The following is a 72,089-nucleotide window of genomic DNA, read 5'->3' on the forward strand; positions in this document are numbered from 1 at the left end:
TGCTTTAGCTTACACTGTTTCCATCAAGCAAATGACCTTTATTCATCAGTATCATTATGGTATGAAGGATTAGGTTTAGTTTTAGAACCTGATTCACTCAACTACGTTTTGACCATTATTGTTACTTTCAAAGCTTTAGCACAAGGAGAAAGAGCTAAAACGGAATCTAATGAATAATGCTTTAGCTTACACTGTTTCCATCAAGCAAATGACCTTTATTCACCAGTATCATTATGGTATGAAGGATTAGGTGTAGTTTTAGAACCTGATTCACTCAACTACGTTTTGACCATTATTGTTACTTTCAAAGCTTTAGCAGAAGGAGAAAGAGCTAAAACGGAATTTAATGAATAATGCTTTAGCTTACAGTGTTTCCATCAAGCAAATGACCTTTTTTCATCATTGTCATTATGGTATGAAGGATTAGGTTTAGTTTTAGAACCTGATTCACTCAACTACGTTTTGACCATTATTGTTACTTTCAAAGCTTTAGCAGAAGGAGAAAGAGCTAAAACGGAATCTAATGAATAATGCTTTAGCTTACACTGTTTCCATCAAGCAAATGACCTTTATTCATCAGTATCATTATGGTATGAAGGATTAGGTTTAGTTTTAGAACCTGATTCACTCAACTACGTTTTGACCATTATTGTTACTTTCAAAGCTTTTGCAGAAGGAGAAAACAGCTAAAACGGACTGTATGAAGAATGCTTTAGCTTACACTGTTTCTATCAAGCAAATGACCTTTTTTCATCATTGTCATTATGGTATGAAGGATTAGGTTTAGTTTTAGAACCTGATTCACTCAACTACGTTTTGACCATTATTGTTACTTTCAAAGCTTTTGCAGAAGGAGAAAACAGCTAAAACGGAATCTAATGAATAATGCTTTAGCTTACACTGTTTCCATCAAGCAAATGACCTTTATTCATCAGTATCATTATGGTATGAAGGATTAGGTTTAGTTTTAGAACCTGATTCACTCAACTACGTTTTGACCATTATTGTTACTTTCAAAGCTTTTGCAGAAGGAGAAAACAGCTAAAACGGACTGTATGAAGAATGCTTTAGCTTACACTGTTTCTATCAAGCAAATGACCATTTTTCATCATTGTCATTATGGTATGAAGGATTAGGTTTAGTTTTAGAACCTGATTCACTCAACTACGTTTTGACCATTATTGTTACTTTCAAAGCTTTAGCACAAGGAGAAAGAGCTAAAACGGAATCTAATGAATAATGCTTTAGCTTACACTGTTTCCATCAAGCAAATGACCTTTATTCACCAGTATCATTATGGTATGAAGGATTAGGTGTAGTTTTAGAACCTGATTCACTCAACTACGTTTTGACCATTATTGTTACTTTCAAAGCTTTAGCAGAAGGAGAAAGAGCTAAAACGGAATTTAATGAATAATGCTTTAGCTTACAGTGTTTCCATCAAGCAAATGACCTTTTTTCATCATTGTCATTATGGTATGAAGGATTAGGTTTAGTTTTAGAACCTGATTCACTCAACTACGTTTTGACCATTATTGTTACTTTCAAAGCTTTTGCAGAAGGAGAAAACAGCTAAAACGGAATCTAATGAATAATGCTTTAGCTTACACTGTTTCCATCAAGCAAATGACCTTTATTCATCAGTATCATTATGGTATGAAGGATTAGGTTTAGTTTTAGAACCTGATTCACTCAACTACGTTTTGACCATTATTGTTACTTTCAAAGCTTTTGCAGAAGGAGAAAACAGCTAAAACGGACTGTATGAAGAATGCTTTAGCTTACACTGTTTCTATCAAGCAAATGACCTTTATTCATCAGTATCATTATGGTATGAAGGATTAGGTTTAGTTTTAGAACCTGATTCACTCAACTACGTTTTGACCATTATTGTTACTTTCAAAGCTTTAGCAGAAGGAGAAAGAGCTAAAACGGAATCTAATGAATAATGCTTTAGCTTACACTGTTTACATCAAGCAAATGACCTTTATTCACCAGTATCATTATGGTATGAAGGATTAGGTGTAGTTTTAGAACCTGATTCACTCAACTACGTTTTGACCATTATTGTTACTTTCAAAGCTTTTGCAGAAGGAGAAAACAGCTAAAACGGACTGTATGAAGAATGCTTTAGCTTACACTGTTTCTATCAAGCAAATGACCTTTTTTCATCATTTTCATTATGGTATGAAGGATTAGGTTTAGTTTTAGAACCTGATTCACTCAACTACGTTTTGACCATTATTGTTACTTTCAAAGCTTTTGCAGAAGGAGAAAACAGCTAAAACGGAATCTAATGAATAATGCTTTAGCTTACACTGTTTCCATCAAGCAAATGACCTTTATTCATCAGTATCATTATGGTATGAAGGATTAGGTTTAGTTTTAGAACCTGATTCACTCAACTACGTTTTGACCATTATTGTTACTTTCAAAGCTTTTGCAGAAGGAGAAAACAGCTAAAACGGACTGTATGAAGAATGCTTTAGCTTACACTGTTTCTATCAAGCAAATGACCATTTTTCATCATTGTCATTATGGTATGAAGGATTAGGTTTAGTTTTAGAACCTGATTCACTCAACTACGTTTTGACCATTATTGTTACTTTCAAAGCTTTAGCACAAGGAGAAAGAGCTAAAACGGAATCTAATGAATAATGCTTTAGCTTACACTGTTTCCATCAAGCAAATGACCTTTATTCACCAGTATCATTATGGTATGAAGGATTAGGTGTAGTTTTAGAACCTGATTCACTCAACTACGTTTTGACCATTATTGTTACTTTCAAAGCTTTAGCAGAAGGAGAAAGAGCTAAAACGGAATTTAATGAATAATGCTTTAGCTTACAGTGTTTCCATCAAGCAAATGACCTTTATTCACCAGTATCATTATGGTATGAAGGATTAGGTGTAGTTTTAGAACATGATTCACTCAACTACGTTTTGACCATTATTGTTACTTTCAAAGCTTTTGCAGAAGGAGAAAACAGCTAAAACGGACTGTATGAAGAATGCTTTAGCTTACACTGTTTCCATCAAGCAAATGACCTTTATTTATCAGTATCATTATGGTATGAAGGATTAGGTTTAGTTTTAGAACCTGATTCACTCAACTACGTTTTGACCATTATTGTTACTTTCAAAGCTTTTGCAGAAGGAGAAAACAGCTAAAACGGACTGTATGAAGAATGCTTTAGCTTACACTGTTTCTATCAAGCAAATGACCTTTTTTCATCATTGTCATTATGGTATGAAGGATTAGGTTTAGTTTTAGAACCTGATTCACTCAACTACGTTTTGACCATTATTGTTACTTTCAAAGCTTTTGCAGAAGGAGAAAACAGCTAAAACGGACTGTATGAAGAATGCTTTAGCTTACACTGTTTCCATCAAGCAAATGACCTTTATTCATCAGTATCATTATGGTATGAAGGATTAGGTTTAGTTTTAGAACCTGATTCACTCAACTACGTTTTGACCAATATTGTTACTTTCAAAGCTTTAGCAGAAGGAGAAAGAGCTAAAACGGAATCTAATGAATAATGCTTTAGCTTACACTGTTTACATCAAGCAAATGACCTTTATTCACCAGTATCATTATGGTATGAAGGATTAGGTGTAGTTTTAGAACCTGATTCACTCAACTACGTTTTGACCATTATTGTTACTTTCAAAGCTTTTGCAGAAGGAGAAAACAGCTAAAACGGACTGTATGAAGAATGCTTTAGCTTACACTGTTTCCATCAAGCAAATGACCTTTATTCACCAGTATCATTATGGTATGAAGGATTAGGTGTAGTTTTAGAACCTGATTCACTCAACTACGTTTTGACCATTATTGTTACTTTCAAAGCTTTAGCAGAAGGAGAAAGAGCTAAAACGGAATTTAATGAATAATGCTTTAGCTTACAGTGTTTCCATCAAGCAAATGACCTTTATTCACCAGTATCATTATGGTATGAAGGATTAGATGTAGTTTTAGAACATGATTCACTCAACTACGTTTTGACCATTATTGTTACTTTCAAAGCTTTTGCAGAAGGAGAAAACAGCTAAAACGGACTGTATGAAGAATGCTTTAGCTTACACTGTTTCCATCAAGCAAATGACCTTTATTCATCAGTATCATTATGGTATGAAGGATTAGGTTTAGTTTTAGAACCTGATTCACTCAACTACGTTTTGACCATTATTGTTACTTTCAAAGCTTTAGCACAAGGAGAAAGAGCTAAAACGGAATCTAATGAATAATGCTTTAGCTTACACTTTTTCCATCAAGCAAATGACCTTTATTCACCAGTATCATTATGGTATGAAGGATTAGGTGTAGTTTTAGAACCTGATTCACTCAACTACGTTTTGACCATTATTGTTACTTTCAAAGCTTTAGCAGAAGGAGAAAGAGCTAAAACGGAATTTAATGAATAATGCTTTAGCTTACAGTGTTTCCATCAAGCAAATGACCTTTATTCACCAGTATCATTATGGTATGAAGGATTAGGTGTAGTTTTAGAACATGATTCACTCAACTACGTTTTGACCATTATTGTTACTTTCAAAGCTTTTGCAGAAGGAGAAAACAGCTAAAACGGACTGTATGAAGAATGCTTTAGCTTACACTGTTTCCATCAAGCAAATGACCTTTATTCATCAGTATCATTATGGTATGAAGGATTAGGTTTAGTTTTAGAACCTGATTCACTCAACTACGTTTTGACCATTATTGTTACTTTCAAAGCTTTTGCAGAAGGAGAAAACAGCTAAAACGGACTGTATGAAGAATGCTTTAGCTTACACTGTTTCTATCAAGCAAATGACCTTTTTTCATCATTGTCATTATGGTATGAAGGATTAGGTTTAGTTTTAGAACCTGATTCACTCAACTACGTTTTGACCATTATTGTTACTTTCAAAGCTTTTGCAGAAGGAGAAAACAGCTAAAACGGACTGTATGAAGAATGCTTTAGCTTACACTGTTTCCATCAAGCAAATGACCTTTATTCATCAGTATCATTATGGTATGAAGGATTAGGTTTAGTTTTAGAACCTGATTCACTCAACTACGTTTTGACCAATATTGTTACTTTCAAAGCTTTAGCAGAAGGAGAAAGAGCTAAAACGGAATCTAATGAATAATGCTTTAGCTTACACTGTTTACATCAAGCAAATGACCTTTATTCACCAGTATCATTATGGTATGAAGGATTAGGTGTAGTTTTAGAACCTGATTCACTCAACTACGTTTTGACCATTATTGTTACTTTCAAAGCTTTTGCAGAAGGAGAAAACAGCTAAAACGGACTGTATGAAGAATGCTTTAGCTTACACTGTTTCTATCAAGCAAATGACCTTTTTTCATCATTTTCATTATGGTATGAAGGATTAGGTTTAGTTTTAGAACCTGATTCACTCAACTACGTTTTGACCATTATTGTTACTTTCAAAGCTTTTGCAGAAGGAGAAAACAGCTAAAACGGACTGTATGAAGAATGCTTTAGCTTACACTGTTTCTATCAAGCAAATGACCATTTTTCATCATTGTCATTATGGTATGAAGGATTAGGTTTAGTTTTAGAACCTGATTCACTCAACTACGTTTTGACCATTATTGTTACTTTCAAAGCTTTAGCACAAGGAGAAAGAGCTAAAACGGAATCTAATGAATAATGCTTTAGCTTACACTGTTTCCATCAAGCAAATGACCTTTATTCACCAGTATCATTATGGTATGAAGGATTAGGTGTAGTTTTAGAACCTGATTCACTCAACTACGTTTTGACCATTATTGTTACTTTCAAAGCTTTAGCAGAAGGAGAAAGAGCTAAAACGGAATTTAATGAATAATGCTTTAGCTTACAGTGTTTCCATCAAGCAAATGACCTTTATTCACCAGTATCATTATGGTATGAAGGATTAGGTGTAGTTTTAGAACATGATTCACTCAACTACGTTTTGACCATTATTGTTACTTTCAAAGCTTTTGCAGAAGGAGAAAACAGCTAAAACGGACTGTATGAAGAATGCTTTAGCTTACACTGTTTCTATCAAGCAAATGACCATTTTTCATCATTGTCATTATGGTATGAAGGATTAGGTTTAGTTTTAGAACCTGATTCACTCAACTACGTTTTGACCATTATTGTTACTTTCAAAGCTTTTGCAGAAGGAGAAAACAGCTAAAACGGACTGTATGAAGAATGCTTTAGCTTACACTGTTTCCATCAAGCAAATGACCTTTATTCATCAGTATCATTATGGTATGAAGGATTAGGTGTAGTTTTAGAACCTGATTCACTCAACTACGTTTTGACCATTATTGTTACTTTCAAAGCTTTAGCAGAAGGAGAAAGAGCTAAAACGGAATTTAATGAATAATGCTTTAGCTTACAGTGTTTCCATCAAGCAAATGACCTTTATTCACCAGTATCATTATGGTATGAAGGATTAGGTGTAGTTTTAGAACATGATTCACTCAACTACGTTTTGACCATTATTGTTACTTTCAAAGCTTTTGCAGAAGGAGAAAACAGCTAAAACGGACTGTATGAAGAATGCTTTAGCTTACACTGTTTCCATCAAGCAAATGACCTTTATTCATCAGTATCATTATGGTATGAAGGATTAGGTTTAGTTTTAGAACCTGATTCACTCAACTACGTTTTGACCATTATTGTTACTTTCAAAGCTTTTGCAGAAGGAGAAAACAGCTAAAACGGACTGTATGAAGAATGCTTTAGCTTACACTGTTTCTATCAAGCAAATGACCTTTTTTCATCATTGTCATTATGGTATGAAGGATTAGGTTTAGTTTTAGAACCTGATTCACTCAACTACGTTTTGACCATTATTGTTACTTTCAAAGCTTTTGCAGAAGGAGAAAACAGCTAAAACGGACTGTATGAAGAATGCTTTAGCTTACACTGTTTCCATCAAGCAAATGACCTTTATTCATCAGTATCATTATGGTATGAAGGATTAGGTTTAGTTTTAGAACCTGATTCACTCAACTACGTTTTGACCAATATTGTTACTTTCAAAGCTTTAGCAGAAGGAGAAAGAGCTAAAACGGAATCTAATGAATAATGCTTTAGCTTACACTGTTTACATCAAGCAAATGACCTTTATTCACCAGTATCATTATGGTATGAAGGATTAGGTGTAGTTTTAGAACCTGATTCACTCAACTACGTTTTGACCATTATTGTTACTTTCAAAGCTTTTGCAGAAGGAGAAAACAGCTAAAACGGACTGTATGAAGAATGCTTTAGCTTACACTGTTTCTATCAAGCAAATGACCTTTTTTCATCATTGTCATTATGGTATGAAGGATTAGGTTTAGTTTTAGAACCTGATTCACTCAACTACGTTTTGACCATTATTGTTACTTTCAAAGCTTTTGCAGAAGGAGAAAACAGCTAAAACGGACTGTATGAAGAATGCTTTAGCTTACACTGTTTCCATCAAGCAAATGACCTTTATTCATCAGTATCATTATGGTATGAAGGATTAGGTTTAGTTTTAGAACCTGATTCACTCAACTACGTTTTGACCAATATTGTTACTTTCAAAGCTTTAGCAGAAGGAGAAAGAGCTAAAACGGAATCTAATGAATAATGCTTTAGCTTACACTGTTTACATCAAGCAAATGACCTTTATTCACCAGTATCATTATGGTATGAAGGATTAGGTGTAGTTTTAGAACCTGATTCACTCAACTACGTTTTGACCATTATTGTTACTTTCAAAGCTTTTGCAGAAGGAGAAAACACCTAAAACGGACTGTATGAAGAATGCTTTAGCTTACACTGTTTCTATCAAGCAAATGACCTTTTTTCATCATTTTCATTATGGTATGAAGGATTAGGTTTAGTTTTAGAACCTGATTCACTCAACTACGTTTTGACCATTATTGTTACTTTCAAAGCTTTTGCAGAAGGAGAAAACAGCTAAAACGGAATCTAATGAATAATGCTTTAGCTTACACTGTTTCCATCAAGCAAATGACCTTTATTCACCAGTATCATTATGGTATGAAGGATTAGATGTAGTTTTAGAACATGATTCACTCAACTACGTTTTGACCATTATTGTTACTTTCAAAGCTTTTGCAGAAGGAGAAAACAGCTAAAACGGACTGTATGAAGAATGCTTTAGCTTACACTGTTTCCATCAAGCAAATGACCTTTATTCATCAGTATCATTATGGTATGAAGGATTAGGTTTAGTTTTAGAACCTGATTCACTCAACTACGTTTTGACCATTATTGTTACTTTCAAAGCTTTAGCACAAGGAGAAAGAGCTAAAACGGAATCTAATGAATAATGCTTTAGCTTACACTGTTTCCATCAAGCAAATGACCTTTATTCACCAGTATCATTATGGTATGAAGGATTAGGTGTAGTTTTAGAACCTGATTCACTCAACTACGTTTTGACCATTATTGTTACTTTCAAAGCTTTAGCAGAAGGAGAAAGAGCTAAAACGGAATTTAATGAATAATGCTTTAGCTTACAGTGTTTCCATCAAGCAAATGACCTTTATTCACCAGTATCATTATGGTATGAAGGATTAGGTGTAGTTTTAGAACATGATTCACTCAACTACGTTTTGACCATTATTGTTACTTTCAAAGCTTTTGCAGAAGGAGAAAACAGCTAAAACGGACTGTATGAAGAATGCTTTAGCTTACACTGTTTCCATCAAGCAAATGACCTTTATTCATCAGTATCATTATGGTATGAAGGATTAGGTTTAGTTTTAGAACCTGATTCACTCAACTACGTTTTGACCATTATTGTTACTTTCAAAGCTTTTGCAGAAGGAGAAAACAGCTAAAACGGACTGTATGAAGAATGCTTTAGCTTACACTGTTTCTATCAAGCAAATGACCTTTTTTCATCATTGTCATTATGGTATGAAGGATTAGGTTTAGTTTTAGAACCTGATTCACTCAACTACGTTTTGACCATTATTGTTACTTTACAAGCTTTTGCAGAAGGAGAAAACAGCTAAAACGGACTGTATGAAGAATGCTTTAGCTTACACTGTTTCCATCAAGCAAATGACCTTTATTCATCAGTATCATTATGGTATGAAGGATTAGGTTTAGTTTTAGAACCTGATTCACTCAACTACGTTTTGACCAATATTGTTACTTTCAAAGCTTTAGCAGAAGGAGAAAGAGCTAAAACGGAATCTAATGAATAATGCTTTAGCTTACACTGTTTACATCAAGCAAATGACCTTTATTCACCAGTATCATTATGGTATGAAGGATTAGGTGTAGTTTTAGAACCTGATTCACTCAACTACGTTTTGACCATTATTGTTACTTTCAAAGCTTTTGCAGAAGGAGAAAACAGCTAAAACGGACTGTATGAAGAATGCTTTAGCTTACACTGTTTCTATCAAGCAAATGACCTTTTTTCATCATTTTCATTATGGTATGAAGGATTAGGTTTAGTTTTAGAACCTGATTCACTCAACTACGTTTTGACCATTATTGTTACTTTCAAAGCTTTTGCAGAAGGAGAAAACAGCTAAAACGGACTGTATGAAGAATGCTTTAGCTTACACTGTTTCTATCAAGCAAATGACCATTTTTCATCATTGTCATTATGGTATGAAGGATTAGGTTTAGTTTTAGAACCTGATTCACTCAACTACGTTTTGACCATTATTGTTACTTTCAAAGCTTTAGCACAAGGAGAAAGAGCTAAAACGGAATCTAATGAATAATGCTTTAGCTTACACTGTTTCCATCAAGCAAATGACCTTTATTCACCAGTATCATTATGGTATGAAGGATTAGGTGTAGTTTTAGAACCTGATTCACTCAACTACGTTTTGACCATTATTGTTACTTTTAAAGCTTTAGCAGAAGGAGAAAGAGCTAAAACGGAATTTAATGAATAATGCTTTAGCTTACAGTGTTTCCATCAAGCAAATGACCTTTATTCACCAGTATCATTATGGTATGATGGATTAGGTGTAGTTTTAGAACATGATTCACTCAACTACGTTTTGACCATTATTGTTACTTTCAAAGCTTTTGCAGAAGGAGAAAACAGCTAAAACGGACTGTATGAAGAATGCTTTAGCTTACACTGTTTCCATCAAGCAAATGACCTTTATTCATCAGTATCATTATGGTATGAAGGATTAGGTTTAGTTTTAGAACCTGATTCACTCAACTACGTTTTGACCATTATTGTTACTTTCAAAGCTTTTGCAGAAGGAGAAAACAGCTAAAACGGACTGTATGAAGAATGCTTTAGCTTACACTGTTTCTATCAAGCAAATGACCTTTTTTCATCATTGTCATTATGGTATGAAGGATTAGGTTTAGTTTTAGAACCTGATTCACTCAACTACGTTTTGACCATTATTGTTACTTTCAAAGCTTTTGCAGAAGGAGAAAACAGCTAAAACGGACTGTATGAAGAATGCTTTAGCTTACACTGTTTCCATCAAGCAAATGACCTTTATTCATCAGTATCATTATGGTATGAAGGATTAGGTTTAGTTTTAGAACCTGATTCACTCAACTACGTTTTGACCAATATTGTTACTTTCAAAGCTTTAGCAGAAGGAGAAAGAGCTAAAACGGAATCTAATGAATAATGCTTTAGCTTACACTGTTTACATCAAGCAAATGACCTTTATTCACCAGTATCATTATGGTATGAAGGATTAGGTGTAGTTTTAGAACCTGATTCACTCAACTACGTTTTGACCATTATTGTTACTTTCAAAGCTTTTGCAGAAGGAGAAAACACCTAAAACGGACTGTATGAAGAATGCTTTAGCTTACACTGTTTCTATCAAGCAAATGACCTTTTTTCATCATTTTCATTATGGTATGAAGGATTAGGTTTAGTTTTAGAACCTGATTCACTCAACTACGTTTTGACCATTATTGTTACTTTCAAAGCTTTTGCAGAAGGAGAAAACAGCTAAAACGGAATCTAATGAATAATGCTTTAGCTTACACTGTTTCCATCAAGCAAATGACCTTTATTCATCAGTATCATTATGGTATGAAGGATTAGGTTTAGTTTTAGAACCTGATTCACTCAACTACGTTTTGACCATTATTGTTACTTTCAAAGCTTTTGCAGAAGGAGAAAACAGCTAAAACGGACTGTATGAAGAATGCTTTAGCTTACACTGTTTCTATCAAGCAAATGACCATTTTTCATCATTGTCATTATGGTATGAAGGATTAGGTTTAGTTTTAGAACCTGATTCACTCAACTACGTTTTGACCATTATTGTTACTTTCAAAGCTTTAGCACAAGGAGAAAGAGCTAAAACGGAATCTAATGAATAATGCTTTAGCTTACACTGTTTCCATCAAGCAAATGACCTTTATTCACCAGTATCATTATGGTATGAAGGATTAGGTGTAGTTTTAGAACCTGATTCACTCAACTACGTTTTGACCATTATTGTTACTTTCAAAGCTTTAGCAGAAGGAGAAAGAGCTAAAACGGAATTTAATGAATAATGCTTTAGCTTACAGTGTTTCCATCAAGCAAATGACCTTTATTCACCAGTATCATTATGGTATGAAGGATTAGGTGTAGTTTTAGAACATGATTCACTCAACTACGTTTTGACCATTATTGTTACTTTCAAAGCTTTTGCAGAAGGAGAAAACAGCTAAAACGGACTGTATGAAGAATGCTTTAGCTTACACTGTTTCTATCAAGCAAATGACCATTTTTCATCATTGTCATTATGGTATGAAGGATTAGGTTTAGTTTTAGAACCTGATTCACTCAACTACGTTTTGACCATTATTGTTACTTTCAAAGCTTTTGCAGAAGGAGAAAACAGCTAAAACGGACTGTATGAAGAATGCTTTAGCTTACACTGTTTCCATCAAGCAAATGACCTTTATTCATCAGTATCATTATGGTATGAAGGATTAGGTGTAGTTTTAGAACCTGATTCACTCAACTACGTTTTGACCATTATTGTTACTTTCAAAGCTTTAGCAGAAGGAGAAAGAGCTAAAACGGAATTTAATGAATAATGCTTTAGCTTACAGTGTTTCCATCAAGCAAATGACCTTTATTCACCAGTATCATTATGGTATGAAGGATTAGGTGTAGTTTTAGAACATGATTCACTCAACTACGTTTTGACCATTATTGTTACTTTCAAAGCTTTTGCAGAAGGAGAAAGAGCTAAAACGGAATTTAATGAATAATGCTTTAGCTTACAGTGTTTCCATCAAGCAAATGACCTTTATTCACCAGTATCATTATGGTATGAAGGATTAGGTGTAGTTTTAGAACATGATTCACTCAACTACGTTTTGACCATTATTGTTACTTTCAAAGCTTTTGCAGAAGGAGAAAACAGCTAAAACGGACTGTATGAAGAATGCTTTAGCTTACACTGTTTCCATCAAGCAAATGACCTTTATTCATCAGTATCATTATGGTATGAAGGATTAGGTTTAGTTTTAGAACCTGATTCACTCAACTACGTTTTGACCATTATTGTTACTTTCAAAGCTTTTGCAGAAGGAGAAAACAGCTAAAACGGACTGTATGAAGAATGCTTTAGCTTACACTGTTTCTATCAAGCAAATGACCTTTTTTCATCATTGTCATTATGGTATGAAGGATTAGGTTTAGTTTTAGAACCTGATTCACTCAACTACGTTTTGACCATTATTGTTACTTTCAAAGCTTTTGCAGAAGGAGAAAACAGCTAAAACGGACTGTATGAAGAATGCTTTAGCTTACACTGTTTCCATCAAGCAAATGACCTTTATTCATCAGTATCATTATGGTATGAAGGATTAGGTTTAGTTTTAGAACCTGATTCACTCAACTACGTTTTGACCAATATTGTTACTTTCAAAGCTTTAGCAGAAGGAGAAAGAGCTAAAACGGAATCTAATGAATAATGCTTTAGCTTACACTGTTTACATCAAGCAAATGACCTTTATTCACCAGTATCATTATGGTATGAAGGATTAGGTGTAGTTTTAGAACCTGATTCACTCAACTACGTTTTGACCATTATTGTTACTTTCAAAGCTTTTGCAGAAGGAGAAAACAGCTAAAACGGACTGTATGAAGAATGCTTTAGCTTACACTGTTTCTATCAAGCAAATGACCTTTTTTCATCATTTTCATTATGGTATGAAGGATTAGGTTTAGTTTTAGAACCTGATTCACTCAACTACGTTTTGACCATTATTGTTACTTTCAAAGCTTTTGCAGAAGGAGAAAACAGCTAAAACGGACTGTATGAAGAATGCTTTAGCTTACACTGTTTCTATCAAGCAAATGACCATTTTTCATCATTGTCATTATGGTATGAAGGATTAGGTTTAGTTTTAGAACCTGATTCACTCAACTACGTTTTGACCATTATTGTTACTTTCAAAGCTTTAGCACAAGGAGAAAGAGCTAAAACGGAATCTAATGAATAATGCTTTAGCTTACACTGTTTCCATCAAGCAAATGACCTTTATTCACCAGTATCATTATGGTATGAAGGATTAGGTGTAGTTTTAGAACCTGATTCACTCAACTACGTTTTGACCATTATTGTTACTTTCAAAGCTTTAGCAGAAGGAGAAAGAGCTAAAACGGAATTTAATGAATAATGCTTTAGCTTACAGTGTTTCCATCAAGCAAATGACCTTTATTCACCAGTATCATTATGGTATGAAGGATTAGGTGTAGTTTTAGAACATGATTCACTCAACTACGTTTTGACCATTATTGTTACTTTCAAAGCTTTTGCAGAAGGAGAAAACAGCTAAAACGGACTGTATGAAGAATGCTTTAGCTTACACTGTTTCCATCAAGCAAATGACCTTTATTCATCAGTATCATTATGGTATGAAGGATTAGGTTTAGTTTTAGAACCTGATTCACTCAACTACGTTTTGACCATTATTGTTACTTTCAAAGCTTTTGCAGAAGGAGAAAACAGCTAAAACGGACTGTATGAAGAATGCTTTAGCTTACACTGTTTCTATCAAGCAAATGACCTTTTTTCATCATTGTCATTATGGTATGAAGGATTAGGTTTAGTTTTAGAACCTGATTCACTCAACTACGTTTTGACCATTATTGTTACTTTCAAAGCTTTTGCAGAAGGAGAAAACAGCTAAAACGGACTGTATGAAGAATGCTTTAGCTTACACTGTTTCCATCAAGCAAATGACCTTTATTCATCAGTATCATTATGGTATGAAGGATTAGGTTTAGTTTTAGAACCTGATTCACTCAACTACGTTTTGACCAATATTGTTACTTTCAAAGCTTTAGCAGAAGGAGAAAGAGCTAAAACGGAATCTAATGAATAATGCTTTAGCTTACACTGTTTACATCAAGCAAATGACCTTTATTCACCAGTATCATTATGGTATGAAGGATTAGGTGTAGTTTTAGAACCTGATTCACTCAACTACGTTTTGACCATTATTGTTACTTTCAAAGCTTTTGCAGAAGGAGAAAACAGCTAAAACGGACTGTATGAAGAATGCTTTAGCTTACACTGTTTCTATCAAGCAAATGACCTTTTTTCATCATTTTCATTATGGTATGAAGGATTAGGTTTAGTTTTAGAACCTGATTCACTCAACTACGTTTTGACCATTATTGTTACTTTCAAAGCTTTTGCAGAAGGAGAAAACAGCTAAAACGGACTGTATGAAGAATGCTTTAGCTTACACTGTTTCTATCAAGCAAATGACCATTTTTCATCATTGTCATTATGGTATGAAGGATTAGGTTTAGTTTTAGAACCTGATTCACTCAACTACGTTTTGACCATTATTGTTACTTTCAAAGCTTTAGCACAAGGAGAAAGAGCTAAAACGGAATCTAATGAATAATGCTTTAGCTTACACTGTTTCCATCAAGCAAATGACCTTTATTCACCAGTATCATTATGGTATGAAGGATTAGGTGTAGTTTTAGAACCTGATTCACTCAACTACGTTTTGACCATTATTGTTACTTTCAAAGCTTTAGCAGAAGGAGAAAGAGCTAAAACGGAATTTAATGAATAATGCTTTAGCTTACAGTGTTTCCATCAAGCAAATGACCTTTATTCACCAGTATCATTATGGTATGAAGGATTAGGTGTAGTTTTAGAACATGATTCACTCAACTACGTTTTGACCATTATTGTTACTTTCAAAGCTTTTGCAGAAGGAGAAAACAGCTAAAACGGACTGTATGAAGAATGCTTTAGCTTACACTGTTTCCATCAAGCAAATGACCTTTATTCATCAGTATCATTATGGTATGAAGGATTAGGTTTAGTTTTAGAACCTGATTCACTCAACTACGTTTTGACCATTATTGTTACTTTCAAAGCTTTTGCAGAAGGAGAAAACAGCTAAAACGGACTGTATGAAGAATGCTTTAGCTTACACTGTTTCTATCAAGCAAATGACCTTTTTTCATCATTGTCATTATGGTATGAAGGATTAGGTTTAGTTTTAGAACCTGATTCACTCAACTACGTTTTGACCATTATTGTTACTTTCAAAGCTTTTGCAGAAGGAGAAAACAGCTAAAACGGACTGTATGAAGAATGCTTTAGCTTACACTGTTTCCATCAAGCAAATGACCTTTATTCATCAGTATCATTATGGTATGAAGGATTAGGTTTAGTTTTAGAACCTGATTCACTCAACTACGTTTTGACCAATATTGTTACTTTCAAAGCTTTAGCAGAAGGAGAAAGAGCTAAAACGGAATCTAATGAATAATGCTTTAGCTTACACTGTTTACATCAAGCAAATGACCTTTATTCACCAGTATCATTATGGTATGAAGGATTAGGTGTAGTTTTAGAACCTGATTCACTCAACTACGTTTTGACCATTATTGTTACTTTCAAAGCTTTTGCAGAAGGAGAAAACAGCTAAAACGGACTGTATGAAGAATGCTTTAGCTTACACTGTTTCTATCAAGCAAATGACCTTTTTTCATCATTTTCATTATGGTATGAAGGATTAGGTTTAGTTTTAGAACCTGATTCACTCAACTACGTTTTGACCATTATTGTTACTTTCAAAGCTTTTGCAGAAGGAGAAAACAGCTAAAACGGAATCTAATGAATAATGCTTTAGCTTACACTGTTTCCATCAAGCAAATGACCTTTATTCATCAGTATCATTATGGTATGAAGGATTAGGTTTAGTTTTAGAACCTGATTCACTCAACTACGTTTTGACCATTATTGTTACTTTCAAAGCTTTTGCAGAAGGAGAAAACAGCTAAAACGGACTGTATGAAGAATGCTTTAGCTTACACTGTTTCTATCAAGCAAATGACCATTTTTCATCATTGTCATTATGGTATGAAGGATTAGGTTTAGTTTTAGAACCTGATTCACTCAACTACGTTTTGACCATTATTGTTACTTTCAAAGCTTTAGCACAAGGAGAAAGAGCTAAAACGGAATCTAATGAATAATGCTTTAGCTTACACTGTTTCCATCAAGCAAATGACCTTTATTCACCAGTATCATTATGGTATGAAGGATTAGGTGTAGTTTTAGAACCTGATTCACTCAACTACGTTTTGACCATTATTGTTACTTTCAAAGCTTTAGCAGAAGGAGAAAGAGCTAAAACGGAATTTAATGAATAATGCTTTAGCTTACAGTGTTTCCATCAAGCAAATGACCTTTATTCACCAGTATCATTATGGTATGAAGGATTAGGTGTAGTTTTAGAACATGATTCACTCAACTACGTTTTGACCATTATTGTTACTTTCAAAGCTTTTGCAGAAGGAGAAAACAGCTAAAACGGACTGTATGAAGAATGCTTTAGCTTACACTGTTTCCATCAAGCAAATGACCTTTATTCATCAGTATCATTATGGTATGAAGGATTAGGTGTAGTTTTAGAACATGATTCACTCAACTACGTTTTGACCATTATTGTTACTTTCAAAGCTTTTGCAGAAGGAGAAAACAGCTAAAACGGACTGTATGAAGAATGCTTTAGCTTACACTGTTTCTATCAAGCAAATGACCATTTTTCATCATTGTCATTATGGTATGAAGGATTAGGTTTAGTTTTAGAACCTGATTCACTCAACTACGTTTTGACCATTATTGTTACTTTCAAAGCTTTTGCAGAAGGAGAAAACAGCTAAAACGGACTGTATGAAGAATGCTTTAGCTTACACTGTTTCCATCAAGCAAATGACCTTTATTCATCAGTATCATTATGGTATGAAGGATTAGGTGTAGTTTTAGAACCTGATTCACTCAACTACGTTTTGACCATTATTGTTACTTTCAAAGCTTTAGCAGAAGGAGAAAGAGCTAAAACGGAATTTAATGAATAATGCTTTAGCTTACAGTGTTTCCATCAAGCAAATGACCTTTATTCACCAGTATCATTATGGTATGAAGGATTAGGTGTAGTTTTAGAACATGATTCACTCAACTACGTTTTGACCATTATTGTTACTTTCAAAGCTTTTGCAGAAGGAGAAAGAGCTAAAACGGAATTTAATGAATAATGCTTTAGCTTACAGTGTTTCCATCAAGCAAATGACCTTTATTCACCAGTATCATTATGGTATGAAGGATTAGGTGTAGTTTTAGAACATGATTCACTCAACTACGTTTTGACCATTATTGTTACTTTCAAAGCTTTTGCAGAAGGAGAAAACAGCTAAAACGGACTGTATGAAGAATGCTTTAGCTTACACTGTTTCCATCAAGCAAATGACCTTTATTCATCAGTATCATTATGGTATGAAGGATTAGGTTTAGTTTTAGAACCTGATTCACTCAACTACGTTTTGACCATTATTGTTACTTTCAAAGCTTTTGCAGAAGGAGAAAACAGCTAAAACGGACTGTATGAAGAATGCTTTAGCTTACACTGTTTCTATCAAGCAAATGACCTTTTTTCATCATTGTCATTATGGTATGAAGGATTAGGTTTAGTTTTAGAACCTGATTCACTCAACTACGTTTTGACCATTATTGTTACTTTCAAAGCTTTTGCAGAAGGAGAAAACAGCTAAAACGGACTGTATGAAGAATGCTTTAGCTTACACTGTTTCCATCAAGCAAATGACCTTTATTCATCAGTATCATTATGGTATGAAGGATTAGGTTTAGTTTTAGAACCTGATTCACTCAACTACGTTTTGACCAATATTGTTACTTTCAAAGCTTTAGCACAAGGAGAAAGAGCTAAAACGGAATCTAATGAATAATGCTTTAGCTTACACTGTTTCCATCAAGCAAATGACCTTTATTCATCAGTATCATTATGGTATGAAGGATTAGGTGTAGTTTTAGAACCTGATTCACTCAACTACGTTTTGACCATTATTGTTACTTTCAAAGCTTTAGCAGAAGGAGAAAGAGCTAAAACGGAATTTAATGAATAATGCTTTAGCTTACAGTGTTTCCATCAAGCAAATGACCTTTATTCACCAGTATCATTATGGTATGAAGGATTAGGTGTAGTTTTAGAACATGATTCACTCAACTACGTTTTGACCATTATTGTTACTTTCAAAGCTTTTGCAGAAGGAGAAAGAGCTAAAACGGAATTTAATGAATAATGCTTTAGCTTACAGTGTTTCCATCAAGCAAATGACCTTTATTCACCAGTATCATTATGGTATGAAGGATTAGGTGTAGTTTTAGAACATGATTCACTCAACTACGTTTTGACCATTATTGTTACTTTCAAAGCTTTTGCAGAAGGAGAAAACAGCTAAAACGGACTGTATGAAGAATGCTTTAGCTTACACTGTTTCCATCAAGCAAATGACCTTTATTCATCAGTATCATTATGGTATGAAGGATTAGGTTTAGTTTTAGAACCTGATTCACTCAACTACGTTTTGACCATTATTGTTACTTTCAAAGCTTTTGCAGAAGGAGAAAACAGCTAAAACGGACTGTATGAAGAATGCTTTAGCTTACACTGTTTCTATCAAGCAAATGACCTTTTTTCATCATTGTCATTATGGTATGAAGGATTAGGTTTAGTTTTAGAACCTGATTCACTCAACTACGTTTTGACCATTATTGTTACTTTCAAAGCTTTTGCAGAAGGAGAAAACAGCTAAAACGGACTGTATGAAGAATGCTTTAGCTTACACTGTTTCCATCAAGCAAATGACCTTTATTCATCAGTATCATTATGGTATGAAGGATTAGGTTTAGTTTTAGAACCTGATTCACTCAACTACGTTTTGACCAATATTGTTACTTTCAAAGCTTTAGCAGAAGGAGAAAGAGCTAAAACGGAATCTAATGAATAATGCTTTAGCTTACACTGTTTACATCAAGCAAATGACCTTTATTCACCAGTATCATTATGGTATGAAGGATTAGGTGTAGTTTTAGAACCTGATTCACTCAACTACGTTTTGACCATTATTGTTACTTTCAAAGCTTTTGCAGAAGGAGAAAACAGCTAAAATGGACTGTATGAAGAATGCTTTAGCTTACACTGTTTCTATCAAGCAAATGACCTTTTTTCATCATTTTCATTATGGTATGAAGGATTAGGTTTAGTTTTAGAACCTGATTCACTCAACTACGTTTTGACCATTATTGTTACTTTCAAAGCTTTTGCAGAAGGAGAAAACAGCTAAAACGGACTGTATGAAGAATGCTTTAGCTTACACTGTTTCTATCAAGCAAATGACCATTTTTCATCATTGTCATTATGGTATGAAGGATTAGGTTTAGTTTTAGAACCTGATTCACTCAACTACGTTTTGACCATTATTGTTACTTTCAAAGCTTTTGCAGAAGGAGAAAACAGCTAAAACGGACTGTATGAAGAATGCTTTAGCTTACACTGTTTCTATCAAGCAAATGACCATTTTTCATCATTGTCATTATGGTATGAAGGATTAGGTTTAGTTTTAGAACCTGATTCACTCAACTACGTTTTGACCATTATTGTTACTTTCAAAGCTTTAGCACAAGGAGAAAGAGCTAAAACGGAATCTAATGAATAATGCTTTAGCTTACACTGTTTCCATCAAGCAAATGACCTTTATTCACCAGTATCATTATGGTATGAAGGATTAGGTGTAGTTTTAGAACCTGATTCACTCAACTACGTTTTGACCATTATTGTTACTTTCAAAGCTTTAGCAGAAGGAGAAAGAGCTAAAACGGAATTTAATGAATAATGCTTTAGCTTACAGTGTTTCCATCAAGCAAATGACCTTTATTCACCAGTATCATTATGGTATGAAGGATTAGGTGTAGTTTTAGAACATGATTCACTCAACTACGTTTTGACCATTATTGTTACTTTCAAAGCTTTTGCAGAAGGAGAAAACAGCTAAAACGGACTGTATGAAGAATGCTTTAGCTTACACTGTTTCCATCAAGCAAATGACCTTTATTCATCAGTATCATTATGGTATGAAGGATTAGGTTTAGTTTTAGAACCTGATTCACTCAACTACGTTTTGACCATTATTGTTACTTTCAAAGCTTTTGCAGAAGGAGAAAACAGCTAAAACGGACTGTATGAAGAATGCTTTAGCTTACACTGTTTCTATCAAGCAAATGACCTTTTTTCATCATTGTCATTATGGTATGAAGGATTAGGTTTAGTTTTAGAACCTGATTCACTCAACTACGTTTTGACCATTATTGTTACTTTCAAAGCTTTTGCAGAAGGAGAAAACAGCTAAAACGGACTGTATGAAGAATGCTTTAGCTTACACTGTTTCCATCAAGCAAATGACCTTTATTCATCAGTATCATTATGGTATGAAGGATTAGGTTTAGTTTTAGAACCTGATTCACTCAACTACGTTTTGACCAATATTGTTACTTTCAAAGCTTTAGCAGAAGGAGAAAGAGCTAAAACGGAATCTAATGAATAATGCTTTAGCTTACACTGTTTACATCAAGCAAATGACCTTTATTCACCAGTATCATTATGGTATGAAGGATTAGGTGTAGTTTTAGAACCTGATTCACTCAACTACGTTTTGACCATTATTGTTACTTTCAAAGCTTTTGCAGAAGGAGAAAACAGCTAAAACGGACTGTATGAAGAATGCTTTAGCTTACACTGTTTCTATCAAGCAAATGACCTTTTTTCATCATTTTCATTATGGTATGAAGGATTAGGTTTAGTTTTAGAACCTGATTCACTCAACTACGTTTTGACCATTATTGTTACTTTCAAAGCTTTTGCAGAAGGAGAAAACAGCTAAAACGGAATCTAATGAATAATGCTTTAGCTTACACTGTTTCCATCAAGCAAATGACCTTTATTCATCAGTATCATTATGGTATGAAGGATTAGGTTTAGTTTTAGAACCTGATTCACTCAACTACGTTTTGACCATTATTGTTACTTTCAAAGCTTTTGCAGAAGGAGAAAACAGCTAAAACGGACTGTATGAAGAATGCTTTAGCTTACACTGTTTCTATCAAGCAAATGACCATTTTTCATCATTGTCATTATGGTATGAAGGATTAGGTTTAGTTTTAGAACCTGATTCACTCAACTACGTTTTGACCATTATTGTTACTTTCAAAGCTTTAGCACAAGGAGAAAGAGCTAAAACGGAATCTAATGAATAATGCTTTAGCTTACACTGTTTCCATCAAGCAAATGACCTTTATTCACCAGTATCATTATGGTATGAAGGATTAGGTGTAGTTTTAGAACCTGATTCACTCAACTACGTTTTGACCATTATTGTTACTTTCAAAGCTTTAGCAGAAGGAGAAAGAGCTAAAACGGAATTTAATGAATAATGCTTTAGCTTACAGTGTTTCCATCAAGCAAATGACCTTTATTCACCAGTATCATTATGGTATGAAGGATTAGGTGTAGTTTTAGAACATGATTCACTCAACTACGTTTTGACCATTATTGTTACTTTCAAAGCTTTTGCAGAAGGAGAAAACAGCTAAAACGGACTGTATGAAGAATGCTTTAGCTTACACTGTTTCCATCAAGCAAATGACCTTTATTCATCAGTATCATTATGGTATGAAGGATTAGGTGTAGTTTTAGAACATGATTCACTCAACTACGTTTTGACCATTATTGTTACTTTCAAAGCTTTTGCAGAAGGAGAAAACAGCTAAAACGGACTGTATGAAGAATGCTTTAGCTTACACTGTTTCTATCAAGCAAATGACCATTTTTCATCATTGTCATTATGGTATGAAGGATTAGGTTTAGTTTTAGAACCTGATTCACTCAACTACGTTTTGACCATTATTGTTACTTTCAAAGCTTTTGCAGAAGGAGAAAACAGCTAAAACGGACTGTATGAAGAATGCTTTAGCTTACACTGTTTCCATCAAGCAAATGACCTTTATTCATCAGTATCATTATGGTATGAAGGATTAGGTGTAGTTTTAGAACCTGATTCACTCAACTACGTTTTGACCATTATTGTTACTTTCAAAGCTTTAGCAGAAGGAGAAAGAGCTAAAACGGAATTTAATGAATAATGCTTTAGCTTACAGTGTTTCCATCAAGCAAATGACCTTTATTCACCAGTATCATTATGGTATGAAGGATTAGGTGTAGTTTTAGAACATGATTCACTCAACTACGTTTTGACCATTATTGTTACTTTCAAAGCTTTTGCAGAAGGAGAAAGAGCTAAAACGGAATTTAATGAATAATGCTTTAGCTTACAGTGTTTCCATCAAGCAAATGACCTTTATTCACCAGTATCATTATGGTATGAAGGATTAGGTGTAGTTTTAGAACATGATTCACTCAACTACGTTTTGACCATTATTGTTACTTTCAAAGCTTTTGCAGAAGGAGAAAACAGCTAAAACGGACTGTATGAAGAATGCTTTAGCTTACACTGTTTCCATCAAGCAAATGACCTTTATTCATCAGTATCATTATGGTATGAAGGATTAGGTTTAGTTTTAGAACCTGATTCACTCAACTACGTTTTGACCATTATTGTTACTTTCAAAGCTTTTGCAGAAGGAGAAAACAGCTAAAACGGACTGTATGAAGAATGCTTTAGCTTACACTGTTTCTATCAAGCAAATGACCTTTTTTCATCATTGTCATTATGGTATGAAGGATTAGGTTTAGTTTTAGAACCTGATTCACTCAACTACGTTTTGACCATTATTGTTACTTTCAAAGCTTTTGCAGAAGGAGAAAACAGCTAAAACGGACTGTATGAAGAATGCTTTAGCTTACACTGTTTCCATCAAGCAAATGACCTTTATTCATCAGTATCATTATGGTATGAAGGATTAGGTTTAGTTTTAGAACCTGATTCACTCAACTACGTTTTGACCAATATTGTTACTTTCAAAGCTTTAGCAGAAGGAGAAAGAGCTAAAACGGAATCTAATGAATAATGCTTTAGCTTACACTGTTTACATCAAGCAAATGACCTTTATTCACCAGTATCATTATGGTATGAAGGATTAGGTGTAGTTTTAGAACCTGATTCACTCAACTACGTTTTGACCATTATTGTTACTTTCAAAGCTTTTGCAGAAGGAGAAAACAGCTAAAATGGACTGTATGAAGAATGCTTTAGCTTACACTGTTTCTATCAAGCAAATGACCTTTTTTCATCATTTTCATTATGGTATGAAGGATTAGGTTTAGTTTTAGAACCTGATTCACTCAACTACGTTTTGACCATTATTGTTACTTTCAAAGCTTTTGCAGAAGGAGAAAACAGCTAAAACGGACTGTATGAAGAATGCTTTAGCTTACACTGTTTCTATCAAGCAAATGACCATTTTTCATCATTGTCATTATGGTATGAAGGATTAGGTTTAGTTTTAGAACCTGATTCACTCAACTACGTTTTGACCATTATTGTTACTTTCAAAGCTTTAGCACAAGGAGAAAGAGCTAAAACGGAATCTAATGAATAATGCTTTAGCTTACACTGTTTCCATCAAGCAAATGACCTTTATTCACCAGTATCATTATGGTATGAAGGATTAGGTGTAGTTTTAGAACCTGATTCACTCAACTACGTTTTGACCATTATTGTTACTTTCAAAGCTTTAGCAGAAGGAGAAAGAGCTAAAACGGAATTTAATGAATAATGCTTTAGCTTACAGTGTTTCCATCAAGCAAATGACCTTTATTCACCAGTATCATTATGGTATGAAGGATTAGGTGTAGTTTTAGAACATGATTCACTCAACTACGTTTTGACCATTATTGTTACTTTCAAAGCTTTTGCAGAAGGAGAAAACAGCTAAAACGGACTGTATGAAGAATGCTTTAGCTTACACTGTTTCCATCAAGCAAATGACCTTTATTCATCAGTATCATTATGGTATGAAGGATTAGGTTTAGTTTTAGAACCTGATTCACTCAACTACGTTTTGACCATTATTGTTACTTTCAAAGCTTTTGCAGAAGGAGAAAACAGCTAAAACGGACTGTATGAAGAATGCTTTAGCTTACACTGTTTCTATCAAGCAAATGACCTTTTTTCATCATTGTCATTATGGTATGAAGGATTAGGTTTAGTTTTAGAACCTGATTCACTCAACTACGTTTTGACCATTATTGTTACTTTCAAAGCTTTTGCAGAAGGAGAAAACAGCTAAAACGGACTGTATGAAGAATGCTTTAGCTTACACTGTTTCCATCAAGCAAATGACCTTTATTCATCAGTATCATTATGGTATGAAGGATTAGGTTTAGTTTTAGAACCTGATTCACTCAACTACGTTTTGACCAATATTGTTACTTTCAAAGCTTTAGCAGAAGGAGAAAGAGCTAAAACGGAATCTAATGAATAATGCTTTAGCTTACACTGTTTACATCAAGCAAATGACCTTTATTCACCAGTATCATTATGGTATGAAGGATTAGGTGTAGTTTTAGAACCTGATTCACTCAACTACGTTTTGACCATTATTGTTACTTTCAAAGCTTTTGCAGAAGGAGAAAACAGCTAAAACGGACTGTATGAAGAATGCTTTAGCTTACACTGTTTCTATCAAGCAAATGACCTTTTTTCATCATTTTCATTATGGTATGAAGGATTAGGTTTAGTTTTAGAACCTGATTCACTCAACTACGTTTTGACCATTATTGTTACTTTCAAAGCTTTTGCAGAAGGAGAAAACAGCTAAAACGGACTGTATGAAGAATGCTTTAGCTTACACTGTTTCTATCAAGCAAATGACCATTTTTCATCATTGTCATTATGGTATGAAGGATTAGGTTTAGTTTTAGAACCTGATTCACTCAACTACGTTTTGACCATTATTGTTACTTTCAAAGCTTTAGCACAAGGAGAAAGAGCTAAAACGGAATCTAATGAATAATGCTTTAGCTTACACTGTTTCCATCAAGCAAATGACCTTTATTCACCAGTATCATTATGGTATGAAGGATTAGGTGTAGTTTTAGAACCTGATTCACTCAACTACGTTTTGACCATTATTGTTACTTTCAAAGCTTTAGCAGAAGGAGAAAGAGCTAAAACGGAATTTAATGAATAATGCTTTAGCTTACAGTGTTTCCATCAAGCAAATGACCTTTATTCACCAGTATCATTATGGTATGAAGGATTAGGTGTAGTTTTAGAACATGATTCACTCAACTACGTTTTGACCATTATTGTTACTTTCAAAGCTTTTGCAGAAGGAGAAAACAGCTAAAACGGACTGTATGAAGAATGCTTTAGCTTACACTGTTTCCATCAAGCAAATGACCTTTATTCATCAGTATCATTATGGTATGAAGGATTAGGTTTAGTTTTAGAACCTGATTCACTCAACTACGTTTTGACCATTATTGTTACTTTCAAAGCTTTTGCAGAAGGAGAAAACAGCTAAAACGGACTGTATGAAGAATGCTTTAGCTTACACTGTTTCTATCAAGCAAATGACCTTTTTTCATCATTGTCATTATGGTATGAAGGATTAGGTTTAGTTTTAGAACCTGATTCACTCAACTACGTTTTGACCATTATTGTTACTTTCAAAGCTTTTGCAGAAGGAGAAAACAGCTAAAACGGACTGTATGAAGAATGCTTTAGCTTACACTGTTTCCATCAAGCAAATGACCTTTATTCATCAGTATCATTATGGTATGAAGGATTAGGTTTAGTTTTAGAACCTGATTCACTCAACTACGTTTTGACCAATATTGTTACTTTCAAAGCTTTAGCAGAAGGAGAAAGAGCTAAAACGGAATCTAATGAATAATGCTTTAGCTTACACTGTTTACATCAAGCAAATGACCTTTATTCACCAGTATCATTATGGTATGAAGGATTAGGTGTAGTTTTAGAACCTGATTCACTCAACTACGTTTTGACCATTATTGTTACTTTCAAAGCTTTTGCAGAAGGAGAAAACAGCTAAAACGGACTGTATGAAGAATGCTTTAGCTTACACTGTTTCTATCAAGCAAATTACCTTTTTTCATCATTTTCATTATGGTATGAAGGATTAGGTTTAGTTTTAGAACCTGATTCACTCAACTACGTTTTGACCATTATTGTTACTTTCAAAGCTTTTGCAGAAGGAGAAAACAGCTAAAACGGAATCTAATGAATAATGCTTTAGCTTACACTGTTTCCATCAAGCAAATGACCTTTATTCATCAGTATCATTATGGTATGAAGGATTAGGTTTAGTTTTAGAACCTGATTCACTCAACTACGTTTTGACCATTATTGTTACTTTCAAAGCTTTTGCAGAAGGAGAAAACAGCTAAAACGGACTGTATGAAGAATGCTTTAGCTTACACTGTTTCTATCAAGCAAATGACCATTTTTCATCATTGTCATTATGGTATGAAGGATTAGGTTTAGTTTTAGAACCTGATTCACTCAACTACGTTTTGACCATTATTGTTACTTTCAAAGCTTTAGCACAAGGAGAAAGAGCTAAAACGGAATCTAATGAATAATGCTTTAGCTTACACTGTTTCCATCAAGCAAATGACCTTTATTCACCAGTATCATTATGGTATGAAGGATTAGGTGTAGTTTTAGAACCTGATTCACTCAACTACGTTTTGACCATTATTGTTACTTTCAAAGCTTTAGCAGAAGGAGAAAGAGCTAAAACGGAATTTAATGAATAATGCTTTAGCTTACAGTGTTTCCATCAAGCAAATGACCTTTATTCACCAGTATCATTATGGTATGAAGGATTAGGTGTAGTTTTAGAACATGATTCACTCAACTACGTTTTGACCATTATTGTTACTTTCAAAGCTTTTGCAGAAGGAGAAAACAGCTAAAACGGACTGTATGAAGAATGCTTTAGCTTACACTGTTTCTATCAAGCAAATGACCATTTTTCATCATTGTCATTATGGTATGAAGGATTAGGTTTAGTTTTAGAACCTGATTCACTCAACTACGTTTTGACCATTATTGTTACTTTCAAAGCTTTTGCAGAAGGAGAAAACAGCTAAAACGGACTGTATGAAGAATGCTTTAGCTTACACTGTTTCCATCAAGCAAATGACCTTTATTCATCAGTATCATTATGGTATGAAGGATTAGGTTTAGTTTTAGAACCTGATTCACTCAACTACGTTTTGACCAATATTGTTACTTTCAAAGCTTTAGCAGAAGGAGAAAGAGCTAAAACGGAATCTAATGAATAATGCTTTAGCTTACACTGTTTACATCAAGCAAATGACCTTTATTCACCAGTATCATTATGGTATGAAGGATTAGGTGTAGTTTTAGAACCTGATTCACTCAACTACGTTTTGACCATTATTGTTACTTTCAAAGCTTTTGCAGAAGGAGAAAACACCTAAAACGGACTGTATGAAGAATGCTTTAGCTTACACTGTTTCTATCAAGCAAATGACCTTTTTTCATCATTTTCATTATGGTATGAAGGATTAGGTTTAGTTTTAGAACCTGATTCACTCAACTACGTTTTGACCATTATTGTTACTTTCAAAGCTTTTGCAGAAGGAGAAAACAGCTAAAACGGAATCTAATGAATAATGCTTTAGCTTACACTGTTTCCATCAAGCAAATGACCTTTATTCATCAGTATCATTATGGTATGAAGGATTAGGTTTAGTTTTAGAACCTGATTCACTCAACTACGTTTTGACCATTATTGTTACTTTCAAAGCTTTTGCAGAAGGAGAAAACAGCTAAAACGGACTGTATGAAGAATGCTTTAGCTTACACTGTTTCTATCAAGCAAATGACCATTTTTCATCATTGTCATTATGGTATGAAGGATTAGGTTTAGTTTTAGAACCTGATTCACTCAACTACGTTTTGACCATTATTGTTACTTTCAAAGCTTTAGCACAAGGAGAAAGAGCTAAAACGGAATCTAATGAATAATGCTTTAGCTTACACTGTTTCCATCAAGCAAATGACCTTTATTCACCAGTATCATTATGGTATGAAGGATTAGGTGTAGTTTTAGAACCTGATTCACTCAACTACGTTTTGACCATTATTGTTACTTTCAAAGCTTTAGCAGAAGGAGAAAGAGCTAAAACGGAATTTAATGAATAATGCTTTAGCTTACAGTGTTTCCATCAAGCAAATGACCTTTATTCACCAGTATCATTATGGTATGAAGGATTAGGTGTAGTTTTAGAACATGATTCACTCAACTACGTTTTGACCATTATTGTTACTTTCAAAGCTTTTGCAGAAGGAGAAAACAGCTAAAACGGACTGTATGAAGAATGCTTTAGCTTACACTGTTTCTATCAAGCAAATGACCATTTTTCATCATTGTCATTATGGTATGAAGGATTAGGTTTAGTTTTAGAACCTGATTCACTCAACTACGTTTTGACCATTATTGTTACTTTCAAAGCTTTTGCAGAAGGAGAAAACAGCTAAAACGGACTGTATGAAGAATGCTTTAGCTTACACTGTTTCCATCAAGCAAATGACCTTTATTCATCAGTATCATTATGGTATGAAGGATTAGGTTTAGTTTTAGAACCTGATTCACTCAACTACGTTTTGACCAATATTGTTACTTTCAAAGCTTTAGCAGAAGGAGAAAGAGCTAAAACGGAATCTAATGAATAATGCTTTAGCTTACACTGTTTACATCAAGCAAATGACCTTTATTCACCAGTATCATTATGGTATGAAGGATTAGGTGTAGTTTTAGAACCTGATTCACTCAACTACGTTTTGACCATTATTGTTACTTTCAAAGCTTTTGCAGAAGGAGAAAACACCTAAAACGGACTGTATGAAGAATGCTTTAGCTTACACTGTTTCTATCAAGCAAATGACCTTTTTTCATCATTTTCATTATGGTATGAAGGATTAGGTTTAGTTTTAGAACCTGATTCACTCAACTACGTTTTGACCATTATTGTTACTTTCAAAGCTTTTGCAGAAGGAGAAAACAGCTAAAACGGAATCTAATGAATAATGCTTTAGCTTACACTGTTTCCATCAAGCAAATGACCTTTATTCATCAGTATCATTATGGTATGAAGGATTAGGTTTAGTTTTAGAACCTGATTCACTCAACTACGTTTTGACCATTATTGTTACTTTCAAAGCTTTTGCAGAAGGAGAAAACAGCTAAAACGGACTGTATGAAGAATGCTTTAGCTTACACTGTTTCTATCAAGCAAATGACCATTTTTCATCATTGTCATTATGGTATGAAGGATTAGGTTTAGTTTTAGAACCTGATTCACTCAACTACGTTTTGACCATTATTGTTACTTTCAAAGCTTTAGCACAAGGAGAAAGAGCTAAAACGGAATCTAATGAATAATGCTTTAGCTTACACTGTTTCCATCAAGCAAATGACCTTTATTCACCAGTATCATTATGGTATGAAGGATTAGGTGTAGTTTTAGAACCTGATTCACTCAACTACGTTTTGACCATTATTGTTACTTTCAAAGCTTTAGCAGAAGGAGAAAGAGCTAAAACGGAATTTAATGAATAATGCTTTAGCTTACAGTGTTTCCATCAAGCAAATGACCTTTATTCACCAGTATCATTATGGTATGAAGGATTAGGTGTAGTTTTAGAACATGATTCACTCAACTACGTTTTGACCATTATTGTTACTTTCAAAGCTTTTGCAGAAGGAGAAAACAGCTAAAACGGACTGTATGAAGAATGCTTTAGCTTACACTGTTTCTATCAAGCAAATGACCATTTTTCATCATTGTCATTATGGTATGAAGGATTAGGTTTAGTTTTAGAACCTGATTCACTCAACTACGTTTTGACCATTATTGTTACTTTCAAAGCTTTTGCAGAAGGAGAAAACAGCTAAAACGGACTGTATGAAGAATGCTTTAGCTTACACTGTTTCTATCAAGCAAATGACCTTTTTTCATCATTGTCATTATGGTATGAAGGATTAGGTTTAGTTTTAGAACCTGATTCACTCAACTACGTTTTGACCATTATTGTTACTTTCAAAGCTTTTGCAGAAGGAGAAAACAGCTAAAACGGACTGTATGAAGAATGCTTTAGCTTACACTGTTTCCATCAAGCAAATGACCTTTATTCATCAGTATCATTATGGTATGAAGGATTAGGTCTCGTTTTAGAACCTGATTTACTTAACTACGTTTTGACCATTTGTGTTACTTTTAAAGCTTTTGCAGAAGGAGAAACAGCTAAAACGGAATCTAATGAATAATGCTTTAGCTTACACTGTTTCCATCAAGCAAATGACCTTTATTCATCAGTATCATTATGGTATGAAGGATTAGGTTTAGTTTTAGAACCTGATTCACTCAACTACGTTTTGACCATTATTGTTACTTTCAAAGCTTTTGCAGAAGGAGAAAACAGCTAAAACGGACTGTATGAAGAATGCTTTAGCTTACACTGTTTCTATCAAGCAAATGACCTTTTTTCATCATTGTCATTATGGTATGAAGGATTAGGTTTAGTTTTAGAACCTGATTCACTCAACTACGTTTTGACCATTATTGTTACTTTCAAAGCTTTTGCAGAAGGAGAAAACAGCTAAAACGGACTGTATGAAGAATGCTTTAGCTTACACTGTTTCCATCAAGCAAATGACCTTTATTCATCAGTATCATTATGGTATGAAGGATTAGGTTTAGTTTTAGAACCTGATTCACTCAACTACGTTTTGACCATTATTGTTACTTTCAAAGCTTTAGCAGAAGGAGAAAGAGCTAAAACGGAATCTAATGAATAATGCTTTAGCTTACACTGTTTACATCAAGCAAATGACCTTTATTCACCAGTATCATTATGGTATGAAGGATTAGGTGTAGTTTTAGAACCTGATTCACTCAACTACGTTTTGACCATTATTGTTACTTTCAAAGCTTTTGCAGAAGGAGAAAACAGCTAAAACGGACTGTATGAAGAATGCTTTAGCTTACACTGTTTCTATCAAGCAAATTACCTTTTTTCATCATTTTCATTATGGTATGAAGGATTAGGTTTAGTTTTAGAACCTGATTCACTCAACTACGTTTTGACCATTATTGTTACTTTCAAAGCTTTTGCAGAAGGAGAAAACAGCTAAAACGGACTGTATGAAGAATGCTTTAGCTTACACTGTTTCTATCAAGCAAATGACCTTTTTTCATCATTGTCATTATGGTATGAAGGATTAGGTTTAGTTTTAGAACCTGATTCACTCAACTACGTTTTGACCATTATTGTTACTTTCAAAGCTTTTGCAGAAGGAGAAAACAGCTAAAACGGACTGTATGAAGAATGCTTTAGCTTACACTGTTTCCATCAAGCAAATGACCTTTATTCATCAGTATCATTATGGTATGAAGGATTAGGTTTAGTTTTAGAACCTGATTCACTCAACTACGTTTTGACCATTATTGTTACTTTCAAAGCTTTAGCACAAGGAGAAAGAGCTAAAACGGAATCTAATGAATAATGCTTTAGCTTACACTGTTTCCATCAAGCAAATGACCTTTATTCACCAGTATCATTATGGTATGAAGGATTAGGTGTAGTTTTAGAACCTGATTCACTCAACTACGTTTTGACCATTATTGTTACTTTCAAAGCTTTAGCAGAAGGAGAAAGAGCTAAAACGGAATTTAATGAATAATGCTTTAGCTTACAGTGTTTCCATCAAGCAAATGACCTTTTTTCATCATTGTCATTATGGTATGAAGGATTAGGTTTAGTTTTAGAACCTGATTCACTCAACTACGTTTTGACCATTATTGTTACTTTCAAAGCTTTAGCAGAAGGAGAAAGAGCTAAAACGGAATCTAATGAATAATGCTTTAGCTTACACTGTTTCCATCAAGCAAATGACCTTTATTCATCAGTATCATTATGGTATGAAGGATTAGGTTTAGTTTTAGAACCTGATTCACTCAACTACGTTTTGACCATTATTGTTACTTTCAAAGCTTTTGCAGAAGGAGAAAACAGCTAAAACGGACTGTATGAAGAATGCTTTAGCTTACACTGTTTCTATCAAGCAAATGACCTTTTTTCATCATTGTCATTATGGTATGAAGGATTAGGTTTAGTTTTAGAACCTGATTCACTCAACTACGTTTTGACCATTATTGTTACTTTCAAAGCTTTTGCAGAAGGAGAAAACAGCTAAAACGGAATCTAATGAATAATGCTTTAGCTTACACTGTTTCCATCAAGCAAATGACCTTTATTCATCAGTATCATTATGGTATGAAGGATTAGGTTTAGTTTTAGAACCTGATTCACTCAACTACGTTTTGACCATTATTGTTACTTTCAAAGCTTTTGCAGAAGGAGAAAACAGCTAAAACGGACTGTATGAAGAATGCTTTAGCTTACACTGTTTCTATCAAGCAAATGACCATTTTTCATCATTGTCATTATGGTATGAAGGATTAGGTTTAGTTTTAGAACCTGATTCACTCAACTACGTTTTGACCATTATTGTTACTTTCAAAGCTTTAGCACAAGGAGAAAGAGCTAAAACGGAATCTAATGAATAATGCTTTAGCTTACACTGTTTCCATCAAGCAAATGACCTTTATTCACCAGTATCATTATGGTATGAAGGATTAGGTGTAGTTTTAGAACCTGATTCACTCAACTACGTTTTGACCATTATTGTTACTTTCAAAGCTTTTGCAGAAGGAGAAAACAGCTAAAACGGAATCTAATGAATAATGCTTTAGCTTACACTGTTTCCATCAAGCAAATGACCTTTATTCATCAGTATCATTATGGTATGAAGGATTAGGTTTAGTTTTAGAACCTGATTCACTCAACTACGTTTTGACCATTATTGTTACTTTCAAAGCTTTTGCAGAAGGAGAAAACAGCTAAAACGGACTGTATGAAGAATGCTTTAGCTTACACTGTTTCCATCAAGCAAATGACCTTTATTCATCAGTATCATTATGGTATGAAGGATTAGGTTTAGTTTTAGAACCTGATTCACTCAACTACGTTTTGACCATTATTTTTACTTTCAAAGCTTTAGCAGAAGGAGAAAGAGCTAAAACGGAATCTAATGAATAATGCTTTAGCTTACACTGTTTACATCAAGCAAATGACCTTTATTCACCAGTATCATTATGGTATGAAGGATTAGGTGTAGTTTTAGAACCTGATTCACTCAACTACGTTTTGACCATTATTGTTACTTTCAAAGCTTTTGCAGAAGGAGAAAACAGCTAAAACGGACTGTATGAAGAATGCTTTAGCTTACACTGTTTCTATCAAGCAAATGACCTTTTTTCATCATTTTCATTATGGTATGAAGGATTAGGTTTAGTTTTAGAACCTGATTCACTCAACTACGTTTTGACCATTATTGTTACTTTCAAAGCTTTTGCAGAAGGAGAAAACAGCTAAAACGGAATCTAATGAATAATGCTTTAGCTTACACTGTTTCCATCAAGCAAATGACCTTTATTCATCAGTATCATTATGGTATGAAGGATTAGGTTTAGTTTTAGAACCTGATTCACTCAACTACGTTTTGACCATTATTGTTACTTTCAAAGCTTTTGCAGAAGGAGAAAACAGCTAAAACGGACTGTATGAAGAATGCTTTAGCTTACACTGTTTCTATCAAGCAAATGACCATTTTTCATCATTGTCATTATGGTATGAAGGATTAGGTTTAGTTTTAGAACCTGATTCACTCAACTACGTTTTGACCATTATTGTTACTTTCAAAGCTTTAGCACAAGGAGAAAGAGCTAAAACGGAATCTAATGAATAATGCTTTAGCTTACACTGTTTCCATCAAGCAAATGACCTTTATTCACCAGTATCATTATGGTATGAAGGATTAGGTGTAGTTTTAGAACCTGATTCACTCAACTACGTTTTGACCATTATTGTTACTTTCAAAGCTTTAGCAGAAGGAGAAAGAGCTAAAACGGAATCTAATGAATAATGCTTTAGCTTACACTGTTTACATCAAGCAAATGACCTTTATTCACCAGTATCATTATGGTATGAAGGATTAGGTGTAGTTTTAGAACCTGATTCACTCAACTACGTTTTGACCATTATTGTTACTTTCAAAGCTTTTGCAGAAGGAGAAAACAGCTAAAACGGACTGTATGAAGAATGCTTTAGCTTACACTGTTTCTATCAAGCAAATGACCTTTTTTCATCATTGTCATTATGGTATGAAGGATTAAGTTTAGTTTTAGAACCTGATTCACTCAACTACGTTTTGACCATTATTGTTACTTTCAAAGCTTTTGCAGAAGGAGAAAACAGCTAAAACGGAATCTAATGAATAATGCTTTAGCTTACACTGTTTCCATCAAGCAAATGACCTTTATTCATCAGTATCATTATGGTATGAAGGATTAGGTTTAGTTTTAGAACCTGATTCACTCAACTACGTTTTGACCATTATTGTTACTTTCAAAGCTTTTGCAGAAGGAGAAAACAGCTAAAACGGACTGTATGAAGAATGCTTTAGCTTACACTGTTTCCATCAAGCAAATGACCTTTATTCATCAGTATCATTATGGTATGAAGGATTAGGTCTCGTTTTAGAACCTGATTTACTTAACTACGTTTTGACCATTTGTGTTACTTTTAAAGCTTTTGCAGAAGGAGAAACAGCTAAAACGGAATCTATTGAATAATGCTTTAGCTTACACTGTTTCCATCAAGCAAATGACCTTTATTCATCAGTATCATTATGGTATGAAGGATTAGGTTTAGTTTTAGAACCTGATTCACTCAACTACGTTTTGACCATTATTGTTACTTTCAAAGCTTTTGCAGAAGGAGAAAACAGCTAAAACGGACTGTATGAAGAATGCTTTAGCTTACACTGTTTCCATCAAGCAAATGACCTTTATTCATCAGTATCATTATGGTATGAAGGATTAGGTCTAGTTTTAGAACCTGATTTACTTAACTACGTTTTGACCATTTGTGTTACTTTTAAAGCTTTTGCAGAAGGAGAAACAGCTAAAACGGAATCTAATGAATAATGCTTTAGCTTACACTGTTTCCATCAAGCAAATGACCTTTATTCATCAGTATCATTATGGTATGAAGGATTAGGTTTAGTTTTAGAACCTGATTTACTTAACTACGTTTTGACCATTATTGTTACTTTCAAAGCTTTTGCAGAAGGAGAAAACAGCTAAAACGGACTGTATGAAGAATGCTTTAGCTTACACTGTTTCTATCAAGCAAATGACCTTTTTTCATCATTGTCATTATGGTATGAAGGATTAGGTTTAGTTTTAGAACCTGATTCACTCAACTACGTTTTGACCATTATTGTTACTTTCAAAGCTTTTGCAGAAGGAGAAAACAGCTAAAACGGAATCTAATGAATAATGCTTTAGCTTACACTGTTTCCATCAAGCAAATGACTTTTATTCATCAGTATCATTATGGTATGAAGGATTAGGTTTAGTTTTAGAACCTGATTCACTCAACTACGTTTTGACTATTATTGTTACTTTCAAAGCTTTTGCAGAAGGAGAAACAACTAAAACGGAATCTAATGAATAATGCTTTAGCTTACACTGTTTCCATCAAGCAAATGACCTTTATTCATCAGTATCATTATGGTATGAAGGATTAGGTTTAGTTTTAGAACCTGATTCACTCAACTACGTTTTGACCATTATTGTTACTTTCAAAGCTTTTGCAGAAGGAGAAAACAGCTAAAACGGACTGTATGAAGAATGCTTTAGCTTACACTGTTTCTATCAAGCAAATGACCTTTTTTCATCATTGTCATTATGGTATGAAGGATTAGGTTTAGTTTTAGAACCTGATTCACTCAACTACGTTTTGACCATTATTGTTACTTTCAAAGCTTTTGCAGAAGGAGAAAACAGCTAAAACGGAATCTAATGAATAATGCTTTAGCTTACACTGTTTCCATCAAGCAAATGACTTTTATTCATCAGTATCATTATGGTATGAAGGATTAGGTTTAGTTTTAGAACCTGATTTACTTAACTACGTTTTGACCATTTGTGTTACTTTTAAAGCTTTTGCAGAAGGAGAAAACAGCTAAAACAGACTGTATGAAGAATGCTTTAGCTTACACTGTTTCTATCAAGCAAATGACCATTTTTCATCATTGTCATTATGGTATGAAGGATTAGGTTTAGTTTTAGAACCTGATTCACTCAACTACGTTTTGACCATTATTGTTACTTTCAAAGCTTTTGCAGAAGGAGAAAACAGCTAAAACGGACTGTATGAAGAATGCTTTAGCTTACACTGTTTCCATCAAGCAAATGACCTTTATTCATCAGTATCATTATGGTATGAAGGATTAGGTTTAGTTTTAGAACCTGATTCACTCAACTACGTTTTGACCAATATTGTTACTTTCAAAGCTTTAGCAGAAGGAGAAAGAGCTAAAACGGAATCTAATGAATAATGCTTTAGCTTACACTGTTTACATCAAGCAAATGACCTTTATTCACCAGTATCATTATGGTATGAAGGATTAGGTGTAGTTTTAGAACCTGATTCACTCAACTACGTTTTGACCATTATTGTTACTTTCAAAGCTTTTGCAGAAGGAGAAAACACCTAAAACGGACTGTATGAAGAATGCTTTAGCTTACACTGTTTCTATCAAGCAAATGACCTTTTTTCATCATTTTCATTATGGTATGAAGGATTAGGTTTAGTTTTAGAACCTGATTCACTCAACTACGTTTTGACCATTATTGTTACTTTCAAAGCTTTTGCAGAAGGAGAAAACAGCTAAAACGGAATCTAATGAATAATGCTTTAGCTTACACTGTTTCCATCAAGCAAATGACCTTTATTCATCAGTATCATTATGGTATGAAGGATTAGGTTTAGTTTTAGAACCTGATTCACTCAACTACGTTTTGACCATTATTGTTACTTTCAAAGCTTTTGCAGAAGGAGAAAACAGCTAAAACGGACTGTATGAAGAATGCTTTAGCTTACACTGTTTCTATCAAGCAAATGACCATTTTTCATCATTGTCATTATGGTATGAAGGATTAGGTTTAGTTTTAGAACCTGATTCACTCAACTACGTTTTGACCATTATTGTTACTTTCAAAGCTTTAGCACAAGGAGAAAGAGCTAAAACGGAATCTAATGAATAATGCTTTAGCTTACACTGTTTCCATCAAGCAAATGACCTTTATTCACCAGTATCATTATGGTATGAAGGATTAGGTGTAGTTTTAGAACCTGATTCACTCAACTACGTTTTGACCATTATTGTTACTTTCAAAGCTTTAGCAGAAGGAGAAAGAGCTAAAACGGAATTTAATGAATAATGCTTTAGCTTACAGTGTTTCCATCAAGCAAATGACCTTTATTCACCAGTATCATTATGGTATGAAGGATTAGGTGTAGTTTTAGAACATGATTCACTCAACTACGTTTTGACCATTATTGTTACTTTCAAAGCTTTTGCAGAAGGAGAAAACAGCTAAAACGGACTGTATGAAGAATGCTTTAGCTTACACTGTTTCTATCAAGCAAATGACCATTTTTCATCATTGTCATTATGGTATGAAGGATTAGGTTTAGTTTTAGAACCTGATTCACTCAACTACGTTTTGACCATTATTGTTACTTTCAAAGCTTTTGCAGAAGGAGAAAACAGCTAAAACGGACTGTATGAAGAATGCTTTAGCTTACACTGTTTCCATCAAGCAAATGACCTTTATTCATCAGTATCATTATGGTATGAAGGATTAGGTGTAGTTTTAGAACCTGATTCACTCAACTACGTTTTGACCATTATTGTTACTTTCAAAGCTTTAGCAGAAGGAGAAAGAGCTAAAACGGAATTTAATGAATAATGCTTTAGCTTACAGTGTTTCCATCAAGCAAATGACCTTTATTCACCAGTATCATTATGGTATGAAGGATTAGGTGTAGTTTTAGAACATGATTCACTCAACTACGTTTTGACCATTATTGTTACTTTCAAAGCTTTTGCAGAAGGAGAAAGAGCTAAAACGGAATTTAATGAATAATGCTTTAGCTTACAGTGTTTCCATCAAGCAAATGACCTTTATTCACCAGTATCATTATGGTATGAAGGATTAGGTGTAGTTTTAGAACATGATTCACTCAACTACGTTTTGACCATTATTGTTACTTTCAAAGCTTTTGCAGAAGGAGAAAACAGCTAAAACGGACTGTATGAAGAATGCTTTAGCTTACACTGTTTCCATCAAGCAAATGACCTTTATTCATCAGTATCATTATGGTATGAAGGATTAGGTTTAGTTTTAGAACCTGATTCACTCAACTACGTTTTGACCATTATTGTTACTTTCAAAGCTTTTGCAGAAGGAGAAAACAGCTAAAACGGACTGTATGAAGAATGCTTTAGCTTACACTGTTTCTATCAAGCAAATGACCTTTTTTCATCATTGTCATTATGGTATGAAGGATTAGGTTTAGTTTTAGAACCTGATTCACTCAACTACGTTTTGACCATTATTGTTACTTTCAAAGCTTTTGCAGAAGGAGAAAACAGCTAAAACGGACTGTATGAAGAATGCTTTAGCTTACACTGTTTCCATCAAGCAAATGACCTTTATTCATCAGTATCATTATGGTATGAAGGATTAGGTTTAGTTTTAGAACCTGATTCACTCAACTACGTTTTGACCAATATTGTTACTTTCAAAGCTTTAGCAGAAGGAGAAAGAGCTAAAACGGAATCTAATGAATAATGCTTTAGCTTACACTGTTTACATCAAGCAAATGACCTTTATTCACCAGTATCATTATGGTATGAAGGATTAGGTGTAGTTTTAGAACCTGATTCACTCAACTACGTTTTGACCATTATTGTTACTTTCAAAGCTTTTGCAGAAGGAGAAAACAGCTAAAACGGACTGTATGAAGAATGCTTTAGCTTACACTGTTTCTATCAAGCAAATGACCTTTTTTCATCATTTTCATTATGGTATGAAGGATTAGGTTTAGTTTTAGAACCTGATTCACTCAACTACGTTTTGACCATTATTGTTACTTTCAAAGCTTTTGCAGAAGGAGAAAACAGCTAAAACGGACTGTATGAAGAATGCTTTAGCTTACACTGTTTCTATCAAGCAAATGACCATTTTTCATCATTGTCATTATGGTATGAAGGATTAGGTTTAGTTTTAGAACCTGATTCACTCAACTACGTTTTGACCATTATTGTTACTTTCAAAGCTTTAGCACAAGGAGAAAGAGCTAAAACGGAATCTAATGAATAATGCTTTAGCTTACACTGTTTCCATCAAGCAAATGACCTTTATTCACCAGTATCATTATGGTATGAAGGATTAGGTGTAGTTTTAGAACCTGATTCACTCAACTACGTTTTGACCATTATTGTTACTTTCAAAGCTTTAGCAGAAGGAGAAAGAGCTAAAACGGAATTTAATGAATAATGCTTTAGCTTACAGTGTTTCCATCAAGCAAATGACCTTTATTCACCAGTATCATTATGGTATGAAGGATTAGGTGTAGTTTTAGAACATGATTCACTCAACTACGTTTTGACCATTATTGTTACTTTCAAAGCTTTTGCAGAAGGAGAAAACAGCTAAAACGGACTGTATGAAGAATGCTTTAGCTTACACTGTTTCCATCAAGCAAATGACCTTTATTCATCAGTATCATTATGGTATGAAGGATTAGGTTTAGTTTTAGAACCTGATTCACTCAACTACGTTTTGACCATTATTGTTACTTTCAAAGCTTTTGCAGAAGGAGAAAACAGCTAAAACGGACTGTATGAAGAATGCTTTAGCTTACACTGTTTCTATCAAGCAAATGACCTTTTTTCATCATTGTCATTATGGTATGAAGGATTAGGTTTAGTTTTAGAACCTGATTCACTCAACTACGTTTTGACCATTATTGTTACTTTCAAAGCTTTTGCAGAAGGAGAAAACAGCTAAAACGGACTGTATGAAGAATGCTTTAGCTTACACTGTTTCCATCAAGCAAATGACCTTTATTCATCAGTATCATTATGGTATGAAGGATTAGGTTTAGTTTTAGAACCTGATTCACTCAACTACGTTTTGACCAATATTGTTACTTTCAAAGCTTTAGCAGAAGGAGAAAGAGCTAAAACGGAATCTAATGAATAATGCTTTAGCTTACACTGTTTACATCAAGCAAATGACCTTTATTCACCAGTATCATTATGGTATGAAGGATTAGGTGTAGTTTTAGAACCTGATTCACTCAACTACGTTTTGACCATTATTGTTACTTTCAAAGCTTTTGCAGAAGGAGAAAACAGCTAAAACGGACTGTATGAAGAATGCTTTAGCTTACACTGTTTCTATCAAGCAAATGACCTTTTTTCATCATTTTCATTATGGTATGAAGGATTAGGTTTAGTTTTAGAACCTGATTCACTCAACTACGTTTTGACCATTATTGTTACTTTCAAAGCTTTTGCAGAAGGAGAAAACAGCTAAAACGGAATCTAATGAATAATGCTTTAGCTTACACTGTTTCCATCAAGCAAATGACCTTTATTCATCAGTATCATTATGGTATGAAGGATTAGGTTTAGTTTTAGAACCTGATTCACTCAACTACGTTTTGACCATTATTGTTACTTTCAAAGCTTTTGCAGAAGGAGAAAACAGCTAAAACGGACTGTATGAAGAATGCTTTAGCTTACACTGTTTCTATCAAGCAAATGACCATTTTTCATCATTGTCATTATGGTATGAAGGATTAGGTTTAGTTTTAGAACCTGATTCACTCAACTACGTTTTGACCATTATTGTTACTTTCAAAGCTTTAGCACAAGGAGAAAGAGCTAAAACGGAATCTAATGAATAATGCTTTAGCTTACACTGTTTCCATCAAGCAAATGACCTTTATTCACCAGTATCATTATGGTATGAAGGATTAGGTGTAGTTTTAGAACCTGATTCACTCAACTACGTTTTGACCATTATTGTTACTTTCAAAGCTTTAGCAGAAGGAGAAAGAGCTAAAACGGAATTTAATGAATAATGCTTTAGCTTACAGTGTTTCCATCAAGCAAATGACCTTTATTCACCAGTATCATTATGGTATGAAGGATTAGGTGTAGTTTTAGAACATGATTCACTCAACTACGTTTTGACCATTATTGTTACTTTCAAAGCTTTTGCAGAAGGAGAAAACAGCTAAAACGGACTGTATGAAGAATGCTTTAGCTTACACTGTTTCTATCAAGCAAATGACCATTTTTCATCATTGTCATTATGGTATGAAGGATTAGGTTTAGTTTTAGAACCTGATTCACTCAACTACGTTTTGACCATTATTGTTACTTTCAAAGCTTTTGCAGAAGGAGAAAACAGCTAAAACGGACTGTATGAAGAATGCTTTAGCTTACAGTGTTTCCATCAAGCAAATGACCTTTATTCACCAGTATCATTATGGTATGAAGGATTAGGTGTAGTTTTAGAACATGATTCACTCAACTACGTTTTGACCATTATTGTTACTTTCAAAGCTTTTGCAGAAGGAGAAAACAGCTAAAACGGACTGTATGAAGAATGCTTTAGCTTACACTGTTTCTATCAAGCAAATGACCTTTTTTCATCATTGTCATTATGGTATGAAGGATTAGGTTTAGTTTTAGAACCTGATTCACTCAACTACGTTTTGACCATTATTGTTACTTTCAAAGCTTTTGCAGAAGGAGAAAACAGCTAAAACGGACTGTATGAAGAATGCTTTAGCTTACACTGTTTCCATCAAGCAAATGACCTTTATTCATCAGTATCATTATGGTATGAAGGATTAGGTTTAGTTTTAGAACCTGATTCACTCAACTACGTTTTGACCATTATTGTTACTTTCAAAGCTTTAGCAGAAGGAGAAAGAGCTAAAACGGAATCTAATGAATAATGCTTTAGCTTACACTGTTTACATCAAGCAAATGACCTTTATTCACCAGTATCATTATGGTATGAAGGATTAGGTGTAGTTTTAGAACCTGATTCACTCAACTACGTTTTGACCATTATTGTTACTTTCAAAGCTTTTGCAGAAGGAGAAAACAGCTAAAACGGACTGTATGAAGAATGCTTTAGCTTACACTGTTTCTATCAAGCAAATGACCTTTTTTCATCATTTTCATTATGGTATGAAGGATTAGGTTTAGTTTTAGAACCTGATTCACTCAACTACGTTTTGACCATTATTGTTACTTTCAAAGCTTTTGCAGAAGGAGAAAACAGCTAAAACGGAATCTAATGAATAATGCTTTAGCTTACACTGTTTCCATCAAGCAAATGACCTTTATTCATCAGTATCATTATGGTATGAAGGATTAGGTTTAGTTTTAGAACCTGATTCACTCAACTACGTTTTGACCATTATTGTTACTTTCAAAGCTTTTGCAGAAGGAGAAAACAGCTAAAACGGACTGTATGAAGAATGCTTTAGCTTACACTGTTTCTATCAAGCAAATGACCATTTTTCATCATTGTCATTATGGTATGAAGGATTAGGTTTAGTTTTAGAACCTGATTCACTCAACTACGTTTTGACCATTATTGTTACTTTCAAAGCTTTAGCACAAGGAGAAAGAGCTAAAACGGAATCTAATGAATAATGCTTTAGCTTACACTGTTTCCATCAAGCAAATGACCTTTATTCACCAGTATCATTATGGTATGAAGGATTAGGTGTAGTTTTAGAACCTGATTCACTCAACTACGTTTTGACCATTATTGTTACTTTCAAAGCTTTAGCAGAAGGAGAAAGAGCTAAAACGGAATTTAATGAATAATGCTTTAGCTTACAGTGTTTCCATCAAGCAAATGACCTTTATTCACCAGTATCATTATGGTATGAAGGATTAGGTGTAGTTTTAGAACATGATTCACTCAACTACGTTTTGACCATTATTGTTACTTTCAAAGCTTTTGCAGAAGGAGAAAACAGCTAAAACGGACTGTATGAAGAATGCTTTAGCTTACACTGTTTCCATCAAGCAAATGACCTTTATTCATCAGTATCATTATGGTATGAAGGATTAGGTTTAGTTTTAGAACCTGATTCACTCAACTACGTTTTGACCATTATTGTTACTTTCAAAGCTTTTGCAGAAGGAGAAAACAGCTAAAACGGACTGTATGAAGAATGCTTTAGCTTACACTGTTTCTATCAAGCAAATGACCTTTTTTCATCATTGTCATTATGGTATGAAGGATTAGGTTTAGTTTTAGAACCTGATTCACTCAACTACGTTTTGACCATTATTGTTACTTTCAAAGCTTTTGCAGAAGGAGAAAACAGCTAAAACGGACTGTATGAAGAATGCTTTAGCTTACACTGTTTCTATCAAGCAAATGACCTTTTTTCATCATTGTCATTATGGTATGAAGGATTAGGTTTAGTTTTAGAACCTGATTCACTCAACTACGTTTTGACCATTATTGTTACTTTCAAAGCTTTTGCAGAAGGAGAAAACAGCTAAAACGGACTGTATGAAGAATGCTTTAGCTTACACTGTTTCTATCAAGCAAATGACCTTTATTCACCAGTATCATTATGGTATGAAGGATTAGGTGTAGTTTTAGAACCTGATTCACTCAACTACGTTTTGACCATTATTGTTACTTTCAAAGCTTTAGCAGAAGGAGAAAGAGCTAAAACGGAATTTAATGAATAATGCTTTAGCTTACAGTGTTTCCATCAAGCAAATGACCTTTATTCACCAGTATCATTATGGTATGAAGGATTAGGTGTAGTTTTAGAACATGATTCACTCAACTACGTTTTGACCATTATTGTTACTTTCAAAGCTTTTGCAGAAGGAGAAAACAGCTAAAACGGACTGTATGAAGAATGCTTTAGCTTACACTGTTTCCATCAAGCAAATGACCTTTATTCATCAGTATCATTATGGTATGAAGGATTAGGTTTAGTTTTAGAACCTGATTCACTCAACTACGTTTTGACCATTATTGTTACTTTCAAAGCTTTTGCAGAAGGAGAAAACAGCTAAAACGGACTGTATGAAGAATGCTTTAGCTTACACTGTTTCTATCAAGCAAATGACCTTTTTTCATCATTGTCATTATGGTATGAAGGATTAGGTTTAGTTTTAGAACCTGATTCACTCAACTACGTTTTGACCATTATTGTTACTTTCAAAGCTTTCGCAGAAGGAGAAAACAGCTAAAACGGACTGTATGAAGAATGCTTTAGCTTACACTGTTTCCATCAAGCAAATGACCTTTATTCATCAGTATCATTATGGTATGAAGGATTAGGTTTAGTTTTAGAACCTGATTCACTCAACTACGTTTTGACCATTATTGTTACTTTCAAAGCTTTAGCAGAAGGAGAAAGAGCTAAAACGGAATCTAATGAATAATGCTTTAGCTTACACTGTTTACATCAAGCAAATGACCTTTATTCACCAGTATCATTATGGTATGAAGGATTAGGTGTAGTTTTAGAACCTGATTCACTCAACTACGTTTTGACCATTATTGTTACTTTCAAAGCTTTTGCAGAAGGAGAAAACAGCTAAAACGGACTGTATGAAGAATGCTTTAGCTTACACTGTTTCTATCAAGCAAATGACCTTTTTTCATCATTTTCATTATGGTATGAAGGATTAGGTTTAGTTTTAGAACCTGATTCACTCAACTACGTTTTGACCATTATTGTTACTTTCAAAGCTTTTGCAGAAGGAGAAAACAGCTAAAACGGAATCTAATGAATAATGCTTTAGCTTACACTGTTTCCATCAAGCAAATGACCTTTATTCATCAGTATCATTATGGTATGAAGGATTAGGTTTAGCTTTAGAACCTGATTCACTCAACTACGTTTTGACCATTATTGTTACTTTCAAAGCTTTTGCAGAAGGAGAAAACAGCTAAAACGGACTGTATGAAGAATGCTTTAGCTTACACTGTTTCTATCAAGCAAATGACCTTTTTTCATCATTGTCATTATGGTATGAAGGATTAGGTTTAGTTTTAGAACCTGATTCACTCAACTACGTTTTGACCATTATTGTTACTTTCAAAGCTTTTGCAGAAGGAGAAAACAGCTAAAACGGAATCTAATGAATAATGCTTTAGCTTACACTGTTTCCATCAAGCAAATGACCTTTATTCACCAGTATCATTATGGTATGAAGGATTAGGTGTAGTTTTAGAACCTGATTCACTCAACTACGTTTTGACCATTATTGTTACTTTCAAAGCTTTAGCAGAAGGAGAAAGAGCTAAAACGGAATTTAATGAATAATGCTTTAGCTTACAGTGTTTCCATCAAGCAAATGACCTTTATTCACCAGTATCATTATGGTATGAAGGATTAGGTGTAGTTTTAGAACATGATTCACTCAACTACGTTTTGACCATTATTGTTACTTTCAAAGCTTTTGCAGAAGGAGAAAACAGCTAAAACGGACTGTATGAAGAATGCTTTAGCTTACACTGTTTCTATCAAGCAAATGACCTTTTTTCATCATTGTCATTATGGTATGAAGGATTAGGTTTAGTTTTAGAACCTGATTCACTCAACTACGTTTTGACCATTATTGTTACTTTCAAAGCTTTTGCAGAAGGAGAAAACAGCTAAAACGGACTGTATGAAGAATGCTTTAGCTTACACTGTTTCTATCAAGCAAATGACCTTTTTTCATCATTGTCATTATGGTATGAAGGATTAGGTTTAGTTTTAGAACCTGATTCACTCAACTACGTTTTGACCATTATTGTTACTTTCAAAGCTTTTGCAGAAGGAGAAAACAGCTAAAACGGAATCTAATGAATAATGCTTTAGCTTACACTGTTTCCATCAAGCAAATGACCTTTATTCATCAGTATCATTATGGTATGAAGGATTAGGTGTAGTTTTAGAACCTGATTCACTCAACTACGTTTTGACCATTATTGTTACTTTCAAAGCTTTTGCAGAAGGAGAAAACAGCTAAAACGGACTGTATGAAGAATGCTTTAGCTTACACTGTTTCTATCAAGCAAATGACCATTTTTCATCATTGTCATTATGGTATGAAGGATTAGGTTTAGTTTTAGAACCTGATTCACTCAACTACGTTTTGACCATTATTGTTACTTTCAAAGCTTTAGCACAAGGAGAAAGAGCTAAAACGGAATCTAATGAATAATGCTTTAGCTTACACTGTTTCCATCAAGCAAATGACCTTTATTCACCAGTATCATTATGGTATGAAGGATTAGGTGTAGTTTTAGAACCTGATTCACTCAACTACGTTTTGACCATTATTGTTACTTTCAAAGCTTTAGCAGAAGGAGAAAGAGCTAAAACGGAATTTAATGAATAATGCTTTAGCTTACAGTGTTTCCATCAAGCAAATGACCTTTATTCACCAGTATCATTATGGTATGAAGGATTAGGTGTAGTTTTAGAACATGATTCACTCAACTACGTTTTGACCATTATTGTTACTTTCAAAGCTTTTGCAGAAGGAGAAAACAGCTAAAACGGACTGTATGAAGAATGCTTTAGCTTACACTGTTTCCATCAAGCAAATGACCTTTATTCATCAGTATCATTATGGTATGAAGGATTAGGTTTAGTTTTAGAACCTGATTCACTCAACTACGTTTTGACCATTATTGTTACTTTCAAAGCTTTTGCAGAAGGAGAAAACAGCTAAAACGGACTGTATGAAGAATGCTTTAGCTTACACTGTTTCTATCAAGCAAATGACCTTTTTTCATCATTGTCATTATGGTATGAAGGATTAGGTTTAGTTTTAGAACCTGATTCACTCAACTACGTTTTGACCATTATTGTTACTTTCAAAGCTTTTGCAGAAGGAGAAAACAGCTAAAACGGACTGTATGAAGAATGCTTTAGCTTACACTGTTTCTATCAAGCAAATGACCTTTTTTCATCATTGTCATTATGGTATGAAGGATTAGGTTTAGTTTTAGAACCTGATTCACTCAACTACGTTTTGACCATTATTGTTACTTTCAAAGCTTTTGCAGAAGGAGAAAACAGCTAAAACGGACTGTATGAAGAATGCTTTAGCTTACACTGTTTCTATCAAGCAAATGACCTTTATTCACCAGTATCATTATGGTATGAAGGATTAGGTGTAGTTTTAGAACCTGATTCACTCAACTACGTTTTGACCATTATTGTTACTTTCAAAGCTTTAGCAGAAGGAGAAAGAGCTAAAACGGAATTTAATGAATAATGCTTTAGCTTACAGTGTTTCCATCAAGCAAATGACCTTTATTCACCAGTATCATTATGGTATGAAGGATTAGGTGTAGTTTTAGAACATGATTCACTCAACTACGTTTTGACCATTATTGTTACTTTCAAAGCTTTTGCAGAAGGAGAAAACAGCTAAAACGGACTGTATGAAGAATGCTTTAGCTTACACTGTTTCCATCAAGCAAATGACCTTTATTCATCAGTATCATTATGGTATGAAGGATTAGGTTTAGTTTTAGAACCTGATTCACTCAACTACGTTTTGACCATTATTGTTACTTTCAAAGCTTTTGCAGAAGGAGAAAACAGCTAAAACGGACTGTATGAAGAATGCTTTAGCTTACACTGTTTCTATCAAGCAAATGACCTTTTTTCATCATTGTCATTATGGTATGAAGGATTAGGTTTAGTTTTAGAACCTGATTCACTCAACTACGTTTTGACCATTATTGTTACTTTCAAAGCTTTTGCAGAAGGAGAAAACAGCTAAAACGGACTGTATGAAGAATGCTTTAGCTTACACTGTTTCCATCAAGCAAATGACCTTTATTCATCAGTATCATTATGGTATGAAGGATTAGGTTTAGTTTTAGAACCTGATTCACTCAACTACGTTTTGACCATTATTGTTACTTTCAAAGCTTTAGCAGAAGGAGAAAGAGCTAAAACGGAATCTAATGAATAATGCTTTAGCTTACACTGTTTACATCAAGCAAATGACCTTTATTCACCAGTATCATTATGGTATGAAGGATTAGGTGTAGTTTTAGTACCTGATTCACTCAACTACGTTTTGACCATTATTGTTACTTTCAAAGCTTTTGCAGAAGGAGAAAACAGCTAAAACGGACTGTATGAAGAATGCTTTAGCTTACACTGTTTCTATCAAGCAAATGACCTTTTTTCATCATTTTCATTATGGTATGAAGGATTAGGTTTAGTTTTAGAACCTGATTCACTCAACTACGTTTTGACCATTATTGTTACTTTCAAAGCTTTTGCAGAAGGAGAAAACAGCTAAAACGGAATCTAATGAATAATGCTTTAGCTTACACTGTTTCCATCAAGCAAATGACCTTTATTCATCAGTATCATTATGGTATGAAGGATTAGGTTTAGTTTTAGAACCTGATTCACTCAACTACGTTTTGACCATTATTGTTACTTTCAAAGCTTTTGCAGAAGGAGAAAACAGCTAAAACGGACTGTATGAAGAATGCTTTAGCTTACACTGTTTCTATCAAGCAAATGACCTTTTTTCATCATTGTCATTATGGTATGAAGGATTAGGTTTAGTTTTAGAACCTGATTCACTCAACTACGTTTTGACCATTATTGTTACTTTCAAAGCTTTTGCAGAAGGAGAAAACAGCTAAAACGGAATCTAATGAATAATGCTTTAGCTTACACTGTTTCCATCAAGCAAATGACCTTTATTCACCAGTATCATTATGGTATGAAGGATTAGGTGTAGTTTTAGAACCTGATTCACTCAACTACGTTTTGACCATTATTGTTACTTTCAAAGCTTTAGCAGAAGGAGAAAGAGCTAAAACGGAATTTAATGAATAATGCTTTAGCTTACAGTGTTTCCATCAAGCAAATGACCTTTATTCACCAGTATCATTATGGTATGAAGGATTAGGTGTAGTTTTAGAACATGATTCACTCAACTACGTTTTGACCATTATTGTTACTTTCAAAGCTTTTGCAGAAGGAGAAAACAGCTAAAACGGACTGTATGAAGAATGCTTTAGCTTACACTGTTTCTATCAAGCAAATGACCTTTTTTCATCATTGTCATTATGGTATGAAGGATTAGGTTTAGTTTTAGAACCTGATTCACTCAACTACGTTTTGACCATTATTGTTACTTTCAAAGCTTTTGCAGAAGGAGAAAACAGCTAAAACGGACTGTATGAAGAATGCTTTAGCTTACACTGTTTCTATCAAGCAAATGACCTTTTTTCATCATTGTCATTATGGTATGAAGGATTAGGTTTAGTTTTAGAACCTGATTCACTCAACTACGTTTTGACCATTATTGTTACTTTCAAAGCTTTTGCAGAAGGAGAAAACAGCTAAAACGGAATCTAATGAATAATGCTTTAGCTTACACTGTTTCCATCAAGCAAATGACCTTTATTCATCAGTATCATTATGGTATGAAGGATTAGGTGTAGTTTTAGAACCTGATTCACTCAACTACGTTTTGACCATTATTGTTACTTTCAAAGCTTTTGCAGAAGGAGAAAACAGCTAAAACGGACTGTATGAAGAATGCTTTAGCTTACACTGTTTCTATCAAGCAAATGACCATTTTTCATCATTGTCATTATGGTATGAAGGATTAGGTTTAGTTTTAGAACCTGATTCACTCAACTACGTTTTGACCATTATTGTTACTTTCAAAGCTTTAGCACAAGGAGAAAGAGCTAAAACGGAATCTAATGAATAATGCTTTAGCTTACACTGTTTCCATCAAGCAAATGACCTTTATTCACCAGTATCATTATGGTATGAAGGATTAGGTGTAGTTTTAGAACCTGATTCACTCAACTACGTTTTGACCATTATTGTTACTTTCAAAGCTTTAGCAGAAGGAGAAAGAGCTAAAACGGAATTTAATGAATAATGCTTTAGCTTACAGTGTTTCCATCAAGCAAATGACCTTTATTCACCAGTATCATTATGGTATGAAGGATTAGGTGTAGTTTTAGAACATGATTCACTCAACTACGTTTTGACCATTATTGTTACTTTCAAAGCTTTTGCAGAAGGAGAAAACAGCTAAAACGGACTGTATGAAGAATGCTTTAGCTTACACTGTTTCCATCAAGCAAATGACCTTTATTCATCAGTATCATTATGGTATGAAGGATTAGGTTTAGTTTTAGAACCTGATTCACTCAACTACGTTTTGACCATTATTGTTACTTTCAAAGCTTTTGCAGAAGGAGAAAACAGCTAAAACGGACTGTATGAAGAATGCTTTAGCTTACACTGTTTCTATCAAGCAAATGACCTTTTTTCATCATTGTCATTATGGTATGAAGGATTAGGTTTAGTTTTAGAACCTGATTCACTCAACTACGTTTTGACCATTATTGTTACTTTCAAAGCTTTTGCAGAAGGAGAAAACAGCTAAAACGGACTGTATGAAGAATGCTTTAGCTTACACTGTTTCTATCAAGCAAATGACCTTTTTTCATCATTGTCATTATGGTATGAAGGATTAGGTTTAGTTTTAGAACCTGATTCACTCAACTACGTTTTGACCATTATTGTTACTTTCAAAGCTTTTGCAGAAGGAGAAAACAGCTAAAACGGACTGTATGAAGAATGCTTTAGCTTACACTGTTTCTATCAAGCAAATGACCTTTATTCACCAGTATCATTATGGTATGAAGGATTAGGTGTAGTTTTAGAACCTGATTCACTCAACTACGTTTTGACCATTATTGTTACTTTCAAAGCTTTAGCAGAAGGAGAAAGAGCTAAAACGGAATTTAATGAATAATGCTTTAGCTTACAGTGTTTCCATCAAGCAAATGACCTTTATTCACCAGTATCATTATGGTATGAAGGATTAGGTGTAGTTTTAGAACATGATTCACTCAACTACGTTTTGACCATTATTGTTACTTTCAAAGCTTTTGCAGAAGGAGAAAACAGCTAAAACGGACTGTATGAAGAATGCTTTAGCTTACACTGTTTCCATCAAGCAAATGACCTTTATTCATCAGTATCATTATGGTATGAAGGATTAGGTTTAGTTTTAGAACCTGATTCACTCAACTACGTTTTGACCATTATTGTTACTTTCAAAGCTTTTGCAGAAGGAGAAAACAGCTAAAACGGACTGTATGAAGAATGCTTTAGCTTACACTGTTTCTATCAAGCAAATGACCTTTTTTCATCATTGTCATTATGGTATGAAGGATTAGGTTTAGTTTTAGAACCTGATTCACTCAACTACGTTTTGACCATTATTGTTACTTTCAAAGCTTTTGCAGAAGGAGAAAACAGCTAAAACGGACTGTATGAAGAATGCTTTAGCTTACACTGTTTCCATCAAGCAAATGACCTTTATTCATCAGTATCATTATGGTATGAAGGATTAGGTTTAGTTTTAGAACCTGATTCACTCAACTACGTTTTGACCATTATTGTTACTTTCAAAGCTTTAGCAGAAGGAGAAAGAGCTAAAACGGAATCTAATGAATAATGCTTTAGCTTACACTGTTTACATCAAGCAAATGACCTTTATTCACCAGTATCATTATGGTATGAAGGATTAGGTGTAGTTTTAGAACCTGATTCACTCAACTACGTTTTGACCATTATTGTTACTTTCAAAGCTTTTGCAGAAGGAGAAAACAGCTAAAACGGACTGTATGAAGAATGCTTTAGCTTACACTGTTTCTATCAAGCAAATGACCTTTTTTCATCATTTTCATTATGGTATGAAGGATTAGGTTTAGTTTTAGAACCTGATTCACTCAACTACGTTTTGACCATTATTGTTACTTTCAAAGCTTTTGCAGAAGGAGAAAACAGCTAAAACGGAATCTAATGAATAATGCTTTAGCTTACACTGTTTCCATCAAGCAAATGACCTTTATTCATCAGTATCATTATGGTATGAAGGATTAGGTTTAGTTTTAGAACCTGATTCACTCAACTACGTTTTGACCATTATTGTTACTTTCAAAGCTTTTGCAGAAGGAGAAAACAGCTAAAACGGACTGTATGAAGAATGCTTTAGCTTACACTGTTTCTATCAAGCAAATGACCTTTTTTCATCATTGTCATTATGGTATAAAGGATTAGGTTTAGTTTTAGAACCTGATTCACTCAACTACGTTTTGACCATTATTGTTACTTTCAAAGCTTTTGCAGAAGGAGAAAACAGCTAAAACGGACTGTATGAAGAATGCTTTAGCTTACACTGTTTCCATCAAGCAAATGACCTTTATTCATCAGTATCATTATGGTATGAAGGATTAGGTTTAGTTTTAGAACCTGATTCACTCAACTACGTTTTGACCATTATTGTTACTTTCAAAGCTTTAGCAGAAGGAGAAAGAGCTAAAACGGAATCTAATGAATAATGCTTTAGCTTACACTGTTTACATCAAGCAAATGACCTTTATTCACCAGTATCATTATGGTATGAAGGATTAGGTGTAGTTTTAGAACCTGATTCACTCAACTACGTTTTGACCATTATTGTTACTTTCAAAGCTTTTGCAGAAGGAGAAAACAGCTAAAACGGACTGTATGAAGAATGCTTTAGCTTACACTGTTTCTATCAAGCAAATGACCTTTTTTCATCATTTTCATTATGGTATGAAGGATTAGGTTTAGTTTTAGAACCTGATTCACTCAACTACGTTTTGACCATTATTGTTACTTTCAAAGCTTTTGCAGAAGGAGAAAACAGCTAAAACGGAATCTAATGAATAATGCTTTAGCTTACACTGTTTCCATCAAGCAAATGACCTTTATTCATCAGTATCATTATGGTATGAAGGATTAGGTTTAGTTTTAGAACCTGATTCACTCAACTACGTTTTGACCATTATTGTTACTTTCAAAGCTTTTGCAGAAGGAGAAAACAGCTAAAACGGACTGTATGAAGAATGCTTTAGCTTACACTGTTTCTATCAAGCAAATGACCATTTTTCATCATTGTCATTATGGTATGAAGGATTAGGTTTAGTTTTAGAACCTGATTCACTCAACTACGTTTTGACCATTATTGTTACTTTCAAAGCTTTAGCACAAGGAGAAAGAGCTAAAACGGAATCTAATGAATAATGCTTTAGCTTACACTGTTTCCATCAAGCAAATGACCTTTATTCACCAGTATCATTATGGTATGAAGGATTAGGTGTAGTTTTAGAACCTGATTCACTCAACTATGTTTTGACCATTATTGTTACTTTCAAAGCTTTAGCAGAAGGAGAAAGAGCTAAAACGGAATTTAATGAATAATGCTTTAGCTTACAGTGTTTCCATCAAGCAAATGACCTTTATTCACCAGTATCATTATGGTATGAAGGATTAGGTGTAGTTTTAGAACATGATTCACTCAACTACGTTTTGACCATTATTGTTACTTTCAAAGCTTTTGCAGAAGGAGAAAACAGCTAAAACGGACTGTATGAAGAATGCTTTAGCTTACACTGTTTCCATCAAGCAAATGACCTTTATTCATCAGTATCATTATGGTATGAAGGATTAGGTTTAGTTTTAGAACCTGATTCACTCAACTACGTTTTGACCATTATTGTTACTTTCAAAGCTTTTGCAGAAGGAGAAAACAGCTAAAACGGACTGTATGAAGAATGCTTTAGCTTACACTGTTTCTATCAAGCAAATGACCTTTTTTCATCATTGTCATTATGGTATGAAGGATTAGGTTTAGTTTTAGAACCTGATTCACTCAACTACGTTTTGACCATTATTGTTACTTTCAAAGCTTTTGCAGAAGGAGAAAACAGCTAAAACGGACTGTATGAAGAATGCTTTAGCTTACACTGTTTCCATCAAGCAAATGACCTTTATTCATCAGTATCATTATGGTATGAAGGATTAGGTTTAGTTTTAGAACCTGATTCACTCAACTACGTTTTGACCATTATTGTTACTTTCAAAGCTTTAGCAGAAGGAGAAAGAGCTAAAACGGAATCTAATGAATAATGCTTTAGCTTACACTGTTTACATCAAGCAAATGACCTTTATTCACCAGTATCATTATGGTATGAAGGATTAGGTGTAGTTTTAGAACCTGATTCACTCAACTACGTTTTGACCATTATTGTTACTTTCAAAGCTTTTGCAGAAGGAGAAAACAGCTAAAACGGACTGTATGAAGAATGCTTTAGCTTACACTGTTTCTATCAAGCAAATGACCTTTTTTCATCATTGTCATTATGGTATGAAGGATTAGGTTTAGTTTTAGAACCTGATTCACTCAACTACGTTTTGACCATTATTGTTACTTTCAAAGCTTTTGCAGAAGGAGAAAACAGCTAAAACGGACTGTATGAAGAATGCTTTAGCTTACACTGTTTCCATCAAGCAAATGACCTTTATTCATCAGTATCATTATGGTATGAAGGATTAGGTTTAGTTTTAGAACCTGATTCACTCAACTACGTTTTGACCATTATTGTTACTTTCAAAGCTTTTGCAGAAGGAGAAAACAGCTAAAACGGACTGTATGAAGAATGCTTTAGCTTACACTGTTTCTATCAAGCAAATGACCTTTTTTCATCATTGTCATTATGGTATGAAGGATTAGGTTTAGTTTTAGAACCTGATTCACTCAACTACGTTTTGACCATTATTGTTACTTTCAAAGCTTTTGCAGAAGGAGAAAACAGCTAAAACGGACTGTATGAAGAATGCTTTAGCTTACACTGTTTCTATCAAGCAAATGACCTTTTTTCATCATTGTCATTATGGTATGAAGGATTAGGTTTAGTTTTAGAACCTGATTCACTCAACTACGTTTTGACCATTATTGTTACTTTCAAAGCTTTTGCAGAAGGAGAAAACAGCTAAAACGGACTGTATGAAGAATGCTTTAGCTTACACTGTTTCTATCAAGCAAATGACCTTTATTCACCAGTATCATTATGGTATGAAGGATTAGGTGTAGTTTTAGAACCTGATTCACTCAACTACGTTTTGACCATTATTGTTACTTTCAAAGCTTTAGCAGAAGGAGAAAGAGCTAAAACGGAATTTAATGAATAATGCTTTAGCTTACAGTGTTTCCATCAAGCAAATGACCTTTATTCACCAGTATCATTATGGTATGAAGGATTAGGTGTAGTTTTAGAACATGATTCACTCAACTACGTTTTGACCATTATTGTTACTTTCAAAGCTTTTGCAGAAGGAGAAAACAGCTAAAACGGACTGTATGAAGAATGCTTTAGCTTACACTGTTTCCATCAAGCAAATGACCTTTATTCATCAGTATCATTATGGTATGAAGGATTAGGTTTAGTTTTAGAACCTGATTCACTCAACTACGTTTTGACCATTATTGTTACTTTCAAAGCTTTTGCAGAAGGAGAAAACAGCTAAAACGGACTGTATGAAGAATGCTTTAGCTTACACTGTTTCTATCAAGCAAATGACCTTTTTTCATCATTGTCATTATGGTATGAAGGATTAGGTTTAGTTTTAGAACCTGATTCACTCAACTACGTTTTGACCATTATTGTTACTTTCAAAGCTTTTGCAGAAGGAGAAAACAGCTAAAACGGACTGTATGAAGAATGCTTTAGCTTACACTGTTTCCATCAAGCAAATGACCTTTATTCATCAGTATCATTATGGTATGAAGGATTAGGTTTAGTTTTAGAACCTGATTCACTCAACTACGTTTTGACCATTATTGTTACTTTCAAAGCTTTAGCAGAAGGAGAAAGAGCTAAAACGGAATCTAATGAATAATGCTTTAGCTTACACTGTTTACATCAAGCAAATGACCTTTATTCACCAGTATCATTATGGTATGAAGGATTAGGTGTAGTTTTAGAACCTGATTCACTCAACTACGTTTTGACCATTATTGTTACTTTCAAAGCTTTTGCAGAAGGAGAAAACAGCTAAAACGGACTGTATGAAGAATGCTTTAGCTTACACTGTTTCTATCAAGCAAATGACCTTTTTTCATCATTTTCATTATGGTATGAAGGATTAGGTTTAGTTTTAGAACCTGATTCACTCAACTACGTTTTGACCATTATTGTTACTTTCAAAGCTTTTGCAGAAGGAGAAAACAGCTAAAACGGAATCTAATGAATAATGCTTTAGCTTACACTGTTTCCATCAAGCAAATGACCTTTATTCATCAGTATCATTATGGTATGAAGGATTAGGTTTAGTTTTAGAACCTGATTCACTCAACTACGTTTTGACCATTATTGTTACTTTCAAAGCTTTTGCAGAAGGAGAAAACAGCTAAAACGGACTGTATGAAGAATGCTTTAGCTTACACTGTTTCTATCAAGCAAATGACCTTTTTTCATCATTGTCATTATGGTATAAAGGATTAGGTTTAGTTTTAGAACCTGATTCACTCAACTACGTTTTGACCATTATTGTTACTTTCAAAGCTTTTGCAGAAGGAGAAAACAGCTAAAACGGACTGTATGAAGAATGCTTTAGCTTACACTGTTTCCATCAAGCAAATGACCTTTATTCATCAGTATCATTATGGTATGAAGGATTAGGTTTAGTTTTAGAACCTGATTCACTCAACTACGTTTTGACCATTATTGTTACTTTCAAAGCTTTAGCAGAAGGAGAAAGAGCTAAAACGGAATCTAATGAATAATGCTTTAGCTTACACTGTTTACATCAAGCAAATGACCTTTATTCACCAGTATCATTATGGTATGAAGGATTAGGTGTAGTTTTAGAACCTGATTCACTCAACTACGTTTTGACCATTATTGTTACTTTCAAAGCTTTTGCAGAAGGAGAAAACAGCTAAAACGGACTGTATGAAGAATGCTTTAGCTTACACTGTTTCTATCAAGCAAATGACCTTTTTTCATCATTTTCATTATGGTATGAAGGATTAGGTTTAGTTTTAGAACCTGATTCACTCAACTACGTTTTGACCATTATTGTTACTTTCAAAGCTTTTGCAGAAGGAGAAAACAGCTAAAACGGAATCTAATGAATAATGCTTTAGCTTACACTGTTTCCATCAAGCAAATGACCTTTATTCATCAGTATCATTATGGTATGAAGGATTAGGTTTAGTTTTAGAACCTGATTCACTCAACTACGTTTTGACCATTATTGTTACTTTCAAAGCTTTTGCAGAAGGAGAAAACAGCTAAAACGGACTGTATGAAGAATGCTTTAGCTTACACTGTTTCTATCAAGCAAATGACCATTTTTCATCATTGTCATTATGGTATGAAGGATTAGGTTTAGTTTTAGAACCTGATTCACTCAACTACGTTTTGACCATTATTGTTACTTTCAAAGCTTTAGCACAAGGAGAAAGAGCTAAAACGGAATCTAATGAATAATGCTTTAGCTTACACTGTTTCCATCAAGCAAATGACCTTTATTCACCAGTATCATTATGGTATGAAGGATTAGGTGTAGTTTTAGAACCTGATTCACTCAACTATGTTTTGACCATTATTGTTACTTTCAAAGCTTTAGCAGAAGGAGAAAGAGCTAAAACGGAATTTAATGAATAATGCTTTAGCTTACAGTGTTTCCATCAAGCAAATGACCTTTATTCACCAGTATCATTATGGTATGAAGGATTAGGTGTAGTTTTAGAACATGATTCACTCAACTACGTTTTGACCATTATTGTTACTTTCAAAGCTTTTGCAGAAGGAGAAAACAGCTAAAACGGACTGTATGAAGAATGCTTTAGCTTACACTGTTTCCATCAAGCAAATGACCTTTATTCATCAGTATCATTATGGTATGAAGGATTAGGTTTAGTTTTAGAACCTGATTCACTCAACTACGTTTTGACCATTATTGTTACTTTCAAAGCTTTTGCAGAAGGAGAAAACAGCTAAAACGGACTGTATGAAGAATGCTTTAGCTTACACTGTTTCTATCAAGCAAATGACCTTTTTTCATCATTGTCATTATGGTATGAAGGATTAGGTTTAGTTTTAGAACCTGATTCACTCAACTACGTTTTGACCATTATTGTTACTTTCAAAGCTTTTGCAGAAGGAGAAAACAGCTAAAACGGACTGTATGAAGAATGCTTTAGCTTACACTGTTTCCATCAAGCAAATGACCTTTATTCATCAGTATCATTATGGTATGAAGGATTAGGTTTAGTTTTAGAACCTGATTCACTCAACTACGTTTTGACCATTATTGTTACTTTCAAAGCTTTAGCAGAAGGAGAAAGAGCTAAAACGGAATCTAATGAATAATGCTTTAGCTTACACTGTTTACATCAAGCAAATGACCTTTATTCACCAGTATCATTATGGTATGAAGGATTAGGTGTAGTTTTAGAACCTGATTCACTCAACTACGTTTTGACCATTATTGTTACTTTCAAAGCTTTTGCAGAAGGAGAAAACAGCTAAAACGGACTGTATGAAGAATGCTTTAGCTTACACTGTTTCTATCAAGCAAATGACCTTTTTTCATCATTTTCATTATGGTATGAAGGATTAGGTTTAGTTTTAGAACCTGATTCACTCAACTACGTTTTGACCATTATTGTTACTTTCAAAGCTTTTGCAGAAGGAGAAAACAGCTAAAACGGAATCTAATGAATAATGCTTTAGCTTACACTGTTTACATCAAGCAAATGACCTTTATTCACCAGTATCATTATGGTATGAAGGATTAGGTGTAGTTTTAGAACCTGATTCACTCAACTACGTTTTGACCATTATTGTTACTTTCAAAGCTTTTGCAGAAGGAGAAAACAGCTAAAACGGACTGTATGAAGAATGCTTTAGCTTACACTGTTTCTATCAAGCAAATGACCTTTTTTCATCATTTTCATTATGGTATGAAGGATTAGGTTTAGTTTTAGAACCTGATTCACTCAACTACGTTTTGACCATTATTGTTACTTTCAAAGCTTTTGCAGAAGGAGAAAACAGCTAAAACGGACTGTATGAAGAATGCTTTAGCTTACACTGTTTCTATCAAGCAAATGACCATTTTTCATCATTGTCATTATGGTATGAAGGATTAGGTTTAGTTTTAGAACCTGATTCACTCAACTACGTTTTGACCATTATTGTTACTTTCAAAGCTTTAGCACAAGGAGAAAGAGCTAAAACGGAATCTAATGAATAATGCTTTAGCTTACACTGTTTCCATCAAGCAAATGACCTTTATTCACCAGTATCATTATGGTATGAAGGATTAGGTGTAGTTTTAGAACCTGATTCACTCAACTACGTTTTGACCATTATTGTTACTTTCAAAGCTTTAGCAGAAGGAGAAAGAGCTAAAACGGAATTTAATGAATAATGCTTTAGCTTACAGTGTTTCCATCAAGCAAATGACCTTTATTCACCAGTATCATTATGGTATGAAGGATTAGGTGTAGTTTTAGAACATGATTCACTCAACTACGTTTTGACCATTATTGTTACTTTCAAAGCTTTTGCAGAAGGAGAAAACAGCTAAAACGGACTGTATGAAGAATGCTTTAGCTTACACTGTTTCCATCAAGCAAATGACCTTTATTCATCAGTATCATTATGGTATGAAGGATTAGGTTTAGTTTTAGAACCTGATTCACTCAACTACGTTTTGACCATTATTGTTACTTTCAAAGCTTTTGCAGAAGGAGAAAACAGCTAAAACGGACTGTATGAAGAATGCTTTAGCTTACACTGTTTCTATCAAGCAAATGACCTTTTTTCATCATTGTCATTATGGTATGAAGGATTAGGTTTAGTTTTAGAACCTGATTCACTCAACTACGTTTTGACCATTATTGTTACTTTCAAAGCTTTTGCAGAAGGAGAAAACAGCTAAAACGGACTGTATGAAGAATGCTTTAGCTTACACTGTTTCCATCAAGCAAATGACCTTTATTCATCAGTATCATTATGGTATGAAGGATTAGGTTTAGTTTTAGAACCTGATTCACTCAACTACGTTTTGACCAATATTGTTACTTTCAAAGCTTTAGCAGAAGGAGAAAGAGCTAAAACGGAATCTAATGAATAATGCTTTAGCTTACACTGTTTACATCAAGCAAATGACCTTTATTCACCAGTATCATTATGGTATGAAGGATTAGGTGTAGTTTTAGAACCTGATTCACTCAACTACGTTTTGACCATTATTGTTACTTTCAAAGCTTTTGCAGAAGGAGAAAACAGCTAAAACGGACTGTATGAAGAATGCTTTAGCTTACACTGTTTCTATCAAGCAAATGACCTTTTTTCATCATTTTCATTATGGTATGAAGGATTAGGTTTAGTTTTAGAACCTGATTCACTCAACTACGTTTTGACCATTATTGTTACTTTCAAAGCTTTTGCAGAAGGAGAAAACAGCTAAAACGGAATCTAATGAATAATGCTTTAGCTTACACTGTTTCCATCAAGCAAATGACCTTTATTCATCAGTATCATTATGGTATGAAGGATTAGGTTTAGTTTTAGAACCTGATTCACTCAACTACGTTTTGACCATTATTGTTACTTTCAAAGCTTTTGCAGAAGGAGAAAACAGCTAAAACGGACTGTATGAAGAATGCTTTAGCTTACACTGTTTCTATCAAGCAAATGACCTTTTTTCATCATTTTCATTATGGTATGAAGGATTAGGTTTAGTTTTAGAACCTGATTCACTCAACTACGTTTTGACCATTATTGTTACTTTCAAAGCTTTTGCAGAAGGAGAAAACAGCTAAAACGGAATCTAATGAATAATGCTTTAGCTTACACTGTTTCCATCAAGCAAATGACCTTTATTCATCAGTATCATTATGGTATGAAGGATTAGGTTTAGTTTTAGAACCTGATTCACTCAACTACGTTTTGACCATTATTGTTACTTTCAAAGCTTTTGCAGAAGGAGAAAACAGCTAAAACGGACTGTATGAAGAATGCTTTAGCTTACACTGTTTCTATCAAGCAAATGACCATTTTTCATCATTGTCATTATGGTATGAAGGATTAGGTTTAGTTTTAGAACCTGATTCACTCAACTACGTTTTGACCATTATTGTTACTTTCAAAGCTTTAGCACAAGGAGAAAGAGCTAAAACGGAATCTAATGAATAATGCTTTAGCTTACACTGTTTCAATCAAGCAAATGACCTTTATTCACCAGTATCATTATGGTATGAAGGATTAGGTGTAGTTTTAGAACCTGATTCACTCAACTACGTTTTGACCATTATTGTTACTTTCAAAGCTTTAGCAGAAGGAGAAAGAGCTAAAACGGAATTTAATGAATAATGCTTTAGCTTACAGTGTTTCCATCAAGCAAATGACCTTTATTCACCAGTATCATTATGGTATGAAGGATTAGGTGTAGTTTTAGAACATGATTCACTCAACTACGTTTTGACCATTATTGTTACTTTCAAAGCTTTTGCAGAAGGAGAAAACAGCTAAAACGGACTGTATGAAGAATGCTTTAGCTTACACTGTTTCCATCAAGCAAATGACCTTTATTCATCAGTATCATTATGGTATGAAGGATTAGGTTTAGTTTTAGAACCTGATTCACTCAACTACGTTTTGACCATTATTGTTACTTTCAAAGCTTTTGCAGAAGGAGAAAACAGCTAAAACGGACTGTATGAAGAATGCTTTAGCTTACACTGTTTCCATCAAGCAAATGACCTTTATTCATCAGTATCATTATGGTATGAAGGATTAGGTTTAGTTTTAGAACCTGATTCACTCAACTACGTTTTGACCATTATTGTTACTTTCAAAGCTTTTGCAGAAGGAGAAAACAGCTAAAACGGACTGTATGAAGAATGCTTTAGCTTACACTGTTTCCATCAAGCAAATGACCTTTATTCATCAGTATCATTATGGTATGAAGGATTAGGTTTAGTTTTAGAACCTGATTCACTCAACTACGTTTTGACCATTATTGTTACTTTCAAAGCTTTAGCAGAAGGAGAAAGAGCTAAAACGGAATCTAATGAATAATGCTTTAGCTTACACTGTTTACATCAAGCAAATGACCTTTATTCACCAGTATCATTATGGTATGAAGGATTAGGTGTAGTTTTAGAACCTGATTCACTCAACTACGTTTTGACCATTATTGTTACTTTCAAAGCTTTTGCAGAAGGAGAAAACAGCTAAAACGGACTGTATGAAGAATGCTTTAGCTTACACTGTTTCTATCAAGCAAATGACCTTTTTTCATCATTTTCATTATGGTATGAAGGATTAGGTTTAGTTTTAGAACCTGATTCACTCAACTACGTTTTGACCATTATTGTTACTTTCAAAGCTTTTGCAGAAGGAGAAAACAGCTAAAACGGAATCTAATGAATAATGCTTTAGCTTACACTGTTTCCATCAAGCAAATGACCTTTATTCATCAGTATCATTATGGTATGAAGGATTAGGTTTAGTTTTAGAACCTGATTCACTCAACTACGTTTTGACCATTATTGTTACTTTCAAAGCTTTTGCAGAAGGAGAAAACAGCTAAAACGGACTGTATGAAGAATGCTTTAGCTTACACTGTTTCTATCAAGCAAATGACCTTTTTTCATCATTGTCATTATGGTATAAAGGATTAGGTTTAGTTTTAGAACCTGATTCACTCAACTACGTTTTGACCATTATTGTTACTTTCAAAGCTTTTGCAGAAGGAGAAAACAGCTAAAACGGACTGTATGAAGAATGCTTTAGCTTACACTGTTTCCATCAAGCAAATGACCTTTATTCATCAGTATCATTATGGTATGAAGGATTAGGTTTAGTTTTAGAACCTGATTCACTCAACTACGTTTTGACCATTATTGTTACTTTCAAAGCTTTAGCAGAAGGAGAAAGAGCTAAAACGGAATCTAATGAATAATGCTTTAGCTTACACTGTTTACATCAAGCAAATGACCTTTATTCACCAGTATCATTATGGTATGAAGGATTAGGTGTAGTTTTAGAACCTGATTCACTCAACTACGTTTTGACCATTATTGTTACTTTCAAAGCTTTTGCAGAAGGAGAAAACAGCTAAAACGGACTGTATGAAGAATGCTTTAGCTTACACTGTTTCTATCAAGCAAATGACCTTTTTTCATCATTTTCATTATGGTATGAAGGATTAGGTTTAGTTTTAGAACCTGATTCACTCAACTACGTTTTGACCATTATTGTTACTTTCAAAGCTTTTGCAGAAGGAGAAAACAGCTAAAACGGAATCTAATGAATAATGCTTTAGCTTACACTGTTTCCATCAAGCAAATGACCTTTATTCATCAGTATCATTATGGTATGAAGGATTAGGTTTAGTTTTAGAACCTGATTCACTCAACTACGTTTTGACCATTATTGTTACTTTCAAAGCTTTTGCAGAAGGAGAAAACAGCTAAAACGGACTGTATGAAGAATGCTTTAGCTTACACTGTTTCTATCAAGCAAATGACCATTTTTCATCATTGTCATTATGGTATGAAGGATTAGGTTTAGTTTTAGAACCTGATTCACTCAACTACGTTTTGACCATTATTGTTACTTTCAAAGCTTTAGCACAAGGAGAAAGAGCTAAAACGGAATCTAATGAATAATGCTTTAGCTTACACTGTTTCCATCAAGCAAATGACCTTTATTCACCAGTATCATTATGGTATGAAGGATTAGGTGTAGTTTTAGAACCTGATTCACTCAACTATGTTTTGACCATTATTGTTACTTTCAAAGCTTTAGCAGAAGGAGAAAGAGCTAAAACGGAATTTAATGAATAATGCTTTAGCTTACAGTGTTTCCATCAAGCAAATGACCTTTATTCACCAGTATCATTATGGTATGAAGGATTAGGTGTAGTTTTAGAACATGATTCACTCAACTACGTTTTGACCATTATTGTTACTTTCAAAGCTTTTGCAGAAGGAGAAAACAGCTAAAACGGACTGTATGAAGAATGCTTTAGCTTACACTGTTTCCATCAAGCAAATGACCTTTATTCATCAGTATCATTATGGTATGAAGGATTAGGTTTAGTTTTAGAACCTGATTCACTCAACTACGTTTTGACCATTATTGTTACTTTCAAAGCTTTTGCAGAAGGAGAAAACAGCTAAAACGGACTGTATGAAGAATGCTTTAGCTTACACTGTTTCTATCAAGCAAATGACCTTTTTTCATCATTGTCATTATGGTATGAAGGATTAGGTTTAGTTTTAGAACCTGATTCACTCAACTACGTTTTGACCATTATTGTTACTTTCAAAGCTTTTGCAGAAGGAGAAAACAGCTAAAACGGACTGTATGAAGAATGCTTTAGCTTACACTGTTTCCATCAAGCAAATGACCTTTATTCATCAGTATCATTATGGTATGAAGGATTAGGTTTAGTTTTAGAACCTGATTCACTCAACTACGTTTTGACCATTATTGTTACTTTCAAAGCTTTAGCAGAAGGAGAAAGAGCTAAAACGGAATCTAATGAATAATGCTTTAGCTTACACTGTTTACATCAAGCAAATGACCTTTATTCACCAGTATCATTATGGTATGAAGGATTAGGTGTAGTTTTAGAACCTGATTCACTCAACTACGTTTTGACCATTATTGTTACTTTCAAAGCTTTTGCAGAAGGAGAAAACAGCTAAAACGGACTGTATGAAGAATGCTTTAGCTTACACTGTTTCTATCAAGCAAATGACCTTTTTTCATCATTTTCATTATGGTATGAAGGATTAGGTTTAGTTTTAGAACCTGATTCACTCAACTACGTTTTGACCATTATTGTTACTTTCAAAGCTTTTGCAGAAGGAGAAAACAGCTAAAACGGAATCTAATGAATAATGCTTTAGCTTACACTGTTTACATCAAGCAAATGACCTTTATTCACCAGTATCATTATGGTATGAAGGATTAGGTGTAGTTTTAGAACCTGATTCACTCAACTACGTTTTGACCATTATTGTTACTTTCAAAGCTTTTGCAGAAGGAGAAAACAGCTAAAACGGACTGTATGAAGAATGCTTTAGCTTACACTGTTTCTATCAAGCAAATGACCTTTTTTCATCATTTTCATTATGGTATGAAGGATTAGGTTTAGTTTTAGAACCTGATTCACTCAACTACGTTTTGACCATTATTGTTACTTTCAAAGCTTTTGCAGAAGGAGAAAACAGCTAAAACGGACTGTATGAAGAATGCTTTAGCTTACACTGTTTCTATCAAGCAAATGACCATTTTTCATCATTGTCATTATGGTATGAAGGATTAGGTTTAGTTTTAGAACCTGATTCACTCAACTACGTTTTGACCATTATTGTTACTTTCAAAGCTTTAGCACAAGGAGAAAGAGCTAAAACGGAATCTAATGAATAATGCTTTAGCTTACACTGTTTCCATCAAGCAAATGACCTTTATTCACCAGTATCATTATGGTATGAAGGATTAGGTGTAGTTTTAGAACCTGATTCACTCAACTACGTTTTGACCATTATTGTTACTTTCAAAGCTTTAGCAGAAGGAGAAAGAGCTAAAACGGAATTTAATGAATAATGCTTTAGCTTACAGTGTTTCCATCAAGCAAATGACCTTTATTCACCAGTATCATTATGGTATGAAGGATTAGGTGTAGTTTTAGAACATGATTCACTCAACTACGTTTTGACCATTATTGTTACTTTCAAAGCTTTTGCAGAAGGAGAAAACAGCTAAAACGGACTGTATGAAGAATGCTTTAGCTTACACTGTTTCCATCAAGCAAATGACCTTTATTCATCAGTATCATTATGGTATGAAGGATTAGGTTTAGTTTTAGAACCTGATTCACTCAACTACGTTTTGACCATTATTGTTACTTTCAAAGCTTTTGCAGAAGGAGAAAACAGCTAAAACGGACTGTATGAAGAATGCTTTAGCTTACACTGTTTCTATCAAGCAAATGACCTTTTTTCATCATTGTCATTATGGTATGAAGGATTAGGTTTAGTTTTAGAACCTGATTCACTCAACTACGTTTTGACCATTATTGTTACTTTCAAAGCTTTTGCAGAAGGAGAAAACAGCTAAAACGGACTGTATGAAGAATGCTTTAGCTTACACTGTTTCCATCAAGCAAATGACCTTTATTCATCAGTATCATTATGGTATGAAGGATTAGGTTTAGTTTTAGAACCTGATTCACTCAACTACGTTTTGACCAATATTGTTACTTTCAAAGCTTTAGCAGAAGGAGAAAGAGCTAAAACGGAATCTAATGAATAATGCTTTAGCTTACACTGTTTACATCAAGCAAATGACCTTTATTCACCAGTATCATTATGGTATGAAGGATTAGGTGTAGTTTTAGAACCTGATTCACTCAACTACGTTTTGACCATTATTGTTACTTTCAAAGCTTTTGCAGAAGGAGAAAACAGCTAAAACGGACTGTATGAAGAATGCTTTAGCTTACACTGTTTCTATCAAGCAAATGACCTTTTTTCATCATTTTCATTATGGTATGAAGGATTAGGTTTAGTTTTAGAACCTGATTCACTCAACTACGTTTTGACCATTATTGTTACTTTCAAAGCTTTTGCAGAAGGAGAAAACAGCTAAAACGGACTGTATGAAGAATGCTTTAGCTTACACTGTTTCTATCAAGCAAATGACCATTTTTCATCATTGTCATTATGGTATGAAGGATTAGGTTTAGTTTTAGAACCTGATTCACTCAACTACGTTTTGACCATTATTGTTACTTTCAAAGCTTTAGCACAAGGAGAAAGAGCTAAAACGGAATCTAATGAATAATGCTTTAGCTTACACTGTTTCCATCAAGCAAATGACCTTTATTCACCAGTATCATTATGGTATGAAGGATTAGGTGTAGTTTTAGAACCTGATTCACTCAACTACGTTTTGACCATTATTGTTACTTTCAAAGCTTTAGCAGAAGGAGAAAGAGCTAAAACGGAATTTAATGAATAATGCTTTAGCTTACAGTGTTTCCATCAAGCAAATGACCTTTATTCACCAGTATCATTATGGTATGAAGGATTAGGTGTAGTTTTAGAACATGATTCACTCAACTACGTTTTGACCATTATTGTTACTTTCAAAGCTTTTGCAGAAGGAGAAAACAGCTAAAACGGACTGTATGAAGAATGCTTTAGCTTACACTGTTTCTATCAAGCAAATGACCATTTTTCATCATTGTCATTATGGTATGAAGGATTAGGTTTAGTTTTAGAACCTGATTCACTCAACTACGTTTTGACCATTATTGTTACTTTCAAAGCTTTTGCAGAAGGAGAAAACAGCTAAAACGGACTGTATGAAGAATGCTTTAGCTTACACTGTTTCCATCAAGCAAATGACCTTTATTCATCAGTATCATTATGGTATGAAGGATTAGGTTTAGTTTTAGAACCTGATTCACTCAACTACGTTTTGACCATTATTGTTACTTTCAAAGCTTTAGCAGAAGGAGAAAGAGCTAAAACGGAATCTAATGAATAATGCTTTAGCTTACACTGTTTACATCAAGCAAATGACCTTTATTCACCAGTATCATTATGGTATGAAGGATTAGGTGTAGTTTTAGAACCTGATTCACTCAACTACGTTTTGACCATTATTGTTACTTTCAAAGCTTTTGCAGAAGGAGAAAACAGCTAAAACGGAATCTAATGAATAATGCTTTAGCTTACACTGTTTCCATCAAGCAAATGACCTTTATTCATCAGTATCATTATGGTATGAAGGATTAGGTTTAGTTTTAGAACCTGATTCACTCAACTACGTTTTGACCATTATTGTTACTTTCAAAGCTTTTGCAGAAGGAGAAAACAGCTAAAACGGACTGTATGAAGAATGCTTTAGCTTACACTGTTTCTATCAAGCAAATGACCATTTTTCATCATTGTCATTATGGTATGAAGGATTAGGTTTAGTTTTAGAACCTGATTCACTCAACTACGTTTTGACCATTATTGTTACTTTCAAAGCTTTTGCAGAAGGAGAAAACAGCTAAAACGGAATCTAATGAATAATGCTTTAGCTTACACTGTTTCCATCAAGCAAATGACCTTTATTCACCAGTATCATTATGGTATGAAGGATTAGGTGTAGTTTTAGAACCTGATTCACTCAACTACGTTTTGACCATTATTGTTACTTTCAAAGCTTTTGCAGAAGGAGAAAACAGCTAAAACGGACTGTATGAAGAATGCTTTAGCTTACACTGTTTCTATCAAGCAAATGACCTTTTTTCATCATTTTCATTATGGTATGAAGGATTAGGTTTAGTTTTAGAACCTGATTCACTCAACTACGTTTTGACCATTATTGTTACTTTCAAAGCTTTTGCAGAAGGAGAAAACAGCTAAAACGGAATCTAATGAATAATGCTTTAGCTTACACTGTTTCCATCAAGCAAATGACCTTTATTCATCAGTATCATTATGGTATGAAGGATTAGGTTTAGTTTTAGAACCTGATTCACTCAACTACGTTTTGACCATTATTGTTACTTTCAAAGCTTTAGCAGAAGGAGAAAGAGCTAAAACGGAATCTAATGAATAATGCTTTAGCTTACACTGTTTACATCAAGCAAATGACCTTTATTCACCAGTATCATTATGGTATGAAGGATTAGGTGTAGTTTTAGAACCTGATTCACTCAACTACGTTTTGACCATTATTGTTACTTTCAAAGCTTTTGCAGAAGGAGAAAACAGCTAAAACGGACTGTATGAAGAATGCTTTAGCTTACACTGTTTCTATCAAGCAAATGACCTTTTTTCATCATTTTCATTATGGTATGAAGGATTAGGTTTAGTTTTAGAACCTGATTCACTCAACTACGTTTTGACCATTATTGTTACTTTCAAAGCTTTTGCAGAAGGAGAAAACAGCTAAAACGGAATCTAATGAATAATGCTTTAGCTTACACTGTTTACATCAAGCAAATGACCTTTATTCACCAGTATCATTATGGTATGAAGGATTAGGTGTAGTTTTAGAACCTGATTCACTCAACTACGTTTTGACCATTATTGTTACTTTCAAAGCTTTTGCAGAAGGAGAAAACAGCTAAAACGGACTGTATGAAGAATGCTTTAGCTTACACTGTTTCTATCAAGCAAATGACCTTTTTTCATCATTTTCATTATGGTATGAAGGATTAGGTTTAGTTTTAGAACCTGATTCACTCAACTACGTTTTGACCATTATTGTTACTTTCAAAGCTTTTGCAGAAGGAGAAAACAGCTAAAACGGACTGTATGAAGAATGCTTTAGCTTACACTGTTTCTATCAAGCAAATGACCATTTTTCATCATTGTCATTATGGTATGAAGGATTAGGTTTAGTTTTAGAACCTGATTCACTCAACTACGTTTTGACCATTATTGTTACTTTCAAAGCTTTAGCACAAGGAGAAAGAGCTAAAACGGAATCTAATGAATAATGCTTTAGCTTACACTGTTTCCATCAAGCAAATGACCTTTATTCACCAGTATCATTATGGTATGAAGGATTAGGTGTAGTTTTAGAACCTGATTCACTCAACTACGTTTTGACCATTATTGTTACTTTCAAAGCTTTAGCAGAAGGAGAAAGAGCTAAAACGGAATTTAATGAATAATGCTTTAGCTTACAGTGTTTCCATCAAGCAAATGACCTTTATTCACCAGTATCATTATGGTATGAAGGATTAGGTGTAGTTTTAGAACATGATTCACTCAACTACGTTTTGACCATTATTGTTACTTTCAAAGCTTTTGCAGAAGGAGAAAACAGCTAAAACGGACTGTATGAAGAATGCTTTAGCTTACACTGTTTCCATCAAGCAAATGACCTTTATTCATCAGTATCATTATGGTATGAAGGATTAGGTTTAGTTTTAGAACCTGATTCACTCAACTACGTTTTGACCATTATTGTTACTTTCAAAGCTTTTGCAGAAGGAGAAAACAGCTAAAACGGACTGTATGAAGAATGCTTTAGCTTACACTGTTTCTATCAAGCAAATGACCTTTTTTCATCATTGTCATTATGGTATGAAGGATTAGGTTTAGTTTTAGAACCTGATTCACTCAACTACGTTTTGACCATTATTGTTACTTTCAAAGCTTTTGCAGAAGGAGAAAACAGCTAAAACGGACTGTATGAAGAATGCTTTAGCTTACACTGTTTCCATCAAGCAAATGACCTTTATTCATCAGTATCATTATGGTATGAAGGATTAGGTTTAGTTTTAGAACCTGATTCACTCAACTACGTTTTGACCAATATTGTTACTTTCAAAGCTTTAGCAGAAGGAGAAAGAGCTAAAACGGAATCTAATGAATAATGCTTTAGCTTACACTGTTTACATCAAGCAAATGACCTTTATTCACCAGTATCATTATGGTATGAAGGATTAGGTGTAGTTTTAGAACCTGATTCACTCAACTACGTTTTGACCATTATTGTTACTTTCAAAGCTTTTGCAGAAGGAGAAAACAGCTAAAACGGACTGTATGAAGAATGCTTTAGCTTACACTGTTTCTATCAAGCAAATGACCTTTTTTCATCATTTTCATTATGGTATGAAGGATTAGGTTTAGTTTTAGAACCTGATTCACTCAACTACGTTTTGACCATTATTGTTACTTTCAAAGCTTTTGCAGAAGGAGAAAACAGCTAAAACGGAATCTAATGAATAATGCTTTAGCTTACACTGTTTCCATCAAGCAAATGACCTTTATTCATCAGTATCATTATGGTATGAAGGATTAGGTTTAGTTTTAGAACCTGATTCACTCAACTACGTTTTGACCATTATTGTTACTTTCAAAGCTTTTGCAGAAGGAGAAAACAGCTAAAACGGACTGTATGAAGAATGCTTTAGCTTACACTGTTTCTATCAAGCAAATGACCATTTTTCATCATTGTCATTATGGTATGAAGGATTAGGTTTAGTTTTAGAACCTGATTCACTCAACTACGTTTTGACCATTATTGTTACTTTCAAAGCTTTAGCACAAGGAGAAAGAGCTAAAACGGAATCTAATGAATAATGCTTTAGCTTACACTGTTTCCATCAAGCAAATGACCTTTATTCACCAGTATCATTATGGTATGAAGGATTAGGTGTAGTTTTAGAACCTGATTCACTCAACTACGTTTTGACCATTATTGTTACTTTCAAAGCTTTAGCAGAAGGAGAAAGAGCTAAAACGGAATTTAATGAATAATGCTTTAGCTTACAGTGTTTCCATCAAGCAAATGACCTTTATTCACCAGTATCATTATGGTATGAAGGATTAGGTGTAGTTTTAGAACATGATTCACTCAACTACGTTTTGACCATTATTGTTACTTTCAAAGCTTTTGCAGAAGGAGAAAACAGCTAAAACGGACTGTATGAAGAATGCTTTAGCTTACACTGTTTCTATCAAGCAAATGACCATTTTTCATCATTGTCATTATGGTATGAAGGATTAGGTTTAGTTTTAGAACCTGATTCACTCAACTACGTTTTGACCATTATTGTTACTTTCAAAGCTTTTGCAGAAGGAGAAAACAGCTAAAACGGACTGTATGAAGAATGCTTTAGCTTACACTGTTTCCATCAAGCAAATGACCTTTATTCATCAGTATCATTATGGTATGAAGGATTAGGTTTAGTTTTAGAACCTGATTCACTCAACTACGTTTTGACCATTATTGTTACTTTCAAAGCTTTAGCAGAAGGAGAAAGAGCTAAAACGGAATCTAATGAATAATGCTTTAGCT

Source organism: Pungitius pungitius, chromosome 14 (genome assembly GCF_949316345.1).
Source record: "Pungitius pungitius chromosome 14, fPunPun2.1, whole genome shotgun sequence".
Lineage (NCBI taxonomy): Eukaryota > Metazoa > Chordata > Actinopteri > Perciformes > Gasterosteidae > Pungitius > Pungitius pungitius.